This window comes from Leptosomus discolor, chromosome 4 (genome assembly GCF_034619465.1).
Source record: "Leptosomus discolor isolate bLepDis1 chromosome 4, bLepDis1.hap2, whole genome shotgun sequence".
In the NCBI taxonomy this organism is placed as follows: Eukaryota; Metazoa; Chordata; class Aves; order Leptosomiformes; family Leptosomidae; genus Leptosomus; species Leptosomus discolor.
The window spans coordinates 11,724,360-11,795,327 of NC_141394.1; the positions used below are offsets into that span (position 1 = coordinate 11,724,360).

The 70,968-nt window shown below is 42.7% G+C and overlaps 3 protein-coding genes and 1 long non-coding RNA gene across 5 annotated transcripts in view; 3 read left to right on the top strand and 1 right to left on the bottom strand.

Moving 5' to 3' along the window:
• The first annotated feature begins 643 nt into the window (after positions 1-643).
• Positions 644-16,252, top strand: LOC147415642 (uncharacterized). Its single transcript, XR_015183472.1, has 3 exons — positions 644-794; positions 15,697-15,781; positions 16,059-16,252. It is a non-coding gene; the product is annotated as an uncharacterized LOC147415642 (long non-coding RNA).
• Positions 16,253-20,582: 4,330 nt separating this feature from the next.
• Positions 20,583-33,132, top strand: LOC104344070 (albumin). The gene is made up of 15 exons (XM_009948113.2): positions 20,583-20,667; positions 21,967-22,027; positions 22,836-22,968; positions 23,802-24,016; positions 24,731-24,863; positions 25,904-26,001; positions 27,048-27,177; positions 28,075-28,289; positions 28,820-28,952; positions 29,787-29,884; positions 30,044-30,182; positions 30,796-31,019; positions 31,544-31,676; positions 32,679-32,735; positions 32,972-33,132. The coding sequence occupies exons 1-14, from the start codon at positions 20,583-20,585 to the stop codon at positions 32,727-32,729; spliced, it is 1,848 nt and encodes a 615-aa protein (XP_009946415.2). The 3' UTR covers positions 32,730-32,735; positions 32,972-33,132.
• A 15,937-nt stretch (positions 33,133-49,069) lies between these two features.
• On the top strand, positions 49,070-59,673 carry LOC104344071 (alpha-fetoprotein). The gene is made up of 12 exons (XM_086464393.1): positions 49,070-49,201; positions 50,149-50,351; positions 50,884-51,031; positions 51,884-51,981; positions 52,566-52,695; positions 53,331-53,545; positions 54,481-54,613; positions 55,219-55,310; positions 56,488-56,626; positions 57,441-57,664; positions 58,571-58,703; positions 59,629-59,673. Exons 1-12 carry the CDS (start codon positions 49,070-49,072, stop codon positions 59,671-59,673), a joined length of 1,692 nt encoding a protein of 563 aa, XP_086320519.1.
• Positions 59,674-62,734: 3,061 nt separating this feature from the next.
• RASSF6 (Ras association domain family member 6) overlaps positions 62,735-70,968 on the bottom strand; it is a 13,483-nt gene continuing 5,249 nt past the window's right edge. The window contains exons 2-10 of one of the 2 annotated variants that reach the window (XM_009948112.2): positions 70,243-70,321; positions 69,021-69,172; positions 67,186-67,277; positions 66,552-66,736; positions 66,042-66,143; positions 64,741-64,792; positions 63,755-63,873; positions 63,571-63,668; positions 62,735-62,810 (exon numbers count right to left, since the gene is read on the bottom strand). In XM_009948112.2, coding sequence (XP_009946414.2) covers positions 62,735-62,810; positions 63,571-63,668; positions 63,755-63,873; positions 64,741-64,792; positions 66,042-66,143; positions 66,552-66,736; positions 67,186-67,277; positions 69,021-69,172; positions 70,243-70,321 — 955 coding nt within the window. Of the gene's footprint in view, positions 62,811-63,570; positions 63,669-63,754; positions 63,874-64,740; positions 64,793-66,041; positions 66,144-66,551; positions 66,737-67,181; positions 67,278-69,020; positions 69,173-70,242; positions 70,322-70,968 lie in introns of both variants that reach the window. The other variant, XM_086464385.1, reaches the window with a different exon arrangement.

Genomic DNA, 70,968 nt, shown 5'->3' on the forward strand with positions numbered 1-70,968 from the left:
TTTCCATATGGGTGGATAACCCAAAGCTGTGTTTCCTGTTCATAGGGCCCTTAGGTAAAGGATTGCATAGCAACAGAAAGCCAGTATAAGCCCTACTAGGGGAAGGGATACCACAAGCACATTTCCCTTTGTGAGGCTGATTACCTTTAGACATCTGGGTTTGTTGCTAGCATAAAGCTGCACAAAATCTTGAGAAAAATAATAATCCTTCATTATCCCTTTGTTCTGTGACTTCTACTTTGGTATTTATTCAATTCCCTTCCGGTTATTGATCACTCCACCGAACACTCAATATGAATAGTGTGAAGACCTGAGGCGTGGATTCAGTGAATGCTTTCAGGAGCTGTCTCATTAGTTATCGTTGATTATTTTAAACAGAAATAATAAAATCGAAGCTGTTCAGCAATTATGCAGTTACTGGTGACCAAGTCAAAGGGAGAAAGAAGGAAAAGAGCACAAATGTCTCTACATTCAGAAAAGTATTGTTTTGTGTTATGTGTATTTTAAGGTTTGTCTAAAACACTCAGTTTTAATAACTGTAGCTTACAGGTGGAAAACAATGATTAAAAATTGTTTTATGCAGCCATGGCATTTACTTTAAATCACATTTTTTAAATATCTGTATTTCTTCATTACAGCAAGTTTCTTGTGAGCATTTCAACTGATGCGGCCTTGTGAGTAAAGAAAATCCAGACCGATGCAGAATTTAACAAGAGCGATGCTCGCCTGGAAGAACTGCTTAGCGTTACAGCAGCCCTGTACATCAAGGGACAGCTCCTCTACGTGTGCAGAAGGTAAAGCATTTGCATTAATGCTGACACTCAGATACAGCCCTATGAAGGCCCATTTGGGGCTCACTTCTGCCTACATTTGGCATGGTAAGCCGGGTGACTGCCATTCCCTACGCTCTCCATTGTCGGCGTCAGTCTGAATTACTTACATATCCTGGTCAAGCGTTTTGACAATTATTTGTATTCCATGTCAGATGCTGATATTACATCTTCTGGTAGTTGCCCTTAGACCTTAACCCAATATTGTGCCAGCTTTGACTGCTTCCTCACGGGGAGGATTGGGAAAGTAAAGACAAGTCCAGAAAGCAAAACCTTTTGAAGATTGATTCGCTGAAGAAATACCCAAGTGCTCTGTTAAAAAAAGAAAAAGCGTGGTTGTTCTACAAGAAATGATGGCATTCCATCCAGTTAAGTCTTTGCTACCAAAGACTAACCTTCTCCTCGACTGACAGGGACTAGATCAGATAGATCTCAAGAAGTGTTGCCAGTCACGTTCCTCCACCCACAAGGCATCAAAGTCCAGAGAGGCGTTTGATACCAGGGCAGTTGCTGGGAGGCCAGTAGGAGTGCTGGAGACTTTCAGTGGCATGGAACAGTTCTGGTTTGTGTCTGAATGCGATGATGTCTACCAATACACTTGGAGTTGGTGCAGATAGTTTAGTGGGACTGACTGCTGCTTCAGGTGTGGTTTTGACGGAAAGCACTCCCAAGTTTGGGATGTGGTTTTTTCATCTTGCTGTTCTAGCTCAAGTGTTTGATTAAAGGCACGTATGTTAACGGAACGGTCGGCTAGCTAGTTGTGGCCATGCTGGCTGAGTTTTTCCAAAGAATCAGGCAAGCATCAAAAATAGAACAATGGCACAAGAGTAAACAGTGATATATAATACATCACTGCTATTTTGGGGCTGAAAATTCAGAATTCTAGTTGGAGATAGGAGACTTCAAAACAGGCTTACTATAAGAGTACTGCAAGCAAAAGACTGCAGTTTAAGGTAGTGCTTGAGAAATCTGTGTACATGTAGGTGATAGAAGATGACTGACTGATAGAAGACTGGGCTGAAACACGGCTGGTCCCAGACAGGCCTTAGGCAGGCATCCTCAGCCTGAGGAGGCAAAGGGAACCCATACCTTTTGTATTAAAATTAAGGTTTTGATGTCATTTTTGTACTTCTGCAATGAGCTTTACAAACTAGTGACTATTTTATACCCATCTCTATATTCCCAGTACTACCCAGCATATAACACTATTTTGAACTTGAAATTCTAAAGGGATAATTAGCTAACCACTGGCCTAAAGCATTAAGCTAGAAAGATGTTTATTCTGCAATATATTTAGAACTCTGTGAGTCTGTCTCTTATTTAAGAAATGGCCTAAGGCTTGGAATCCTAAAACTTATTAGTACTCTGTGAGACTTAGATTTTTACACACATAAATGGTTTTTGAAAGTAGGTTTCAGGTTCCTAATTTGCTTCACATGCTTTCAAAACGTTTACCCTTTGTGAGTATAAAATTGAAAAATGCCATGGCACATGGAGGCAGATAGCATATGGGTGATATTCTGGGTTTCTTTCTGATTCTTTTCAAGTGCTGTAGAAGGTAAAAATAAAATAAAACCCAGACAAATCTATTTATGTGTATTATGTTTTGTCTATTTTATGTGTACTGGATCTGTAATCCAAAACTGTGAATGAGACCTCTCAAGCCAAAACAACCTGTGTTTGAATATCAAAGTTTACTTGTCAAAGTAATGTTTTGGTTTGTTTTGTCTTGTTTTATTACTGACGTTTAAGGTAGCATCAACTCTGGACTACACAAGAATCAGCTAGGAGGTTAAACATTTTTTGCATTTTATGTTTTGCTTGAGTCCTGCCTGTCCATAATGATAATTTCTATAGTAACTGCTTTTAAAGTAAACAATTGATTAGTTCTGAAATTAGTCCTTGAAATTGCTTCTCTTTTTGCAGTTCAGGAGATCTTAATGCAAGCAGCCTTCTGCTGGCATGCAGAACAGCAAGGTTCAAGCTGTTGCTTTTCTATCTTCGTGTAAAGCAAAGTGTGCCTAGAAAATATTTATCCTACCAGGCTAGTGTATCTCTGGGCAAGAAAAGGAGTGAGAATCTCCTTGTCAAACTTCTTAAGATCTTGGATTCAGTGAAGGCAAGTAAGAAATTTCTCTGGTTTCTCAAAAAGGTCTCTAAAGCGGAAGAAAAACATTTTTCGCAGAGTTCAAATGATAGCTAGAAAAATTGTCTAAAAGCCCTCAATCATCTAAAATTATCTAAACCCCCAGAACCCTGTGAGGCCTCTGATTTTCAAAACAGAACCTTCCCTACCTTGTTTACTGTCTGCTATGCTACTTATCAGCTCACATTATTTGCCATTTTGTCTTGGCATCGGTGTGTTTCCTTTCAACAGCTGTATATTGTGGATCCCTGATCTTCTAGTTTAGGGCGAGGTTGGGATATAGTTTTTAAAAAGAGGAAAGATCAATCTTCTGTTATTTCAGTTTGACACAGTAGATGGAGCTAGAAGCTGGCAATCCTTCTTCATGTAAAACTAGTCAGAATTGAGGGCCATGAATGATAGATTCTTACTCTTCTCAACGTTCTGAAAATGAAATTTTACTAAAGCATTTGATTCTTAAATATATATGTCCTCAAAAGAATTTTTTTCCATTCAACAGTAAACATAAAGTGATTTTTTTGGTCATTTATTTGCAGCAGGCTAAACAGGGGGTTTCTTCTTGTGTGACATTCACGGTGCCCATGACTTTAGTGCAAGCTAATTACCAAGTTAGGTGCTGCCTTGAATACTGTGTGTTCCTGAATCAGTGTCCTTTTCAGTAAGCGTTTCATCTACTGCATGGGAGGAAAATTGCCAATGGGGTGAATTTTCATTTTGTCACCTATCATTCTCTTATGTTCTCATTCATGAACATGAATGCAGTTATATTTCCATGTGAGGAAGTACCACTAGCCAGTCCTGGAAGAGGGCTGCAATAAGTCAAAATACACATTTTCGTGTAGATGTCTGGTGAGCAAGCTTACGAGCATGTCGCAAGGTCAGTCTGGATCATTTCTTCTCATTCATGAACTTCAATGCACAGGCTAAGCCTAAAACATCTGATTTGTTTTCTCAAGTGTGTGGTTTTCAATTATACATAAGTTACTACTTTTCAATACTTAACATTATTTTCCAGAAGTCAGCCTGAACACAAATGCACAGTCTTACCTTCAGACGTCGCTACAGTCTCTCCATGTTCGGTAAAGCTCTTAAATGCGGCTTAACTTCAGTGAGGTTTAAAACGTCTGCTTCAGCCTACTTGCCTTCAGCAAAGCACTTTACCTCTAACCTTTATATACTCTTAATTCCAAATCTTGCGCATCTCTTTGTTAGCTAGTGACTATTGCTAGGCAGAAAAGCTGTTCATAATTTTTGGAATGCTATGCTTTATCAGTGTGACCTAGTATCTTAAAGAACTTTTTATGTTCTTTAAATAAATTTCAATTTTTTTTTTTTTAAATTTAAAAAATTGTCCTTATGAGGACGACGAAAACATTTTTTCAATAAAAGGACTTCCAAGAGTCTTACCCAAATACTTTTTCAGTAAGAACACCAAATAAATCACACCTCCTTATTAATTGACAAGTCAGTGAGACCCCAGTGAGTGCTGATCTCTTTGTCTTACACTTCATTATGGCAGTTTTCTAAGACTGTCACTGGAATACTAGATGTGGGTGTTTGTTTTGTGTGCTAGAATATTCTAAATAAGGTACATTACTTACCTATGTGCACTGTCAGTCCCAAGCAGATACATCTGAGTTTTGTTAAACAGATGACGTTAGAGGCAACTGCTTACTTAGTGACTGTTTTACTCTGAATTTTAATCTGTCATGGAATTATTTCCTGTCTTCTGCTCATTTCTTGACAGCATCTGTATGTGTTAAGAGAACTTGCAACTTCAGTACATCGCAGACAGATCCATGTACTGCTAGGTTTGCCTTTTATTTTCTTTTTGGATTCCAACAAATATGCATCCACTTTTCGTGGGCAGCTATTGCAAAACCAATACTTTTTTAGCATGAGATACTCGTGCTAATCAATGCAATGGTTTTACATTTTATGTGTTACAATTTGATTTGATTGATGGCAAGCTAGGGAGGACTCTATTCCAAACTATGCATGCTGCCTTTCGGCCTCCGGCAGTGACAGAGAGAGAGGTCCATGTCAGCCTCCTCGAGGCCTCACTCTTCCTCAGCTGCGTTCAGTAAAAGTGTTGCCAGAGTGTGGTCAGTAGCTTACCCGGCCCAGAATCAGCTTGAATGCAACGGATCAGATCCTTACAAGGAGCTGATTTGGGGAAATGTGTCTTTTTTGGATGCAGTTTTCATTCATAATGTGAAAAAGCTACTTGATTGTACCTGACTCAGCTGGAATAGGGAGCTGGAATTCAGAATAAGTATGTTATAAGGAAATCAGTTAGTGTGGTAGCAGTAACATTTTGTATGATGTCTCCTATAAAGCATTTGAGTTTAGGGGCATTCAGTATGACACTTAGCTACTAATAACTGTAGTCATTAGGTGACAACTTTGCCAATGAAATTGTTGTGACATCTGTACATTCAGAGAACTCTGAGCTTAAGAAAGCAGTCTGAGCCAAAATTGCGGGTCTTTAAAAAATTTTTAAAAAAGAAAATCTCACTTGCTGCCTGGAAGAAAGACAAGTTAAGAAATCAACAGACAACAACTTCATAGCTGAACCCTTCTACTTCTTCCCTCTCTTGTAACTGTATAAGTTATTTTTGTAGTTCAAATGGAATTAATTTTCCTTTTCTAACCAACACATGATCATTCCCTACAGTGTTTTAATAAAGTTCAATTTCAAATGGCTTAGCTGTAAAAGGAACTGTGATGATTTAGAGCTAAGGAAAAAATCAGATGCTCCCCTATACTGTGGTTTCTGTTCAGTGTTTGACAAATACCTTGTGCTGTGTGTATTCCCCAATGCCAAACAAGAGGAAGCTGAATGTTTTTGCTACCAGAGTGAATGCAGGAGCTTTATGGATACGAATACTGGTTTCACTACACGCTTTTCTGCTTCTGTCGTTTCAGATATCCCTTAATCCCTTAGTGACCACATTTTTAGCACATGGTGTGGTAACAGGGACATTAACTACTTGTGTGTTTGTGTGTGTGGTGTGTGTCATGCATGTTTACAGAAACGGATGGGCAAAGGGTGTGTGGTTTGTGAATTGCTGGCTCTGCAGACCTGTATAAAACAGTACAGGCAAAGCCAGTGGTTCCTAGCTCCAGCATCGCTCAGATAGAGTAAGAAGATTTACATTTCTTTAAAACTTTTCCCTAAGAAGAAAAATGGATAAAATCATGACATATTGGAAGGGTGTTTTATACTGAAGAATCGACATCTCTTCAAGGAGCCTTATTCTGCCAGGCTACTGTTGGGTATGGCTGGTGCTCCCTGCACAGCCCAGGAGCAGAATGCTAAAGGCCCTGCCAGCCCAGCAAGGAAAGGGAAATTGCACAGATGCACCATCTTTATATATTTGATTGACACATCATGCCCCAAATAGCATCATCTGACGCTTGTTGAATATAACTCTTTGAAGTCGCAAACATTTCTGCAAAGTTCTTCAGTGAAGAAACTATACAAAGTCCCAGCCTCCTGAGAGCACTGCCCTGCTCAGGCACCTGTGGGTTTCTCTGTCGGTACCATACAGATCTTTTCTGAACGGCAGTCCTAACTACAAATATTTGTGCTGTAGACCGATAAATCTCACAAAAGTTAAGGGAGGAGGCAGACGCAAAGAGATCTAGCAAAGTAGAGATGGTCGCACAGAACATGAATGGCAAAGCCAAGCATGGGACCTATCCCTTGCAAATGCTGCTTCTCTCTGGTTTTGTTGCTCTGTTTCTACCTTTGGCTGTTTGCTATAATAGGTAGCTCACAGGGTTAGTTCAGCAGCATCAGTCTGGTCTTTTCTGGCCACCTATAGTGTGCAATTACAGATTCAGTGGTTTTTACTTAGAGCAGCCTGAACCAAAGAGGGAAGAAAGTACAATTAATGGAAAGCAAACTCTTATCCTGGTATAACAGTATGGCCTGACTGCTGCAGTGCATGTCAAACTAGCACGAATAATTGATAGCTAGATGGTTTTAGAGGCTGCTGAGGCATTTTAGTGTTTTAGCATCTTTCACCAGTGCAACAAAGCATGGAGAAACACCTCTCAAGCTTTTTATCCTGGAATAGTCACTAAAGAAATGGAAGTAGTTTGTAGCAGTGATGTCTCTGATGAACTGAAAGAACAGCCTTTTCTTTGCCCACAGGAACATTATGTTTTTGTCAATGTTGAGGTCCACGGCTTCTCTGTGCAATAGAGTATTGTTAACAGTAGGTGTCATACTTCTCCCGCCTGAGGACTTCGAAAAGGCTTGCTGTGTGTTAACCAAGACTAACTCTTACCCAGTTGTAAGATACGATATCTCTTGGCAGTTTTCTAAATTAAACCCCTACCTTCCAAAACCAAGGCCTAATAAAAAGCCTTTTTCATGAAGAACAGCATCCCACTTGTAACGTATCCAATTGTGTAAAATAACTTGTTTCTGCGTTGTTCATGCACCTTTCGTGATAACCAGTGTCTCCGCTGGAGCTTAACCTTGCATCCATTGTTGACCTCAATGAGGCTGTATGCTGCACACACAATTAAGTGTACTTATAATTCTTGTCTTTGAAAATCCACTGGTATAAAGGCTTGCTTGCACAGACCTCATGGCAGGATAAAGATTTTAATTTTGACCTGACATGAATGAATCTGTGATTTTAGATGTTACTTTACTCAAAAAAAAGTTTGATTATTGCTTGATTTAAAAAAGTTTGATTATTGTTTGATTATTCAGCAGTTTCTCATCTTCTTTTCTCAGCTATCCAGGTCTCCTGTGCAGCTGGGGTAACTCAGCAGAGCACTTTGCAAAAGCACACAGTTTTATCTAACTCAGTTTCCAGTGAAGTCAGACGAGTTTTAGCACTGACTTCAACATGACTAGAATTAGGCTAATGCTGAATCTATTTCAAAATCCTACACTGAGGACCTAATAACCTTACTGAGTTGTCAAATAGCTACTTAGGCAATGTCAGTGCCCCATAGACAGGAGTCTCTGATTTGTCTCATTTAAATCTATCCTTGCCCAACTTAAAGTGTAGTTATATACTAAAAGGAGGAAGTGAGATCTTGATTTTCCTTTTGGAAGTGGAAGTAGATACATTACCTACTTGATAACCAGGAATCGAAATAGTCTTCTTTTTCTTTGGTGGGAGCGGGGGCAGAGAAAAATAAATGACACAGAAATTGCTTAGGAAGCCTAGTCTAAATTTCACCTTCTCCACACACTAATTTTTAGTTCCAAAGTTATGTTGTTCAGTATTGAATTTTATGACCAGCTTGATCATGAAGTTTTCTTTTTGTGGGTGGCAAGGTTAAATGACCTAAGTGCATGTCAGTGGAGTTTTTGTTTGTTGCCACATGGTACAATAACTGTGTGTTTTTTTCCAAAGAACAGAAAATTCAGTGCAAAGTTTCATGAATAAATGCCATGAGGACTGATAAAAATACGTGTTATCAGTAACACAGTGAAGGTTACTAGCCAAGGGCTTCTGCATTTGTTGTCCTAAAACCATGACAACTAGAAATCTTTTATAAGGTCTGGGTCTGTATGTCTTAAAAGAGCCATTCTTGAATTTCCGTAGAGATGGTATCTGAATTTGAGAGGCAGATCTGGTCACAGAACTGGTATCTTTTTGTTCTCTTGATTTTGTGCTTGGTTCAAGTGGTCCTATTTTTGATGGAAGGTCTGTTTACAGGGCATCTTCTTATTCACAGCTGACTATTGCAGGAAATCAGGAGCCTACCAAACCAGTTCAGTTTTGCGGGTATAATTGTCGCAGAAGTTTCTATTCATTCCGTTTGATGGGATAATCAGTGTAAGTCAAAACAGGGCCTGCAGGATCAGAAAGGTTGTTCTATTTTGTGTTAGTGGGAATGGCATTGAACATTATGAACTTAGACTTCCAAAACCGATGGAACCTGCACTTTCCATGTACAGAATTTTAACTGAAACCACACTTCCTCATGCACATCCAGTTTTGCTTATGTTGTGTTCCTTTTTATACAGATTTTCTGACAGAAATGAAGTCCACAAGGAACATGAGGCTTGGTCTTTTTGAGACATATTGCATATTTTCCAGTATAAGATCTCCAGGAATTATATTAATCATAATCATCTTTAGGGTCGCTATTTCAATCCTTTCCAAGTTTTCAGAAGTCAGATTGTTCCTTACGAATGGCAGGATAATTTCAACACTCAGATTTGCATTTACAACTTGGATGATGTGGAGTGGGAGTGGGCTTACGTGTCTGAGAGTGTCACTGGGACTAATACAATCTAATCTGCGCGTTCCTGTAAGTCTGAAGAGGAAAATAATAACCACTATAAAAGGCTAAGTCTGTCACAAATAGTCTCTGAGAAGAGACATGAAGGTCAGGCGTAGTAGCTGGACTCTGGCGTTCCTAGCCTGAGAAATGGGCATTTGTCCGGGTAGGTCACAGTTGAGTACTGGTTCTAGGGTAGTAGTGCTGTAGTTTGTTAATTTGTTTTCAATTTTTATTGGACATAGGTCAGGGTTAGCAGATTAAAAGATGTTTGTCATTTCAAAGGTTTGAATGTTTTAAACATTCGCTCTTTCTTGAACTGATTTGGTTGTAGATCACAGAACACCATCCCCAGGGACAATAAATGCATTCAGAAGGGTAATTTCCCATGGACTCGGTGCTGCCATAGCTCAGACTCCTGTTGGGAGTTTTACCGTTGTCTTCAGGAGGAGCAAAGATGTACTGGTTGTATTTCTGATCAAGTAACCGTTGTGACGTAAAGTAGACCTGGTCTACCTATTTATGGCACAGTTTTCACATAAAATGTCAATTAGTTGAATCCAAAATGGAAACATCAGAGTTCTGATGAACCTTCAAGAAATCCAGAGTTACGTTTCCTATAGAACTGTATTGGCTTTAACAAACCTGCGGGGAGGCAGGCCCCGTGCTTGTAGGATTTCTAGCTTTGGTGCACCCAGGCAAATGAGCCAAGAACGTCAGTGTTCTGGGATGCTAAAGCATCCGTCCCCAAGCTCTTACAGTGCTGCCAGCAGTGAGGCTACGGTGCCCAACCGTGCAGCAGGACCCTGGAGACGGTGAGACTTGTGTTCATGTCAGGGTCTCACCATTTTCAGGCTTCCTGTTCTCACACCAACAGCTGAGTCCCAGGTCTTGGCTCAGCACTAGGTTCTCTACTCTGCCAGTAGGAACTGTGAGAAATTTGGTTCAACACATAATTTGCACAGCTTCCAGCTTCCCTTCCCAGGGAGCTAGGAATCTGGCAGCCTTAGGCAACCCTGGCGTGGAAAATACTTAAGACACAGGAGGCAGTTATAACAAATAAATCAGGTAATATAACTAGCTATTTGTGAACAGGGATGGGGGTTTTCCCCCAGTGCCATAAGGGACACGGCAGGATTCCTCTCTTTCTAAACTGAGCATCTAGTTTTCATTGGACGACACGCGTCCTTCACTCCATGGCTATGTTGACTGCATCTGCACTGTCTTTAACGGAAGCCTCGAGCCTCTTTGCAGTGAGAATAGCTCAAGTGCCTGCATTGTAGGCACCTGAAGCTTGTTAAGATGAATCCCACTGCGTGTTTCCAGCACTCATCGTCATGGAGAAAAGTCAGAAACCTAAGTTCACTTAAAAGCACAGGAGCCAGATAAGGGCAATCCTGAATTCATTCTTATAATTTAATTTCATGAGTTATTTCTGAGACCTATAGATAAGATTATGAATATGCTTCATTGGCAATATTGAACCACTGTTGGTATTTGAATAAAAGGCTTTTGAACAGAAAGCAAATGTCAAGGACTGTCAGCATGGGGCTGGAGGGCAATATAGAGGAATGGCCTAGCGAGTATAGCCACTGGCTAATTGATCCAAAAGACAACACTAAAAGCTTCATGTGCAAAGAGTTTGTTAATATTTCTTTTCATGGCTTGAAAAGGATTCGCAGGTTAACATTCAAATTGAAAAAAACCCAAACACAACACAGCTATTCAGACTTTGCAAAGCCACATATCTGTCTGGTGCCTCTTTTAAAATTCCTTTGATGTGACTGTCTGAACCAATCTTTTCATTAGTTATCTAAGAGAACCACATGAACCATATGGATCTTTGCTAAGCTTAAGCAGATTTTTTTGGTCTTTGATGAAGTTTTTCTGGTTCTTGGAATATACTGAAGAACCTCTGTTTTAAAGTCAGGTCTTCCTGAAGACTTTCAAATTAGGTACCCCACATCACTTGTCTCCTTTGAAAGTCACAGTTTGCAAGCACTATTCTGAAGAAAAAACTCAACCAACCAACCAAAGCAAGCAACATTTCCTCAGTTTCATACTATTTTTAGTCACTTCCTTAACATTGGTAATCCCAGGTTTCCAGTATTAGATGCTCTATTGTGACAAATACAGGTACAGGAGAGCATACGAAGGAGAACGGCAACCAGAAGACAGACAGTGTTTTGTCACTGCTGCTGCAAATCGAATTTTCTTCTAAGAGATCATTACGTGCTGGTAATATCGTTGGGAGTTTGGTTCACATTTAAGGTAGTACTGGACCTGGAACTACAAGCCAGAGATCACCTAATAAATACGGTCTGTTTGAATGCTGCTTGAAAAGCTTTTAGCTGTTAAAAACAATTGATTTTTGCAGACAGAAAAGTACACATGCTTAGGTTTGACTAATTGAACTTTGCTTCTGAGGCTGCGACAAAAATGTTGAAACGTTTCACTATGTTTTTGGGTTTCACCTGTGGGGACAGAAAGCTTCACATGTAATTCATGGAGCCTCAGAATTCGTTATAGCTGAATAATATGCAGAAGTAGATTAAATTTTTCTATCAGTGAGTAAATGACAGTGCCAACTTTCAAAATTTCTTAACCTGCCTGCTTCAGAAGAGTGGAACAGGCTCGGTCCTAGCTGTACCCAGCTTGCTCGGCAGGCTGCAGAGCCCTGGACCCCATTTCTTCCTGTTCATCCTTACCTGCTGTGATGTCAGGAGGGGAGTCCTACCTCTATCCAGATACTGGCTTTGAGGAAATTGAAAACCAGGGTTCTTATAGGAGTGCTGAAAAGAGCAATATTTTTGAATGCAACTGTGATATAGAACTTTGTTCAGTATACATGGGACTGAAAGGATTCTTCCCTACGCGTTCGTCTGTCTCTCTTGGGCTATAAACATTCCTCCAGCAACAAGGAACTACGAATGGCTCTACAAACTTCTGTTCCCCTGTTAAGGTGGTGGTTCAGGCCCTGACTCTTACCTAAAGAAATTCCGAAGGCAGTAGGGGATATTTGAGGCGGGAAATGCCACTCCTGCTCCAGGGCTTCATTTAAAATTACTATCTTTCTATTTTTCAAAGGTGTGAGGGCTTTGCTTCAGGAATTGCTTACTCAGAAATGGAGGAAAGAATGGGAACAGGATCATTCTCTTTTTCTCCTTAATACTCAAACATTTACAAGTTGTCTTAAAATAATATCCTCGTAAGAAACAAACCAATGTAAAAAAATCCAGACACTGTAACAGAAAAACCAGCACAAAATCAGGGAACAATTACAGCAATAACACAGATCCTGTTTCTATGGAGATGGACATGAAAGAGAAAATATTTATCATCTCTGCAGTTTTTAGGCCAGAATGGGAAAACTATAAGTTTACAGTGAAACTAAATGAAAAATAGGACAAAGCAAGAGTGTCAGCACTGCTGAGGGCAAAGGCTGTGGGTGATGCAGTAACATCTGGGTGTATCAGCTGCAGAATTGGGAAGTCTGTGTAAAGTCTTATAAATTTTCCGGGAGTCCTACAGCCCCACTAGACATAAAGCAATTTTTTTCAGCTCTTAAGGTGTTTCACATTGGGAGCAAAGCCAATGGCTCCCAGAATTAGTTCATTTTCAACATGCTTTTCTTCTGATTTTAGCTCATACACCTGCTTATGCTTACAGAAAAGTTTGTAGCCATGTTTTTTTAGAAATCAGAGGTCGCAGATAAATGCCTTAAAGGAATTCAAAACAAAAGAACCTACAAACATTTCCTGCCATTCCTCAGAAGTTTTCAATATCTCTTTCATTGCTAAACCTGAAGCACTTCAAACTTAGGAAAGAAATATTAACAATCTCTTGCCAAACAAAAGCTTTGAGCTTCAGCTCCTGACTGAACTGTGCTCACTGAATGGTTCTTCTAGCTGCCAAAGACCATCAAGCTACAGTTGACTGCAGTTGTGCTTTTCCGGGCATGGTGCCACCAACAATTTCTTTGAGGTTGAATGCCATTTATTAGCTATCGGAAATGAAATAGCCACAACGGAGCCAGACTGGTGAAAAGGATGAACTGCAGAGACTCTTGGAGAGAATTTTCAGAGAACTTACAGCAGATCTGTTAGGATCATTAGAAATACATGGAGTAGCTCACTGCTGAACATAAGTATAAAAGTAGAACGGATTCAAGAACAGTTTATCAAACAGAAAAAAACACACAAAAATATATGAAAATTGGTGGGAAATGAAGCACAAAAATAAAAAAAAGAGTTTAAACAAAATCAGTGCTTCATGTGCTATCGGAAAAACACGCTAACGAGACATATATGATTCCTCATATATCAGCTATGCCAACTGTTTTTAAATGGCACCTTAATGAAGAATGCCAGCAGCCGCCGGGAATACGAGCTTCTGTGGAGATAGGACATCAGCAGGATACAAACCAGCAAAACTAGGTGGGTCATAAAATTCAGAAGAACACAGGCTGCAAAGCTCAGGCAGCAGCATGGAAATTGGAAAGTGAGTGCCAAAAAGTTTCTAGGTCACAAGTGAACGTACTGGATTCCAAAGGCCTCCGGAGAATTATGTAAGAGGAAGAAAAAAGCTCTCCACCGACAGTTGTATCATGAAACAAACATCAGTCACAACACCGCAACAATTTAAATTCCAGATAGAATGTCAAAGAAATTTATAAAAAATATTGAAGCGAAAGATTCTTTCTGATAACGATTTCATGAACTGAGTAATGCTGCACCTAGGATAATTCTTGCGTACATCCATTTTCTAATTAGACGTGCACTTCACTCATACCAAAACATGGCTCTGATGCTCAAAGGGACCTTAGAACTAGAAATGGATAAAATTATCAAGTCAGTACCTTATCTACTTTGTCAATTACCTACTTGTATTCACAGAAAAAAAGTAAAGTCACCGGGACATGGGAAAAATAGACTAATTCTGAGAAGGCACAGAACTTGCCAGCCCTCAAAAAACACTGAAGGCTCTGTATTTGGATGGGTTCAGGCAATTTAACGCATTATAGAAGAGTCAATATGAAACACCTACAGTCGGTAAGGTATTACCTCACAAGGCAAAACAAAACCGTTCTTGTACTTGCTGCCAAAGGATGATACTGGCAACTGTTACTTGATAAGGAAAACAGCTACATCGCCGCACTGTGGATTTCATGAGACAAACTGGTAGGGACGGTAGAATGCCCTAGAGATCAAATGTACAGGGTTTGAAAAGCAGGACAGGCAACAGGACTCAAACACTTCAGAGATTAATGTTGAAATGGAGACTATTTTGGATGTAAAGACAGCATAACAAGAAGCATAGCAAGGTATGAACTCGATCTCTTCTCTTTAATCAGTGTAAGCAGGGAAGATGGAAGGTGGTTTCTGGCTCATTGCTGCACCATATGTGATGTGCTTGCTGACTTACCTGCAGCTTGCTTTCAACAGGTAAAACCAACAGAGAAGATATTCCACATCTAAAAGATGTTATTACAGCATATCAAAGCCTTCATTAAAAAATATTTAACATGTTTTTTTCCTTGTCAGCCTAGCATATATAAACCCCCAGCATGACTAGAAGGTGGAAATGCAAAAGAGATGCCATTCATGAAGGAAAGAGTGCCCATCCTGAAATTCAGTAGTGTTCTGCAGTGTGAACAAGTAGATGCGAAGCATGTTGCCACTGAGATGGAGATTGGGACGCTGTTTCTAGAAATACGGCAACCAGGCTCTTCCCCATTAATCTTACTAATACCCACAGAAAAATACAGCGCAGCTAAAGTGTCTTGCAATCACCTGTGGGTGTAATAAGCTACACCAGCATAGTGGGGAAGGAGAGTCTTCAGAAACTACAATCAGAAGGCATTTTTATGAAGTACCCTGCACACCCCCAGAACACTGTTTTCTGATGTTCTTGGAATAGCAGAGCTAAAACTGAGATACTGTGAGATGCATATAGATGATTCCTCACACAGCAGTCCTGGGTCACAAAAGAAAAACAGCCAAAGCATGTGTTGTCTGAAGCCTAATATAATTAAAAGGCCAACAGCTTAGCAGAAAAATTCAGGCAGAAGACCATGCATGAATTGTTTCCAAACTGCGCGCTTGAAACTGTCTCACAAACAGATACCTGCTTCTTCAGGGAAGGCAGCACTGAATTCACTTTAATGAAGCTGTAAATCCTTATAGTCTCATAAAGGAGAAACAGTGATATTGACAATATAGGGCACTTTAAAAAGCAGGGTCATTCATGTGTGTGTGTGTGTCTTGAGATGGACTTTGGAAGGTGTAATGTCAAATTATGCAATCAGGTCATCAAATTCAAGGTTGACTTGGCGGTCTGGAAAACATACATCCACCATACCTAACAATAAATACACAAAACATTTTCATACGCATATGAAAACCATTTTTTTTAATATGCTTTTCAGCATAATTAAAAAAAAGAATTTCTGCTTTCTAGATGGACTTGATGATAGAGTGAGAGCGTGGAGGGGACAATGAGGTCTGCATTTACCCTGTCTGAGGTCTTTCTCCCTCACTTTCAGGTAAGCACTGAAATCTGCATGTTCTGGCCACTCTTGTCTTGTGTTCTGGATTTTGGCATGAAGTTCAGGTTTGCAAAACTATTTAAGTGTGGAGGATGCAGATTTGTGGTCTTGAATCTGTTCCAGCAGAGGACTACAGGAATAAGACAGTAAATTACAAATTGAGCTTATTGGACTTAGACGTTTGAATTATTTAGGCCCAGTGAGACTATGAATAGTCATTGTGGTTGATTTAAAAATGCTTATTTTAATGAGAGAAAACTCTGTAAAACTGCAGATGCGTGGCTGCTCACTCAAGATGAGTTGGTGCTCACCCATCAGAACTGAGGGTGTGCCCAGAAGATATGCCTTGCCATGGAATGCTGTTACCTGCACCTTAGCAGGACTCTGCCTTTTCTGCTACAGTGATCAAATACTTTCCATGTTTCTGTTTGCTCATCAGGTGGGCCTTCTTGCTCATTTTATATCTACAAGTCCATCTCTGTTCAAATAAAAGGCATATATCTGTCTGAAATGTTTGACTTGTTTTGCATGGGAGCCAACCATCAGTGATAAGAATAGCAAACAATGCACCAGAGCAGGAGAAGACTGGGATCAGACGCTGTCTCTAGAACTACAGAACATTTAGAAATATAACGATCATTACAGTTATTTAAAAAATGACCTACTGTCCAATGCTAAAAAACCTCAGCTAAGCCACATGTCTGTAGGCAGAGGACTGGAAATAGGAGATGGTGACACCTTTTTCAGCATTATCTCACTTCCACCTGCAGACAGGTGAGAGGTAGCATTCTTTTTGCTGGTTCCATCCACTTTGGCAGAAGGCTTTTATTCATTTAGAGGAAGAAGAAAAATTGCTAGCTGGCTGCCCTCCTTCATGTTACCATTAGATACATAAAAGCCAAAGCAAAACAAAGAACAAAACCACCTCCAAAAGAGAACTGCCGTTACTGGCAGTAGTTGTGGTCCTGGCACGTCAACGTCCCTAGGTTTGCTGTATCTCTCACGGTCTGTTCACACAAACAAAACTTTGGTCTTGAAAACAAAGAAGAAATGTCAGTAAATAAAATTGAGGGCCACAAAATTAGATGGTTATTAATATTCTTTGTTTTTTGAGAGATCACTTTGAAAATTACTTACTTTCCAAAAGCTCTCTGGCAGTTGTTCTTAGGGTGATATATCAAATTCGTTACTCAAAAGTCTCCTGCAATTTTGGTACATTTTGGTCCACCTGTGTGTAGCTTTTTGTAGGAACATTAATCCCAGTGACATATGAAGAGCTTTCCCTTCTGCTCGTGAATGCTTTCCACTCTCCTGCAATCTCCTTCAAGTGCAAGCCACCTGAACACAGAGGTGAATGGGTGGGGGTTTTGATAAAGGAGGTGTTACTGCAAAATTCATGTCTCAGAAATTCCTTAAGAGCTATGGCTCTGCCATGGCACCTCTTCGTCCTTATGAATTATGTTGCGTCCAGCATAAGAAAGTACAGAGCACAAAACAAAGCCTGGCTATGTGCAAACAGAAGTTGGTTAAATAGGTGTCCCTGAAAGTATTTCTCCAGTGGGAGTCTGAGAATGAAGTAATCCACTTTGTATCTACTCATTCACTTTGCACAGCATGGTACGATGGAACATTTAAAAATGACGCGTCCTGGAATTACTGTCCTTTGGTCCCCCACATGGGAAATAACACTAGTTACCGTCTGTAACTTCAGATGTAAACGTGTGAAATTGAAAATGCGTTTGTCTTAAAAGGCAACTGATATGTTCCTTTCTATAATACCTGGGCAACTTGGTCAAAAGTGTACTCAGCGCAGTATGGAAGAAAGAGTTGAGCAAGAGGAAGCTCAGTATAATATTTAATATTGTTAAACAAAGATCAGTATTGGAGTTCAGATCTCTCTTTCAGCAGGCGTATGAAATGTTGGCATGAAGTACAGGACAGACAACAGAGGATATCTGGAAATAAACATGGACCCTGTATTACAAACTTACCTATTAACTCTAGGGGACCAGCAGTGTTCTTGCTAACACTGCACAATGCTGCAGGGGAAAATTCCAGATAGCTTTCAAGATGCAACATTACCTATTGAGACTTTTTCTTGTGCTAAATTTCAGTGTAACAGAAAATACTTTCACCTCCCAGTCCTTTTCTGAAAACACTTTGATACAGCCCGAGAGCATTTCAAGAGCTGTTCTCTGGCACGATTTGCCACTACTACATTTTTTCACCACTTTGACTTGGGCAGCATTCCAGACTGTTTGCATTTTACAGTTGGTTTGTGGTTGTCAACAAGACACCTAAATGCGTGTTAATGTCTCACTGAATGCTCTGTTCAGATTGGAAAGGAGATGCAGGTTCAAGACGCAGGTAAATCAAGCTGATCACACACAGAATCAGAATGGTAGGGGTTGGAAGGGACCTCTGGAGATCATCTAGTGTTTGTAGGAAAGTTATATTCCGTTTTTACAGTGGCTTTCCTTGGGTCAGAAGGTACTTGTCAGATTGCTGAGTTTGCTCCTTGCATTCATTTTATCCGAGATCTTGGAAAAAGTATTGTTAAGCCCCTGTATCCACCGTTCCACCTCTCACCATTGATATCAGTGCAGAAGTTTCCAACCTCAGAATGCTGATATATCCAAATGTCAGTGATTTAAGGGACTGCACAAAAAAATGCTAGGTCTTCTTCAGCCATTCTGAAGGTTACAGGTTAATCAAAAAGATCCAAGTTTTAGTGATGGGTTCTTCTTTGACAGAGGGTCACTAAAACTGATTACAGACTGAAGTGTTTAACCAGCTCTTTCCCAGGATTTTGTGAGGCTAAAGCAGCACAGGTCTGAAAGGTCCAGATTGTTCATTGTCAATCCCATCATTGTCCAGAAAGTTGGGATTTTGCTACAACCACCTGAAAATAATCCCCATTTCTAGCATTATGACAAAACCAGGGTGCTTTTCTGCAAATTTGGCTTTCTCCCACCATCCTTTGCGTAAGAGTTATCCAGATAACCTTTCATTCCCAAAATAGAGCATTGTTCCTTTAAATCACTAACAACAATGCTGATTTTCACCTACAAAGATACCAGGAACAGACTTGGGAAAATGCAAAACTTTTTTGCAAAAGCAGCAAACTATTCTGTAAACTGCTCTAACTTTTACATGGTTATTCATGAAGAACAGAATGGTCTTTCTGAAAGACAAGGTGATGTTTTTCTAAATGAAATTCGCCAGCAAATATTTTATGCTTAGACACATCATTTGATTTATTTTAAGACATGTTTAAACACTCAAATTTGAAACTTCAAAAGTTTTTTTTTTATTTTGTCAAATTTCCAGAAATTTGAAAATTGAATTATTCATACTACTCCCAGTAGGAATAATAGAGAGTTGTGGTACAACTGCCTGCTTGAGAAAGAAAACAGAGTAGAAAAAGGAACCCTAAGGACCAAGGAAGTGTTAGAAGACCTTACTCTAAGCTATACCGGGTGGGTACTTGCTGCTGGAAGCGATGAGTTGCCAGGCAGAGCAAGACCTCCAGCAACACAGTTGTGTGGGTTAACATCCAGCCACCAGAGAGAGAAATTCATTAACATTCACTACATCATAGTATTGCCCACTGTGGAAATGACAACGCTTTGTACTCAGTAAGGATCCAACCTTATACTTGTTATCTTTTTTGAAGCCTCTCTCTAAGTGTTCTGGAAAAATAATTTCAATTTTATTCCTTGTCCTGGGGCTCTGTGCAAACTTCACAATTCCTGAGTCTGAGCTCCTAAATTACTGACTAATCAACAGAAAATTTTCAAAGAGGAGTGCTTAATTAAGAGATTACTTTTATGAGGGTGGCAGTGCAAATGAGCCATTGCAAAAGTTATGAAATGAGAGCTCTTGCAAATGTTACACATGTATTTTGCAGTTTTCTGGATCCTGGTGAATAGCAGCACCCATGGAAAACCAGAACGGGACCTAACAAATCAGGGGCTGGAATCAGCCCTTTGGCTGTCTGAACAGCCTTTCTCTTGGATGTTACCCTAAGCATGCGTTCCAAAATTTGGCGTGAGGTGAAGTCTTACACAGTGTAAAAGCATCACTTCCAACTTACTGACACAGATCCGTTGTCTGCCTGCAATTGTTCCACTCTGGAGCTACACGTATTGTGAGATTCAGATTCCTCGTTACCCATGCCACCCGTTGCTTTCTGTTTCTTTAAGAATCTAGAATCCACTTGAAATTGGGTATGCTGTTTTCCTGTGTCTTTGTGCTCATTGCTGTATTTTACCGATCTGTATTTTTTTATACCAAAGACTAGATGAGCCTTTGTCAAGTGATAGAAAATTAAAATTCCCTAATTACAAGCGAGTATGTGGACCGAACCCTATCTGGGTGAGTTACTGTATGATACCAACCTGCTTTGCCTTTGAACAAATACTAGAAAAAAAAAAAAAAAAAAGCATGGCTATAGGATTAGACTTGATGACTTTTTTGTCTGATGCCTTGAACTCCTTGTTTGTCCTTTGATAAGGAAATTTACGCAAAACTTTATCTATTTGGGTGCTGCAAGGTTCAACCTTTTCAGGACAAAAAGGCCCAGAGTAACACATAATAAACAAATAATATCAAATTCATTTTTGGCAAGGACAGTCCAAGTTTTGTAATCTTCTTCAGACCAAATGGAAATCTGCAAATGCCAGCTCTATGGTTAATATTTTACAGACACAAGTAGTAAAGGGTATATAAGCAAATGCTTTCCCTTCAATCTTCCTAGCATTTCTGAGTAATTTAGCCCACATCATAATCTGCAGCCATGAAGTGGGTCACGTTAATTTCATTTATTTTCCTCTTAAGTTCTGCTAGATCCAGGAACCTGCAAAGAGTTGCTCGAGAAGCAGGTAAGAAAGGACTAAATAGTTGCCTTTGCAGTCTTTGTTATATCAATTTAATGTCTTTAATGCAATTTCATGAACAGTTCTTGCAAGCCTGATCCAAAGAGAACAGAAAAATTTGATTGACTTGAAAAGAAACTAAAGGAAAAAATCGCGAGGAGATGGGTAGCACACTCAGGGTGACTTAATTGGGCGAGTAAGTTTGGCAACGTCCCTTTGCAACATCAGTGTAGTGCAGGAGCAGATATTGATTATTCAGAATCTGTTGCTTTCCAGCATGAAGAACGCAGCTGCACAGTGCTTTTGAAGTGCTGCCTTTTGAATGGTAGTTCATAAGCGAGCTGCTCCGCAATTGAAGGCAACGGTTTTCACACGAGTAGGTCAAAAATCTACATCTCAGTCTGGGCTATAAGTAGGCTAGCCAAAAACTCCTCATTGTGTCATTTCTCCCTGTGTTATAGAAGTTTAGACCTTGGCCAAACAAATAGTTCTGCAGGCAGTCCCAGAAATTTTTCCACTAATATTCTTGATATTTTATATTTATGAAAAGACCCAAATTTAACAAAATCAAGTTTTCAGGAGCTGGTTGGAAATGCCAATGAACAGCTGCAAGAAATATTTAAAGTACAATTTTCCGCACTGAAACCCATATTATCAAAGCAAGTACGTTCCATTAGGTAAAGGAATTACCCATCACGTTTTCTAAATGCTCCTGAATGCTGTTCTAGAACAAAATGACTGCCCGACTCTAGCTCATTCATTAGCATGGCCGTATGCTTCAGTATCTGTTGGGATACTGACTCTTGTGGGAGTCTTCTTGCCGAGAGCAAGGCATAACTGCAACCTGTATTTGTCACCATTAGGACCAAGCGAAGGGATTTATCTGCTTTCCTTCTCGTGAGGAGCACAGATGACATGCGCTGGGTAGAACAAGAATGTGAACCTGCCAAGTTAAATATTTGTGTTCAAAAAGAGAAATTCTACTAATGCTTGCTCTAATCAAACTGCAGCTGCATTCCTTTGTTTGTAGTGTAGATGTGATAATGTTGTTGGTTATGCAAGGGACATGTTTGCTAACCCTGAATAGGAAGCTACAGCAGTCATTTTGAATATTTGAATTAAGTATGTGCTTACAGAGGTAAATATTGTATTAGAATCCTAAAAATCATGTGCTTGGGTTCCTTCAGAATGGGTGAGTGCTGAACACTTTGGAAAGTCTGGCCTGAGGTGCCCCAAATGTATTCTTTAAGGGGTCTAGCACAGCCGATGTGTCAGCAAGCATCATTGTTCTCTTTTTCTTCCTAGAGCACAAGAGTGAGATTGCCCATCGCTACAATGATTTGAAGGAAGAAACATTTAAGGCAGTGTAAGTGAATGTTCAGCTTACATTTTCTGGTTGTTTTTCATCTCTGTTCATACTGGACAAAAAAGGGGAACCAAAACACACTGTACGAGCTAGTGAAGAGTGTATATGTCTCACTGAAGCATGGCACTGAGTTAGCCTTCTTACTGCTAGTGTACAAAGCCTACAAATATTTTAAGACCCGCAAAAGTCACGATGATTTTCTTGCTCTCTGGGAAAAGAAATCCCTGCAAACTTTGTGAGAAAACCCGTGTTCATTCAGTGAAAAGAAAATAGGCGTGAGTAATTCAGTTTTGATAACCTTAGGATGGAGAGGAGTTACGCTGGATTGAGACATTACCAAAAAAATGCCAACAAACGACCACTCTCAAAAAAGCCAAACCTGCGACAGGTTTTCTGAGACAGTTAAATGATTTTATTTCAATATTGGTGTTGGGAATGGCAGCAGGCCTCGGAAGGATCATAACTACTTCTGAAAGAAGTCAGCCTGAAGATCAGAATTTGTAACAATGGCAAAAACAGAGTAGTTTATGGCATTTATGGATATGCTGGTAAAAATGACATAAAACTCGAATCGCAGTCTTTTTTGTTTCTAGAACTTTTGTTCTTGGGAAGTAAGTTTACAAACGTTTTTCAGAAAGGAAATGACGAGAGGAAGGATATGGGATCCAGTACTATGGTCTTCATGGTACTCTGTTTAAGCATTTGTGCATGTCACTTGAACAAATAGTTCTGAACCCAGAAGCACCTTCAAAAATATCAACTGTTACGTTTCTTATCTCCATATTCCAAAATGTGCTTTGTGTTTCAGTACCATGGTCACATTTGCCCAGTATCTCCAGAGATGTTCTTACGAGGGACTGTCTAAGCTGGTGAAGGATGTTGTAGATCTGGCACAGAAGTGTGTGGCCAACGAGGATGCTCCTGAGTGCACAAAATCACTGGTAGGCAGCGAATCCTTTGGTATGGTGTTTCTTCTCATTCTATGCAGACCAGAATCATCCTCCTTGAGGATTTCTGCATGATCCTTTCAGGTGTACTGCGTCATCGGCTAATGCTCAGATTTTAGTGCTAAAAGAAAGAACTTGTTTTTGTCAGGTTCTGAAACTCTGCCTTTCAGAACCACTTAAATGATCTATGGAGCCATATATGGGAGCTCAAACACCACACTTTGGCACATTAAGTTTAGCATTGCCTGGAAATAAACGTTAGCTTTTAGTACAAATACCCCAGCTGTAAAATACAGGTCTGATTCTAGGCATTAAAATGACCGAAGCATATGGGTTTTCACACTGGGTACTTAATTAAGGTACTTAAACCCTGGATGCCTAGCACATTCAGCCCAGCCCTTCAGAAAGTTAGGTGCCTGTGTTCTTGCGAGCTCTTAACAGTCAGACCACATGACATGACTACATTAGTTCTCCCTAAAGGTTTCCCAAGCTGATCATCAAGTAGAATATCAAATCCTGCTTCAATTCATCTGAAAACTCAGTTTACTCAGATTATAAGTAAAAAGAGGTCAATGTCTTGCCCAGAATATTTTAAATTATAATTGTTTTTTTTCAATAAAGCATTGTAACGGTTTTTATGTTGGACCACATAAAATAAAACTTTATGAAATTCTGTTGAAAACAATAGATTATTCTGATTTATGGTCTAAATCTTATCTGGTAAAAATGTATTTGCTTTTCCATCTGGGTTTTCTTTTACAGACAAATAGAATGTACATTACACTGGCTATAAACAATAACTCTGACCCTCAGCATCTCCCTTCTAGCCCTCCATTTTCCTGGATGAAATCTGCCAAATAGAAACGCTTCGCGACTCATATGGTGCAATGGCTGACTGCTGTGGTAAAGCTGATCCTGAAAGAAATGAGTGTTTCCTGTCATTTAAAGTTACCCATCCAGACTTCATTCAGCCATACCAAAGACCAGCTGCTGATGTGATATGCAAGGAGTACCAGGACAACCGGGTGTCACTCCTGGGACAGTAAGAAAAATGGCCATTTGGTACTGTTTAAGTATGTAGTTGTGCAGAAGAGGGATCCCCACGCTGTACAGAGCGTGTGGACGTGCAGGACATTTGAAAAAGTTGCAGGTATTCAACCTCCTATCTGCGTGTATAAAACAGTTGCTCAATCAGTAAATACCCAAAGCTCTGATCACGTTTTTTCATTGCATGCTAGAGCAGGTTTTTCCATTCAAAAATCAGCTTTAAGGGATCACATTTTGTAAATCTTGGGAGACTTTTTTTTTCCCCAAAAAACCCCTGAAAAATCACAGTGTTTCCAATATTGATTTGATTATTTACTTGCTCCAGCTTGCCACTACCCCCATTGTAATTGGAAAGGGCAAAGAAAGGTAACAGTAAACAGAATAAGAATTGGCAATACAATCTTAGCGATAGGCCATAGATTATTTTTCACACTCAAAATCATAATTTTCAAGTATTTGACAATGCATTTTAAAAAGGCATATGTACATCAAAGTGGCTGACAATAGAAGGAGTTCATCCTTCCATCATTCTTATTGAGGCCTGCTTTGGAAACAGTGAGATGTAGCAGAGCATTTACCTTTAGTAGGCATTGTGTCAGGAAAGTAGATTACGTTTCTAAATCAGAAATAAAAGAGAAACTGTAAGAGATTTAAGGCCATTTGCTGTTGTCATTGGAATATGTGACTTACATTTTCCTTTTCCTTATAGATTCGTCTATGCTATTGCAAGAAGAAACCCCTTCCTGTACGCCCCAACCATCCTCAGTCTGGCTGCTGATTATGAACATGCACTTCAAAGCTGTTGCAAAGAGACTGATATCAGTGCTTGCTTGGATGAAAAGGTATATCAAATTTTTCACTGTGGCTGAAAACTAGGCAACTGGTCTGCTACATAAAGGTCTCTTCTGATCTTTGTGACTTTAAAAGGCTAACGATAAATTACGGTTTATAATTCCAAAATTGCACTTTCCCATGGAGGTTTGTGTATGGCCTCGTAGAAACTAAGATGGTCAAATAATACATATTTTGATTTTTTTTTAAGTGAAAAAACCAAAACAATCAAACTGTAGATAATTGAGCTTGTCTTTTTGTCCCTTTGCTAATACATTGCCAGGCAGCTATGAGTGTTGCACAGATGCGCTGAATCCAAATCACGTGTAGCACTTGGGATTTTTCATCTGTGGTAAGCTGTAGCGAGAAGGCATGCTACTGAAGAGGCACTAGGGGAGGGCAGATCTTACTTGGCGGCCTAACATGCCATTGCCACATCCAACGTGCGGGTGTAGGAGAGGTCTCTCCTGTTCTTCCCCTATTCGTTGCCCGAGCAGATGGAGAAGAAAGAGTGAGAAGTGGGTAGAATCTTCCTGTTCATGCAAACCTTTGTATGAAGAACTCATAGAGAAGGGTCAGGGTTAATCATGTGTTAGCGCAATGAATCAAGCGCAGATGACGTCCACATAGTTTTGGTTTTTAGAGAACTGTAGCCAAAATTTCATGTTAACCTTGAGAACGGCATGAGCCAAACTTTCCCTTTGTCTCAAACTCAGTCCCCGTGACTTCTGTGTAGTCAGTGCAGAGCTTTGAAAGACAAATTACGCTCCTTTGAAGCCACAGGGTTTCAATGAAATTGAACTATTTGGTGAACAGCAGCACGTCCATAGAAGAGTTGCACCATGCTGTAAGGTACAGTGTATAGACTAGCAGTTAAATGCTGATTGCGAACTGGTTAGCCCAAGGAATTCTCGGTTGGCTTGGCTTTTCATCAGAGCTAGCTGGACCAGAACCCGCTGTGCTTCTGAAGTGGGATTTTCAGATTTGCTTTTTTTCTCAGTCCATCAGATGTAATCAGTTTAATGTGACAATGTGCATCCTGTTACTATAGGCAATCCCCATAAAAGAAAAAGCCAAGAAAGTCAGTGAGAAGCAGGAGTATTCTTGCGGAATCCTCAAGAAGTTTGGCGAGAGAACTTTCCAAGCAGAGTAAGTTCTGATCAGTTTTTTATCAAAAGTAGGCTTGTTAACCTAAACCTTCAAATACTCAGAGGAAAATGTCAGCATATAATATTCAATTCTATATGCTGAGTTTGAAAACTGCATTCATGGCAATTCCCAGCGTGCTTTTGTCCAACAGAACAGAGATCAGTGGGTCAGTCTTTCAACGCTAGGGCAACAGCAATTTCTTAGCCTCTTTAAGTGTAGCATTTAATTCTGATCAGGTTTCTGCATAAAGACTGGATGCAAAGGGGAACCTGTGTATTCCAGGCTGACAGTGGGTACCAGTAAAAAGATCAGCTGTGAAAGTTAGGGAGAAACAAAACCATGTCTAGAACCAGTCCAGGAGATGCAAAGTTTCCTGATGGCATGTCACGCGGAACCAGAGATTCCAGTGTGTTTAATCTACATTTTTTCAAAGCCATGACCCGATCCGATGCCTACAGCTTTCAGTGATAGGCACGTTGGTAATCAGCAAAGTAAGCTGATAGCTTGAACCTTAGAGCAATCAAAGATTCAAAGTTGGCAGAATCACAGCTGTTTTCAAAGGTGCTTTTTTAAGATGAAGAAAGACTTTTGCATTTAATAAGTGGATCACCTGCCTAAGCACAGAGAACTGCTTTCATTCTGTGGCCAGTCTAACAACTAACATTGACTGGGATTATCTTACTAGATATAGTCAGCTTTGATTTAAAGGTTTAATTAGGACTGTATACCTCTGTTCTGACTAATCTGGAGATGCTTTACAGTCATTCAGGAGCAATGGGGAATTCTAGGGTGTGATTCTTACATAGGAAGCTCACATAGAACAGAAGAATCACAAACTTGTTTCTTTCTATCTGTTTTAAAGCAGCACTGGGTTATTGGTGCAGGTGTCGATGCCCTTTTTTTCTAACCACCAGAAATCAGAAGAGGAGAATAAATGAATATTTACTTGAAACAATGCTGATCTACAGTATCATGTTAGCAACTTGCAAGGTTTCTGTTCAATACAAAGCTTTAAAACACATGTATTTTTCTTCTTTTCCACCTAGTAAACTTGCTCTCCTGAGCCAGAAATATCCCAAGGCTCCATTCTCAGAAATGGTTACAATTCTACATAAAATTAAGGGTATCTACAAAGAGTGCTGTGAAGGGGACATGGTAGAGTGCATGGATGACAGGGTAAGATAAGTGTTTTTCAAAAATGTTTACATACTCAAAAAATGTTTATGAAGACAATAATTGGTGCAGATATTCATTCACAGTCCAGGGAACTTGTACTCGACACTGCTGGAAGGTTCCTCAGCCACTGAAAAAATCATGGCCAACTCAGCTGACTGTGGCTGGAACTAGGTTTTGGACCTATTCTGGATCTAGCACTTATGATCATGAGGGCAAGGAGCTGTTTCTTACAGTATAGGGGGTGTGTGTGGTTTATCAGGGAGATTGGTGGTATTTACTCACTTCAAATCAATCATCAACAAAATAAAAGAAAGCAGAGGCAAAAAAGCCACAATTGTTTTGCTTTCCTGTTTGGGTACTGCCATTAATCCAGCTTTTCTGTCGTGCCAATGAACTCTAGCGAACAGCTTGCACAGGAGGGTGAGCAAAACAGTGCAATAGTGACATCATTTAAGTATTGTCTGTCTGTAAGTTACACACACTTTTCAAACCAGCTGATGTTCAGCGCTGGCTTTATGAAGCTCTGGAGTTTTTCATGCTTTGTCCTCTGTCAGAGCTGGGCGCCTGACAGGACTGCCAAGGTCAGTCAGGCATCTTTGTGACAGACGACTCAATGACTTCCCTTGGCTTCCCAGAGTTTGTCTTCTCCAAGTTTCTAAGATTGGAGAGGGAATCACATTCTCCCCCATGCCTGTGAACGTTGTGCTCAACATGCACAGGACGTGCTCTCCCTCTGATTAACTTCTCTTTGAATAGAGACAGCATTTCTTTAGGAAGGTGCTAAGTAAATAGGTGACCTGAACAAAAGGGGAAGAGTCTGAAAAAGAGAGAGGAGATGAACTAATCTATCTTTCTGTTATTTCGTAGCTTGTCTGATACCATGTTTTCATTTTACAGGCAGAGCTTATGACCTATATATGCTCTAAACAAGATGTTTTCTCAAGTAAAATCAAACACTGCTGTGAGAGGCCAGTTGTGGAACGAAGCCAGTGCATTATCGAAGCAGAATTTGATGACAAACCTGAAAATCTCCCTTCACTAGTTGAAAGATACATACAGGACAAGGAAGTATGTAAAAGATTTGAGGCAGGCCATGACGCCTTCTTGTCAGAGTAAGTAGTGCCAACAGTATACATGCTTGTATTTGAACGTCCCTGCAAATGATCCTCTGTCTTTTCTGGACTACGGCCTCTTGCACTGGTGGGAAAACTGTCCTCTTGGGTGTTTCAGGGGCACGTGGAGAAAAAGCCTGGTGTAACTAATGCAGCTTCAACTCCAGCTGAACCCCTAGTTTCTCATTCATGCTTTGTGACTGTTTCTGTTCAGCTTTGTCCTGCTTATCAACGCTGAATTCATCAGTGCCTTTCTTTTATTTGAGGGCTTTGTGCATGCCCACATACATTATCCACTCAAGAAGTATTTCTGTCCTGGGGAACTATTTTGTTCCTCTCACATTTGCCCTGTTGGCAGACAACAGAACAACCTAAAAATCCTACTAAATCAAGCAAATGGCATTCCAAGCTCATTGTCCACCTTACTTGATCTCACCTGGGGTACTATCATTGTCAATTACTGTGTTGTGCATGAAGAAAGCAGCATGTTATTCAGGAGCTCTAATTCTGTCAGCTTGTGTGTCTTTCAGGTTTGTTTATGAATACGCACGAAGACACCCTGAGTTCTCTACGCAGCTGATTCTGAGAGTTGCTAAGGGATATGAAACACTCCTGGAAAAGTGCTGCAAAACAGACAACCCTGCTGAGTGCTACGGAAATGCTGTAGGTGCAAATCTTTGTTTGCAGATAACTGGAATGCTTGGTTGGGACCCATCATGAAACAATTGGGTTGAGAAGCTCCTACAGAAGAGCAGACAGAAAGCATTTTGAGGGACTTATGCCAGGGGAGGTTAGTGTTCTGATGGGAGACAAACCAGTTCAGGGCCCATGACAAGGGTACAGAGTTTTCTGAGATCACAGAGTCACTTCATTGGTCATCTCACAAAATTTCAGACCAGTCTTACTCAACTGCCTGATGCCTCTGTCTCTCAGACATGATTCTGCTTGTCCTGAAGATGATGAATAATAGCTGGGTAGCCAAATTGTTCTATGGGCTCCAGTGCCTATGCTGGGTATGGCTGCTCATGGATTATAAGGGAAACCTGTATGGCCAGCTCACATAGAGATACCTAAACTTAGGTCTCCTAACCTTCAACTGAATCGCACACAAGTCACAGCACAAGTTGAGTCACTGACAGCTTTGGCCAAGGGATAGAAAGAGGATGTCCACCTCATGGTTATTATTCCTATACTTGAAAAATATTCACCCAATATAAACAAATGAACAAAAACCCTCTTGTTGTCTAGAAAGTAAGTCCAATGGATAATTAATTTAAATTAAATTTCAAAAACCTTGCTGCCTTTTTAATGGAATTTCTGTTAGAACGTGTATGAGAAGTCCTCCCTATGCCATCCAGGCTATACGGAAGTGGTCAGCCTTGCAACGTGGGTGTCTGAGAGCTAATAAGATTTACCACAGGTCAAAAGTTATATATGTGTGACTGTTACCAATATGTCCTGCTGTAATGTTACTAATAAATTTGTACTTGTTTGCAGCAAGAGGAGTTGGACAAACATATCAAAGAAAATCAGGAAGTTGTGAGGATAAACTGTGAGCTTTTCACTGCCCATGGCGAGCAAGACTTTCTTAAAACGTAAGTACTTTCTGATAAATATTCTTGAATGTAAATGATGATGCTGGCTGCTCTGGGCGAGTTTATTTGGTCTTTGCTTCCATTTTCACTTCAGTGGTCTAGCTCAGTAGAGCATTCTTCAAATGTGAGCAAACAGTCATTTTGATATTTCTTTTTCAGAGTTCTGATCCGCTACACTAAGAAAATGCCTCAGGTATCAACTGATACCTTGCTTGATATTGGAAAGAAAATGGTAGCCATTGGTAGTAAGTGCTGCCAGCTTCCTGAAGACAGACGGCTACCTTGTTCTGAGGGACGTGTGAGTACATCAGTTTATTCTCTCTACTCCTCTTGGAGATTTCTTCTGTTCTCACTGAATCACAGAATGTTCAGGGCTGGAAGGGACCTTGAAAGATCATCTAGTCGAAGCCCCCTGCTCTCAAAAACATTGAATTCTGGTGAGATAGTAAACTCACGATGATTTTTCATAAACCCCAAGCTAAGCATCTACCTAACAGAATTCAAAGTCTGTTCCATTTTTAATGGACATGAGAACCTAAATAGTTGTCTGATGGTAGATCGTGAAAATTTTAGTTAAACTTTGCTCTCCCTCAGAAAGCAAAATTAAGTCAATCAGATCTGCAGTAGCTTGCGTTTGGAAGAGGTAAAGGTTCTCTTAAAAAAAAAACCCAAAAAATAAAACCCAAACAAACATACTTAGTGATTGTAGCCCAGCAGACAGACTGCAGATTACGAAATGCCCGACTCCAGGAATACATACTTATTTTCAATTTTAAGACCGTGTCGTTGCAGGTGTTTAGATCTGACACCTTCCACTTCCAGCTGTGCTTTTATAACACAAACATCACATATTTCTTCTGTTACTGTAGAAGGTGTAACTCAGGTTTGTCCTTCTTCCATTCTCTTCTCAGCTGAGCATTTTGATTCAGGAGATGTGCAAGAAACAGGAGATCACACCTATAAATGACAACGTTGCACATTGCTGCAGCGACTCCTATGCTTCCAGGAGACCGTGTTTCACTGCCTTGGGAGTAGATACCAAATATGTGCCTCCACCATTTGACCCCAACATGTTCAGCTTTGATGAAAAATTGTGCTCTGCTGCTCCTGCTGAACGGGAATTAAAGCAGATGAAGTAAGTGGAAAGAAATACCTTCTAGGACATCTTCTGAAGTGTAACACTTTAGCGGGGGGCGGAAGGAAGCTACAAACCCCCTGTTTTGTCATCTGACTGGGACTTCACTAGCGACAGAGAGAAAAGCAGATGGAACTATGTGTTTGTACTGAGCTTCTCAGTGCACAACATCATGTAGTTTGGAAGAGGCAAAAATAGGGTATTTTCTTCAAATAAAATCGGTGCCTCAGCTGACCGGTTTTGTGTAGGTCCGCTGCCAGTGCAAGTCTTAGGATGTACTTAATTAAGACAACATACAGATCATTTCAATAAGTTTTTTCCCCACCTGTAACCCAGATAACAAAAAGCAAACAGAGGGTTGTGGTAGACTGGGAGGTTTTAGTCACAAATAGGCACAGACTCCTCTAAAAAAAAAGAAACCCGAACTCATAAATGAGCTGTACCTGCATAGAACGGCTTATTTTAAACTGGAGAATCAAGCTACAACAGGTAGCGCTAACTGTGTATTGTGGCTTTATTTTCAGATTGCTCGTCAACCTCATTAAACGCAAGCCCCAGATGACAGAAGAACAAATAACGACAATTGCTGATGGTTTCACTGCCATGGTAGACAAGTGCTGCAAGCAACCAGATATTGAGACATGCTTTGGGGAAGAGGTACTTCCTATCTCCTTTAAAAAAACAAAAGCGTATAGAAAACTGGAAACTCACTAGGAAACCATGCACTACGAAAATGGTTCTGCAAACTGCTGTGGTTACTCATCCCTATGCCCTTAGAGTAAATTTGCCTGCAGAGCACAGCATACGTCCTGACTGTAGCGATTACAGTCACAGATTATAGTCATTGAACAGTTTATGTGGAAAGGCTGCCTGGAGGTCATGTCATCCAGTCATCTGCTCAAAGCATGGCTAAATTGTAGATTAGGTAAAGTTCTTCAGGGCCTTGTCCAGAAGACTATCTACAAGCCATAGTTGAAAAATAAGTATGTGTAGAATGTAAACTGTATCTCTAGCATACGTGAACTTCCTTTTGTGCTACAGATTCTTACAGAACTCTGAAGGATTACCAGTAAAACGTGCATCTGGAGCAGTTATCAGAGACACCTAGCAAATACAGATATATTTGCCATGGGGGAGTCCAGCTGATTATGTCCTACGAACAGTCATTCCATTTTTTTCAAGCTCATCAACCACAAAAACGTTCATTCAGTCAACATTTACTTGTCTCTGAAATAACCACAGAAGTTTATCTGTAGCCATATTGCTGAGCAAGCACAAAGCATTTATAGCAAGTGTAAATGACAGTTTCCAGCAGCACCCTCATTATCATTTGAAGCATAGAACTGTATTACTAACATCTTGAACTGCTTATTGATTTAATCCTTTTTTATTTATTGCATAGGTAAATATATTAGGAAGACCTAGGAAAGTATTATTTTGTCTCTAATTCACTCTAAAAGATTATTTTGTACCTTTTGCAAAACTGAAAAATACCCAACATACAAGAGTGCACAGATTCTAAGGTTAGGAAGTACCATTAGAATTATTCTTCAAACTGTAACACAGACACAAGCTTAAGTTTATAAAGCAGGAGCTCAAGCACTACATACTTCGCTGCCTTGGTTTCTCTCTCACAACTGTTTGTATTCCTTTTTCTAGGGTGCCAACCTAATAGTCCAGAGCAGAGCCACATTAGGAATTGGCGTGTAACACGTGGTAGGTACCAGCAATAACGCATATTTATCGGGTCATCTGTCTCCCTACCTCTCTCTGCCCACCCTTCCACCCATTTAACTCCAACTCAAAAAAGCACCTACCTTCCCTTTAACCACCAGGTGTTTGCTTCTTCTGAGGGTGGTTTACCATCTGCCATTCCAGAGCATACAGAAAGTTGAAGTACTACTAGTATGCTACCGTTTTACAAAATCATCCTTTTTGTTTCTCCAATCTAGGTTGCCAGTGGGAAAAATATGAAGAAAAATACTTCTGTGTAACTTCTCCCACCCATTACCTTTTTTCCTTTGGTATTGAATGAGTATGCTTTTCCAGAAACTTTGCAATTCTATGACTTCAGAAAAAAATGAAAAATAAATAAAAGCTTTATAAATCTGCATCTGTCCTTGTCTGCTTGTGACTACCATAAGGCAAAGCTCTGCAACACTCTCTACACAAAATGGTCGCTATAAGTAGTATATATAGGTCGGGATTCCACTGGGGTTTTTTGCTGTTACTTGCTCTTGGAAAGTATGTGTGAAAGAGTATGAAAGGTAGAGAGACATTTAGCTAGACTTTAATACTATTATTCAATTACAGGTTCGTTTTATGCTTTACTTGAGCGATTATAGTTACACTTGAAGAGAATGTTCAAAGAACTGTTCAGTCTAAATAAAATGACTAGCAACAAGCTCTCATAAAAAGAAAAAAAAAAAAGTATTTCTTACATCAGCCACAAATCAAGTATCTCTTCGCTTTGAAAGAGCTGCACACAGATCTGGTTTTAGACACTTCTTTTAATGTTTTAAGTTGTTTTTAAAACAGCTTTTGACTTTAGAGGTGTCTCTTTAAAAGCCCACCACCTAAATCACGCCCTTCATTGCAGGAAGCTCCTAAGAGAGAATTTTTTTCATTCTATGCCACTAAAGCAGTGTGGTTTTCTAGTACATATTTAGCTTCTGTCCATGAATGCAAAACGCCCGAATCTCCTGCACTTCAACAAGGACCCTTCCATAACCCTTGCATCCTTCGAAGAGCCCTTGCATTTGAAGGCATTTCATAAGGGCAGTTTTCTTGGCCTTGAAACTCTTTGTACCTGTGGTTCACGAACTGGGAATCTTCTACAGAACCATAGATGTACGCTCAGAATGAAACATTCAGAGACATTGGGTTGAAAACGTTAAAGGAAGAATCATCAATCTTGTTACGATTGAAAGGTATGAACATCCAACCACTGTAAGTCACAGTTATGTGACCCCAAGGCATTCACAAACATCTCATTCAAGATTAAAAGTTTTGTGAATTTGAGCAAGAATCATTCATCAGTTGCAGTGAAGCACCTTTTCCCATAGGTTACGGGAGCACAAACAGTCATAAAGACCATTCCCACTATCTAATTCACTGTCCAAAAAAGCTGACAGTCATTCACTGCAACTAAAACTAACCTGCTCTAGGACAGCGTAGCCCTAGTTACTTTGGACAAGCCAAGCTTGTTCGAGGAAGAGGTTCAGTGAAGATTCTGAGGCAGAGAACTCAGCACTAGTCCCACAAATCTACCCAGAAGTGTGGGTTTCTCATTAGATTTCCAGCTAATCCCCACACCATATCACATCACAATTCTTAAGCGTGCTGGTTAGCTTCCTGTCACATCTGGTCTGGCTTTTCAACTGCACGTTGAATAATTCCAAATACAAAGCCAGTTAAGGATTCTATTAAGATTTAATAATTGAAAATGAAAATGTATAATTAATGTGTTTGTAATTTTGCTGGCTCCAGAGAGATACAGAATTAATGTAGGAATGATTTCCAGGCTGCATTTATCATTTACCAATGCTGAAAAGAGTAACGTGTCAAAGGAGTAGAGTCAAGCCGAATATCAATATACCAAAAATATGTGAAAAGAATTTATTTCCGTCCAGCTCATCCCCATTTCTACAACTCATAGGAACCCACCTATTTCACTCTTGCCTGGCACAGTGTCTTTCAGTTTGCATAAAGACAGGGCACTGCAGCCCAGCTGCAGCACTTCAAGAAGTATCTTAAGCCTCGGTGTTGATGTGTGTTGAAAACTGCTTCTTAAGAGCTTTTGCTCCCATGCTGAGTGATCTTCCTTGTATTCCTGGGGCTCTCTTTTGGGCTGTAGTTTTCAACAACTGATATTTTTTTGCCTATCTGGCTTTCTTTGTAACGAGGTGACTTTCCTTTTTTTCTTGTAGGGTCTGAGTTCAAAAGGAAAAGGAGTAAGCTTGCAGCTGTAGCTAAGACTGCACTTGTACAAAAGTATTTTTTAACCACTTAAACATCACCTAAAGAGGTAGGGAAACCTCCCCCTAATTACCTGAAACATACTTCAATTTCTGCTACCAAACCTGCCTGGTGGCTTCAAATTTCAGAAAGGCCAACTGTTGTGATAACTGTTAGCATGACCCTTGCCACTTTTTTTCATGCAGCAGCTTTTGTTAAGTTATTTCAAGAGTCTTTTAGGTTTTATGTTCCTTCTATTGCAACTTCTAGTCCCTAGAACTCACTGAAAACTACACAAGTATTCCCAAGTATTCAAGAGGGGAAAACAAAACAAAAACCAGCACGTCAATTTTAAGGCAGATCTGAGTTCTTTTGAAGGCCCCTCTCCTTGCCTGCAAACAGCTGAGTTTGCAACAGCGTGCCCAGTCAGCCAGAGCACTGCTGTGAGCACCCACGTCTCGTACTGTGACAATTCGCTTGGCAGTTCTGCTGGTCTCTGATGTGCCCTGGAGAGGCCAACTGTCCCTGTCTGGATAAAAACAGAAACGCCTTCCCTGGGAGATGGTGTCCCAGGAAGCAAAGTGATAACTGTGGTAACAGAGCTAAAACAGCAAGACCTTTGTGGTACCAAGGAATTACACACCTTGTTAGTCTGCTCCTGCTTGCATGCCCCATTTGCCTTCTCCTTCCTCTACAGCGCAGTATCACGCATGGATATGTCGTTGTAGTTTGTGATCTGCTGTTACCCCTCAGTAAGATGCAAGCTGATTTTTACTTTCTCCATTTTAATTTTTTTGTATGCCTGTATCTCTTTCTCATGTACCCTCTATAAAGGTTAGTAAAGCCATGGCCACTGAACTGCTAATATTCATAAAAACTATTTCCTTAAACCAAGTTTTCCAACGTTTGGGGAAAGCCTGATGGGAACTACACACCCATCCTTCATAAGAAACACGATTTTGATACCACCAGCCATTAACACTGATACATATAAATCTCCTCAGACTCGACTCCTCTAAATTAACTTATTTGCTGTATGGAGATTTGTTATGCTAAGACAGAGAAATAAACAAACACAAAATCATTAGTTCTGAACAAATACAAAACCTACCTTTGCTGGACAAAGAAGTTCCACTTACAGATTCCAAGTTTTCAAAGTAACAGCCAGATCCAGAAGTTAGAAATGCTCCTTGTCTCTGAGGTGATTAGAAGACAAGCTCTTTATTCTGCTGCTCCTAGTGTGAAAGGGTAAGGGACTACATCCACTTCCTTCTGCCTTCTCCTTCAGTCTTTAATTCCTTCAGCTGACCCAACACATCATCTCCATCCATCAGACTCCCCCTCCCACCTGCCCTAAGGACCTTTCTGCATCCTTGAATTATTCAATCACCTTCTCCTCTCCACACCTCTACCACACTCTGAATCATAAAGTGACAGTTCTCCTGTCTGCAAGCACAGTTTCCTTCATCTTTAAAAGCAGTGGATATTGGTAGTGGTCTTTTTAGGGGCATCCCTAAAAGGCTTCGTCATCTCTAGGTCACTAAGTTGGATCTCTTGGTCATGGCATTTCTGTGTTATTTCTTATGGTCCCTCTGAGGTTGATGAAATGTCATGACCTTTAGGCCCTAGTTGCTCTGCCTTCATTGCTGATATTTGGGAGCTGGGGTTAGGATCATGACTCTGGGATGGTTCTTGTCAGCACGCTTCTAAGCTGAGGTCTTAATGTATCAGAATTCCTCTAATGCATGTTCAGCTTTTGCCTGAACGTTTGGAACATTTATATCCAGTTCATAACAAAGCAAATAGACAATGATCAAGCAGCAAGAATGTTCTTCCAGCTCTCTGGGATATTGATCTCACAGCGCTCAGACTTAGTAAAAATACAGCAGAGTGTGTCCAGGGCTTGGTAACAGGCAGCAGCTTTGAGCCAGGGCAGATTCCTGGGGTCCTGAAAAATTCCTCTTGGTTACCCCAGTGCTTAGCCCTTTTCTGCTCTCAGGTAATGTCATGAAACCTTTTTGATTGCATCAGAATGAAGATGCACCAAGTTTTTAAAATGTACCAGGAAGTCCACTAGTACATTTGGGTGTATGTCCTCTTAACGTAAATCCTTACCGCCAATTTGACTGCTCAGGCTGTTCTCTGTTACCTCGCATTATGGGTATCACTGGCCTTGCTGCCCACCAGGGAGGTGCCTTCTGTGTTACTTGTGAGGTGGCACACTTCAGCAGTAATGCTGTCTAGCTGACTTCAGTTTGGCTGGTTTCCAAGTCATGATTTATTACTGTCTTTGCCCAAAGACCGAAGATGACTGCATACTAACACTAGTAAATTATATTTCAACTAACAAAACCACAACAGGCCAGGGGTACAAGGATTAAAAGAAGTGGTATTCTGCTTTTGTTGCAGCAGTGGATCATTTGAGTCTGTCAAATTAAAGCAGATGCAAAAGTTGAACCAGGTGCATTCTGTCTTTTCTGGGCTTCCCCAGGAACAAAAAGGAACCTCCATTAGAATTTGTAAAGCACTGGGGACACGCTAAGGAAACTGTTCCTCAGCTCAGGTAAAGCAGCTGAAATTCTAAATTAACTTCCTAATTATTTGCTGTCCTAACTGAATGGTGACAGCAGTTCTCACCTCTGCCTCAGCCATCAACTGTTACTACAGTGTTCAACAAATAGTGTCTTCACCACTAACCCTCCCAAAAGGGGGGGCAGAAGAGAGCACAATTCTAAGATTAAGCCAAGTTACAGTTTACATGAAGTCTTGTAACCCAGTTCATTTGCACAATTCCCTATGTAGCTGGGGAAAGAAAAAATCTGAACTCACAAGTTTTCAAAACTGCCCCCTCTAGATCACAAACCTAATACTTTCTTATGCTGTCATTCAGCAAGGGTGGGTTCAGGCTGGGAGCCCTCTCCAAGTTGTAATGGAAATTTACAGAATTCACATTTGTTTATAGACACTGGCTGATAACAGCATACAAATGATTTCATTGCCTTTAATCTTCTTTGTTTCCCAGCTCCCCTGCACAGTCTACACCTGCAAATAACCCACAACAATGAAGTGGATACTGTTTATTTCCTTTATTTTCTCCAGTTAGGCTACATGCAGAAATCCAAAAATGTTTGCTTGAGATGCAGGTAAGAACATTCTCTTTGAATTGCTTTCCTTCTTATGACGTCCTTACAAGCTTTGCAACTGTGTCGGTAACCGGTTGGAGTTTCACAGTATTGCAGCTACCCAATGGCATATCACACCCAGCCTCTGTGGTCAGGGAACTCAACCCTGCCGTGTCTGCTCTCATCTTAAACCCAAGCAGCGCACACAGAGCGGGTGTTAGTCTGTGGAAAACAAGAAAACGTGAAAATTTGAAAAGTCCACATACTTTTTTTTTTTTTTTTTTGTATGTCCACATATAAACAACAGGTACAGGCTTTAGTCTGAGATGACTACTTCTCAGGGCTTCACAACTGTTCTTCAAAACTGTTCATTTAACCACAACCTTATTTATTACATGAACAACCTAAAAGTTGCAAGGAAAAGACGAAGGTGGGGCAGGAGCCAACAGCCCATTGCAGTGTTGGCCTGATTAAGGGAAAAAAAAAAAAAAAAAAAAAAGACTGGAGTAAAATTCCACTGAGAGACAGGGTCCTTGACTGGAGAAAGTGTCTCAAACAGAGCCTTACAGAAGCCTGGTGGAGCAGAACTTTCCCCTTGCAAGTGCAAGGTAAAAAGAGCTGCTGTGTGCACCTGGACCAAGCAAAATCCCCATCCCTTTCAGAAAGAGATATGAAATATCAGGCAGCATGGCTTCAAAAGGGGATTTGGACTTGGCAGCTGTCTCCACTCTGTGTGGCCACTGTAAGAGTCACACCTGAGGGGTAAGGTGCAAATGGAGTCCCACTGTGAAAACCTGACCCAAGGAAAGGACGGCTCTGTCAAGAGACAGACTGGTCAAGGCAATGCCAGACACTTGACCCAGGAGTCAAGGGAGAATCTGTACTCCAAAATCTAAAACTCCACGAGAACCATAGCGAGCTGTACAGTGCTCAGTGTCTCAGGAGCAGTGCCCTTCACAAAGCAGATGCAAGGATTAATTGGGGCCTTCTCAAAAGAGCATCCATTTTGTCTTGTTACCTGTGGGCAGATAGAGTAAGTTCCCTGCCTTACTCAAAAGTGCTGTGTAAGCAGGTCACTGCAACCCCAGTTTGCGTTGTGTTAAGATAACAGTGATTGTGTTGCATTAAGCTAACTTGTTCTGACATTCAGCAATGGTGTTTCACTTGGCTAGACCATCACACACCTACAGGTGCCAGATAAAGACAAGGACAAGTTGTAAATGTCACCCTTTGTACTTTGTTGTGTCCAGTTCAGCTGCAATCAACCCACAGTGGGATTTGGAACCTAGATAAAAGCAGGAGTGCTTTGCTTAGGAAGTTAAGGGGAGGACGGGTTGGAGGCGAAGGATTTTAACTTGAGGAATTTCTTCCTTCTTCCATTCCAGATATTGTAGGTTCATCTTATGCTCTCATAATCACCTGGCATACAGGCTTCACCTCCCAATAAAGGGCATATTGTGTTGGTAACAAACGCGTATGCAGCAGCCTCTGCAAACCACCGCTCCTTCAAAGCTTTCACTCTAAATTCTGCACTGCGGATCCCCCTCCCAATACCCAGGAACCACCCAGGATCAATGATTACTTCTTTCCTCCCTCTTAGGAGGTGATAGCTTCTTTAGTCTAGAATCTCCAGAAGGCCATTCATTGCACTGAACACAGAAAGTGGAAAAGCCTCTCCTGGAAATGATCCTCACCTAAGGCAGAACAAGGTTATATCCAACGCAACCATCTCATTATGGGGTGAAAGAAAGCATCCCACAGAGCCAAGGTAGACACTCCGTTCTCTTGATGAAGCCATACTGGCACCAACATCACCCCTTGAACTAGACTGGGACTTGAACTCCTCCACAGAGGTGTCTGTCCTTCAAGCCCAAAATAGGTATCTGTCTTCTCTTTTTTTTTTTTCCCCCTAATGAAAAATGTTTGTTATAAAAGAGATTGCCTCTGAGGTGAGCAATAGCTCCTGGAGTTACTAGAATGTTTCTTTTCTACTCTATAGAAGAGTATTTTGCTTTTGGCGTGGTCCTGGAATTAAGTGGAAGTGGAAGAGTAGGGCAGGGTGAAACCCACAGGGTACAACTCAGTCCTCACATCACAGAGATGACCAAATTGCACTTTAGATGGAAGCTTGACATCCTGCACTCGGAAAGCCTGAAGTAAAAGGCTGACTGCCTGCTGTATGGCAGCAGTGGGAACAGTGCCACGGAGCTCCACTCCAGCAGGCAGCAGCAGTGCGATGGTCGCTATTTCCTCTCATGCTCTTGCTGCTTAACAACATGCCTGGGAGAAAGGCACAGCTTCATGCAGCTGAAGCTGGGAGAACAGCCTCGAATATATGGGTGAAACCTGGATCTTTCCTTAGAAGCTCAGGAGTAATTCCCTCAAAAACAGGTCACCCCGGAATCCTTCCCCATGTGTAAATAACAATCACATCTGTTAGGGCAATAAGGTGACCCATCATGGCATATCAGTCACTGACTGAACCTCTTCAAGAAGACTAAATGGCTCTGTCACCCTGCTACCCGCACGGTGTTACAGAACCTGCGGACATCCTGGAGAGCAGCCACCCCTCTTTCGGCATCCCGTCAGCGGCACGGCAAAAATGAAGGGGAAGAGAAGGGGCATGAAGGAAAAGAGAAGTCATAGTGAAAGAAAGGTTGCAAGTTTTATGGGAATTTATCTCAAAGACAGCTATAGAGTCTGAAGCAAATGACTATATCATGAAGATTTAATACATCAGTTTAACAGCCTTTGTTCCTTCTTGTTTCTCTTTGTAGTACTCCAGAAAAATTTACCAGCATCAAAGAAGCGGAAGACAAGGCAAGGTGTCTAGTGCTTGACTGAAGGACTGATAGCATGACTGGCAGCCCACTAATCCGGGGAGGTGCATCAGCCCCTGTGATGGACTGTTACAGCTGCTGCACCGGGACAGAGGAGGACAGCCTCGTCTGCTAACACCAGACTTCCTTGGAGCCCCTCTTGGGAGCCATCTGTGTTTGACACACTGTTGATCCCAATTTCTGCCTCTCCAAAGAGAGAGCTGTTCAACAGATCTGGACTGTAAAGAAAAGTAAAGCTTTCTCCTGCGTTGGCATGCTAAGAGACCTACACTGCAAACACCCCCACAGAGAAGTCCTCCCAGGACACCTGTCAATTTATGTCCAACACTGGGACCACGCAGAGCGCCCAGTGCACTTTCCACCCACGTGCCACCCTAAACACACAGCAAGTGTGCCCTCGCAAGCCCCGAGACAAATGGGACTGAGACAAGCACTGCCAGAAAAGCGGAAAGGAAAGCTGTTTTGTTCCCAGCCAAGTGACTCAGAGGAACCAAAGGACAGAGAAGCCGGTTGCCAACAGACAGCAGCACGTGGGTGTGCATGGCCGGGGCATACTCCCACCTATACTACTAGAGGTTATCCCATCTCCTGTGCCCACGCGCTTGTACAGCCACAGGGTGAACACTCCCAAAGACAAGGACTCAAGGAAAAACTGTCGGTTCATATCAAACCAAGGGGCCACACAAAACACCCGAGAGTGACTAAAAAAGGGAGAAGCCAAACATCATATGTGAATCTTTTCATCCCTTCAAGTTAGATGAATTTGAACAGGAATGTCAATAGCCAGACAAATTATGATCTGTGTGACACCCTGTACACCTTTTCAACATATACCAGCCGAGAGGCATGGCTGGAGACAAGAGAATGCTTTAATACCATGTCAAAAATTACCTGGTTTTCCATGAAATAAGTCATACTTCTCCACGTACTGATAGTCCGTGAATTTATAAAGCTTTTAAAAATAACAAGGTCCGTATTACATATATGGTCAGAAAAGAGGTTAAGACATGCACTTTTGGCACAATGTACCCACCTAGGAAATAAGCTCCAGGTCAAACAGAAGGTGACAAATGATTTTGATATAATTAGTCATTTGCAGGGCTGAAAAGAACAATTCTTAGCACCAGCCTTGCCGGCATTGCCAAATAATGCTAAATCATTTGCAGCAATGAAGTGAACAACTTGGATTTCCTCCCTGTATTGCCTCCAGGCTACACACACCAGAAAAGATTTGCTGAATATACAAGTAATAAAGTTTTATATACCGTGTCCCATGCCACGCCTTAAGTTTTGAGGCACAAATTCAGCAATGAATGCCAACTATCATACTGCCACAAGCCATCTTAAGAGAAAATCTTCCACTTTCTTCAGTAAGCCTCAAACTAGACCCTAAAAGCCAAATACAAAGCTCTGCTCCACTTCAGTAAGCCTCAAGCTGTAAGACTCTAGCCAAAGGCTCTCAGGTAAATTAGGCTGGATCCTGCCCATAGTGCCACAGCATGTACAGCAAATTCAGTGTACTTTAGCAAGAGGAGCTGAGCATAATCCCAGCCCAGAGCACCAGGAGCGCCACTCCTATATGTACAAGAGGACTGGTGTTGATTTTGGAGCTAAATATTTGCAGGAAAGACTCAAATATATTCTATGAAAGTGCATTTTCCTAGGGAATCTGCAGTTAACTGACTGAATAACACGGAAAAGCTGAAATGGGTTTGGCTTTCAATGGAAAATTCTGTGTATTCAACCACAAAGCAATTACTGGAAGACAAGGAGGAAAGGAGTTGAAGTTTTCCATGAAAACTAAACAAACCTGCAAAAATGAACCAGATGTTCTTTTTAAAACAGTACTTTTATCCTTTTATTTTTAAATTCAGTTGTTACAAGTTCTTGGTCTACATAGCAAGGGCTTATTCCACATTTCAGAGAAGGCAGAAGGTTCCTCTGCTCGGGCAGCCCAGCTGCCACCCACCACCCTCACCACAACTCTGCTACTGCAGCGGGCAAACGTGCTCAGCAGATCAACCAGCACAAGCTGCAGCTTACACATCGCGTGTGTTTCTTGATCAACAAGGGTATATGTAAGCTCAGGTCATTACGCACAGGCCCACCACAATATTTACAGCCAGTGCTAGATGTCTTATAGACAACATCAGCTGCTTCCATACACATCAACCAACCTCCACACCACCTGGACTCTTCATTTTTAAAAATATCCAATGAAACTCCCTATGGATGAGATTTTTCAAGGGCAATCAGCTTTACAGCCTGGACAGAGTAAAGAGTTAAAAGAACTAGGACTTTTTTCATTTATGTATGCATATGTGCACACATGTAGACCCATCTGTCTGTGTGTGCGTGTAAGTATTTATTTACTTGGGTCTTTGGACACAACTGTCTACAGGAAGGCAGTGAAGAGCTGCACCGGCAACCCCTCATTCTCTAATCATCATCATTTATATCTTTCTCCCCCTCTGTGACAAGCCAGAAGAGCGTGTGAGATAAGAAAGGACTCGTGAGCTCTCCCTGAATGCAGGAAGTGGCAGGCTCAGCCCTACAAAGGCAGAGCTAAATTAGACAGGGATAAAGCTTCCATGAGCAGCAAAGCAGTCACACTCCTGCTCAACAGCGCGGTAAGTTTAAGTAGGCAGACCTCAGGAGTGAGATGTAGACCTAGAGCATTAAAGGGCCCGGTTACAACAGACCATCTCTCCAGCATATGATCTAAACCTCAATTCTCTTGGCTGTGCAGATAAATGGTTTGAATAATGCCAGTTCAATAACCTCTCGGTTAAATACTGGGCAGCTTTCTGGGCAGATGGATCCACAGAAGTTACAGAAACCTTAATCACTTGCAACTTACCTCATTATCAAGTTTCCAGCTTCTTTTTCTTCTTTCCCCCTCCTTTCCTTTCTTTTTCATGTTTTTTTTTAATTTAGCCAAGAAACTTACTGGGGCTTCTCTTTCAGACCATTACAATGCTGCAAAGACTGCTTTGTCCGAAATGTGGCAAATCACAGAAAGCTTGTCATTTACAGATTTGCAGTTATTAAAAGAATGCTACTCCTCACTGCCTTTTCCAGTCTCCCCTGGCCAGCCCATGCCCCACCTGACCAGCAAAAAAAAAAAAAAAGCTGCAACATCAGAAAGTTTGGCCTAGATTCTCAGCTAACGTAAACTGGGGTAATTAAATCGCCTTCAGCAGAACCAGTTTACACAAGCTGGGACTGTCACCCTTCACAATTAGTGTACATTTCTTTGCAATACAATTTGATCACGCCTGGAAGCTTAAACCAAGCGCTCAGCCAGGGCTGCTGGTTGCACAGGCTCACAGAAGAGCACAGCCTGACACGCTGGAATAGATGTCAGGGCAGAGATGCTCCTCCGGGGTGATGGGGAAAGTGCTGAAAACTCCTTCTTGCCACCACCACAAGGCTCTGCACCCCAGGGGAGAGACAGCAGAGCTGGAGAACTGCTGGTGTCCTACCTACCGCGTGATGCAGTGGTAAACACGCACCAGGCCACGCTAAGGTTAGTTACCTGCAGTGGGCTCCCCAAGAGGAGGAAAGAATGCCACTCCCTAAGGAAGGCACAGGGGCTGCGGTGGTCTGGGCCTGTGACAGAAAGAATGGGGAAAGAGGACGGGGGAAATCACCAACTCGTGTTTCCTGACTGTTGCAGTATCATCAAATCTTCTCCACACAGGAGACCGCAGTACCAAAATAAGACGTGTTAAAAAAATACATCATCAGAAACAGCCTAGCCAGCTTCCTTCCATGATATTTCCATCTAAAAACCCAAACATAAAAGATGTTTTCTTTATAAAAGAGTTTATAAAGTTCCAATATGCCTCTTACACAGCACATCCCAGTACTTAAAGTTACAGGGAAAATACCACATCAGAGCAGCACAGATGTTTTTTAAAGACAAACCTTCTTAGAGCTTGGGAAGAAGCTGAGTTTTTCCAGGTGCACAGCCTCCTACGAATGTTACTCTTTTTAGAGTGAATGCTCAGGATTTGACAAGAAAGATACTCTCCAGGTGTAAAAAAAGGATGTACTTGAATCATGTATGTGTACTACTTACATTACCAGGAAACACCTTAGCTGACTTTCAAGAAAAAGAATTAAAATGTTGATACCATTGTGAGGAAACCAACTCCAGCAAAAGGGACATTCACCAATTCTGCACTCATTAGTAAGAACAGAAACAAAAGAGCTGAGCTCTGGGCACATACATTTACACTTTGCTTGACAGTGATCATCAACACCTGAAGCCTGCCGGAACAGACACCAGCCTAAGACACAGAGACCTTCCCTAAAACTGGTGATTGTCATCAAAAAGAAACACCCAGTAAAAACTAACTCACCTCTTTGCTGTACAACACACAGAGCAAAAGGGCTCTAAGAGAGCACTGCCCAGGCATGTCAAGTGTCCTGGGCACCTGCCCCTGCCCCTCAGCCATCTCCAGCTGATGAGAATTCACAGCCCCTGGGAATTCACACCCTGAGGGCCATCACCTGCTTTCAACTCTATCTTGACCGGGCAAGACTATTTCTAAGAAGTTCTGCAAGTAGCTGGGTCCTCAGTAGGTGTAAAACTGAAGAGGTCAGTATGGTTTCCGTGCTTTGAAGGACAACAGGAGCTCTTACTGAGGACCTAAGCTCTTCATTGGATCTCATTTCTAGTGTTTGCCACGCTCCTCCTTCCCAGTTAAATACTGTACATACGTTTCCCTCCTGCAAATGAGAGAGCATTCACAGTAAACAGGCAGCTTTCACCCCAACAGTGGCAAGGGTTTTCGAAGAAAAGTGAAGTTAACCATCCTGCTGAGCGTGGAAAAGGGCAGTGCAGAAACTGAAAGGATTTTTAAGTGCAGCAGCCACGTGCAGCTTCCAGAAATACTTAGGACAGCACATCACACATACATGGTCTCTGAAACACGGTCTTCTGGGCCAAAGAAAAACCTGCTATACAGAGTCTCTGACACCTCTCAGCTGTTTCTGCGGCTCCACCTCAAGTGATACACCCCAACTCCTGTATTTTTACAGCTTATCGTAACAAGGTTGTATTAAGGTGTTGTTCTGAAAATGAGAGGCTCAGTTTGCATCTCTCCCTGCTACCGTGGGGACCCCGCTCTGGCAGCCTCCGCACGGGACACTGCTGAGCCCAGGGGCTGGAGGGAGGGATCTGCAACAAGCAGGCAGGGGATTGTGCTGGCTCCCAACAGCGTAATGGAGTGCGCTGGATGAGAAAAGCTTTCTCTGATCTCCCCCTATGGACTTCGTAAGGGTCTATAGGTAGAAATAGGGCCCGTAACCTCCAGGCCTCTTTCTTAAGTAGACTTCTTTATTTCCTGTGGGTTTTTTTAGTTAGCGGTGTGACAGAGCTTATTTGTGTCTTCCTCGTCAGATGGGGTTTCACCTTAGATTTCAGATCACCTGCTCTGATGACCGTGCTCCCACCTTCCCACTCAGAATCCTTTTTCCTTTTGATACCATCTCATATGAGAACAAGCAGCCCTCATCGTCTTCCTGCAGCATGGAACAAGGAGTATCGCCGGTTTTCTCTCTAAAGAAATAAAAAGCTCTGTCTTTGCCTCTTCCTTCAGACTGAGTACACATAGCCTTGCCCACCTCCCTCTTGGTTACAAAAACCTGTGCCTCTCTAAAGCCGTTCTGTCTCCCCCAAGTTGTCATTTTTATCACACTGATGCTTACAGAATACTTTTAAAAAGTCAGTAAAATAACTCTATTAACTGGATTTTTTTCCCTTCATTCAACAGTTTTGAGTCGATTTTATTTCAAGATTTGCAGGCATTTTGATTAGTAACTGTTAACGCTGCAAAAATATTGTAGGGTGAAAAGGGCTGTACTTCCTTCAGCCTTTTCATCATGACACCTTGGGAGCTGGGAGAAGAGACAGCTTGTACACCAAGGAGGGATGCAAAAATACCAGGTTAACAGCCGAGCTTGGAATTTTTCAGTCAACAACATGTTAGCAAGGCATCTTCTGTGCAGCAATCACCTTTGGACAAATTTGTGAGTAGGTGAGAGCAGTATGCACAATAAAAAGCCCAAGGAGTGTTTAAACTTCTTGTTTGAAGTGTGATAAGTTAAAAATGTCTATTTGCCTAAATGTCAGGGAAAAAAAAGAATCTCCAAGGTCCTTTTCTTTGCAGCAAGCTGGTCAGTTCATCACTCAGAGCAAATAATGGCATGTCTAATTATTGTGGGAATATTGCAAAGGGGCTAATGTATATATGACAGTAAAAGGGTTTTGATTAACCAGAAATAATCCAGGAGAGTATAAAAGTAACTCTTTCCCCTCAATTCTTTCTGCCTTTCACAGATGAACCAAGCTCTCCCCAGACCCCTGCCAAAATCTGACAGTATGAATTGCAGAACAATAATTTATGCTATTTTATTGGTGAGCCTTACTGTAGTCAAAGCCCTGCCTAGAAGTTATCGGGACGTAGGTAAGAATATATCTTGTATTTTTACTCTGTTCTTTTGTATAATACTGACAGCTGCAAGTTTGCATGCGTGGTATTTGGGAGCTCACTGCCACTGGGTGTTTTCATATGGGTCAAGGGTATCCAGCAAAGCTGTATCTCTATAAAATTTTTGTGATCAACCTTAGATGTGTTGCTTTGAGAATCTGTGTAGAGTGGAGGACAGCCAGCGATTACTGAGAGGCAGTACTGGAGGGTGATTTAATGCACTGGGCTGTGGCTGCCCCCCAATTCAGGTACTCCAAAACCTGAAGGTTGTTGCAGCCTCCCTCCACAGTCCACGAGGAAGCAACAGAGAAGTCTCAAGGGGAATGCTACCTCCAGGTGGCGATTGCAAGTCACTGGGCTACGCCATTGCTCTGTGTCACCCTCCGGAGCAGCCTTACTCTCTCTTCACCGACTGCTGAGGTTAAGCACCTAAAATGAGACAACAGAGAACTTCCAGCCGTGTGCGGTGCAGTTGCTTCTTTCACATTACATATTGTTATCATTAGTCAGGGTTTTTTTTTTCCCTCTTTAGGATGTCCAAATGCACTAAATGACCCAACAGTGTAAAACAGTTCTGAGAACCTCAGTTGACATCCCTGCGTGACTCAGAGGGAGAAGCTGGCTTATTTCTTTATTTTGTTTGACCCTTTTACGCTGATCTCAGCCCTACCGACATGAGAGTGAGACAGTAACATCTAGATTTGGGAATAGGCCCCTTATCTTAAAATTAATCTCTCTGACAAAGAAGGAACTCGAGAAATTTTGCATTTAGGTTTGTTCACTAATAAAGGCCCAGTGGCAAAGGAAACATATTTGCACAGGATCCTCACATGGAGCGGACGCATTTGTTTTCCCCTGGGCCTCTTCACAACATAGACAGAAGGATTCAGCACTGTGAATTTCTGAGGAGCTCTGCCTGCTAATGTAATCCCCAATTTATCCTATTTTTCTGCACAGAAAATCCTTCATCTGTAGCTAAAGAGTGGTCATGTGCACCTTCAAATAGCTAGGGCAAGGTCAAAAGGTGTTTTGTAAGGTGCTGCTTTCATCACGTGAAGTGCATCACCAGAGCAGCTGAATGCCCACCAGGTTTTACCATATTCCTCCCACAACACTCAAGCTAGGCAGGGAAATGCTATTGGCCCTGTTGTAGTGTGGGTCAGAAAGAAATGGTTTCACACCCTCACGCTTAAGTCAAATAGGAAGTTCAATCTTATGCTTTCCTACTCCCAGTGCTAGTACTCCAGGCACCGAATTATCTTTCTCCAGTACCACCACCCCCCAAAAAAAAAAAAAAAAAAAAAAATCATGGTATTTGATGCATTTAGTAAACACTTTTTATTCAAATTATCTTGTTTTTCAGAGGGAAAAGACAGTATTGGCCAACGTTTTTCTCAGCTGCAGGAGGATAATTTTAAAGCCATGTAAGTTATCAGATAAAGCACCTACTTGCAAATTTGCTGCCACTGAACATCCTTGTGTCATGTGCAGATGAACGTGCCCAGCGAGTCAAACCCTCACCTGTTCTGCCAGCCCGTGCCCACTCAGCCCGGGGTGATACGGACCCTCTCACTGTCTCGCCCTTAAAAGTGATCTAATTAGCTTAATGCTGTGTGTTCTTCTCTAGCGCCATGATCACGTTTGCTCAGTACATGCAAGGAGGCACGTTTGGCAAAGCAGTTCAAATGGCTGAAGATGTGACAGAGCTTGGCAGAAGGTGTGCTGCTGCGGGCAGAGACGCCTCGGACTGCCTGAAGCCGGTGGTAAGCACCGTCATGCTTCCAGCGTGGCAAACATGTTTTCAGAAGTGACTTGTAGTGCCAGAGCCCTGGTATATGTTTTCCCGAAGAGGCAGGAATATGTTATTGAGTCATGACTTCTGTGTGTGCACGTGTGGCCTTACTGACTCGTCCATCCTGCAGGCTCCCATCTATAAAGCATCTCAAGATAACTGGAGGAAAACAGAGCCCCTCTCCTCCCCCCACCACAGCACCTTTTGAAATCCTTGACCTGTAGACAGTTGTGCTTTTACGGCTGGTGTAAAAAAAAAAAAATCAGGAAAAGCCAAATGAAGTATTTCTAGCAAATACGATGTTTATAGGCATTTGCTCCACTCCACTAACTCACCATCAGGTTTTTGACAGTGTCTGCTCCAACACACTTTTAGAGCTGGTGGACTGAATCATGAACGTCGGTCTGCGTTACGGCTTGTTTCTGATTTGTTAGAGACATGGAAACGATCCCTGAATTAGAGCAGGTCCCAGCCGAGGCGTGACTGACAGCTGGACCTGAACACCAGTACTTGGCGGATAAGAAACAAGACCCATTTCCTTGTACAAACCTGACCTAATTCCTCCAGGAAAAATTAGCAAACCGCTCCTGCTGTGCTGCAAACTGCAGCATACAAATCGATCATCTTAACTCTTATAAAGAAAAAGGGTCTGAACAATGTTCTAAGTTCAGAGCGTTTGAAAATCATTCCACTTTGAAGTCTGTCTCGGCATAACGGCAGGGATCAGTTTGAGGAATTGTCACTTAAAGGTTTTAGAGGTCAGTCTGATCTTTGCTGCCGTCAAAGCAGGAGGTAATGAAGAGAGAAACTGTGAGTTTATGCAAGTCGGGACTTATTGGCTTAAAGTAGCCTCCTCAGAGAGCTCCGAGGAGTATATGGAAGCCTCCCACAAATTAACTTTTTTCTAATTTTTCACAGGACAGGGTTTTCCTCGATACAATATGCCAGGAAGAAAATCTTCCCAGGTTTACTAACTGCTGTGCTAAAAAGGATCCTGATAGAAATGACTGCTTCCTCTCCCTTAAAAATTCATCGAGAGGGTCCCTTTCTCCTTTTGAATGGCCAAATGCTGAAGCTGCCTGCAAAAATCATTCCCAGCATCAACATCCACTAACAGGACAGTAAGTAAATAAAACATAGATTCGTTGCCTAGATACGACAGTTATGAGCCCGGAGACAGCAAATGCAGTATCACCCAAAAAGTTCAGTCTAAGATTCTCTGTAATCTCATATTCATTTTTCTGCCTAATGTGAATTATTTGGGTAATTCATCTAGCTGTAATTGTCATTATGGGAAGCCTGTTCTGCCACCTCCTGCTCTGGATATAGGTCCAAATGACAAACTATCTAGCCTATTTTATTGTAGTCTATGTAAAGGACTCACCCCTGAAACCAAGGGCCTCCCTTTTATCCTTAAAAGCCAAGCAGAAGTTTTGCTGCCCCTAAGCCAGAACTGGCAGGATATGAGACTTCAATTTCCAGGAAAACGTCAGCCCCATCAGATTTTTCCAAGCTAAACAGCTTGTGAGGACAGGAAAGCAATGACTTGTAGTAGCTATCATTTTAATGTACGGCAGATGCTGCAATAGCACTGCTGCCCCCTGCATGTAGGGGCTTACTCTGAAACTAAAGGCATTTTTCTCTCACTTTTAGTTTTATCTATGAGGTTTCCAGCAGGCATCCTTTCCTCTATGCCCCAACGATCCTTTCTGTTGCTGTCCTGTATGCTGAGATGATGAAGAACTGCTGCGGGGTTGCTGAAGGGCCCTTTCATAACCTGGAGGAATGCTTTCGGAGACAGGTATTCCGTCGCAGGGTTTGAGTTCATTAACGCGCAATCACGGACTTCCCTATCGCTAAACAAATACCCAAGCAGAGAGATCAGCCATTTCTTTTCCAGCCTCTGACCCTGCTGTTAGAATCCACCTCGTTGAGGACAGGCTGACATCAGGCTTCAGTACTCTCTTGAATGACAGCTGGAACTCCTAAATGGGAATGCCCGACTGCGGGGCGTCGGGCAGCTGTAGCTTCACAGGGAGCCCAAGGCAGCCCCCACGCCCCGCGATAGCATCGCTGCCCACCCTGCCTCTGCTGCCTGCGCTGGCTTTGTCGGAAGGATGCTGAGAGGCGACAGGGTGCTACACCTAGTGTGGAAGCCTGGGGTTTTCTCTGTTGACAGCCCCGTGACACATCTCCTGCTCGGCCAAGCGCTTGCACTGCAGAGACATGCCGCACGCACAACCAGGGTCAGCGATTCGGAGCAAACTGCCTGTAACGGCGGCAAACAAGGATGAGGAACCTGCCCTTGCTGAATGGCTGAACGCGCCTTTCGCACAGCTCGGCTGGGCTGCAGGTGGTGGCGCAGGGTGACGCTGGCTCACTGCAACACAAAGCCAGCCGTGCAGCTCCCAGGTGACAACTTCTTCCCCGATACTAAAAACACTGAACTATTGCCTGAAAGGGTTCTGGTTTCTTTCCACTGAACACTTAATAAATGACTAAATAGCAAGCGCAACAGTTCATACTACAGCTTGGACAGCATTTTTATTTCACTATTAAAAAAATCTCCATTGAAAAAACCATCACCACAGTGGTTTTAGCATAGGTGTTGTCTTTTCTTCCCCTTTCATGGTCCGCATCTTCTTTCTGCCAGGCACCAAAGGTGGTGAAGCCAGTAAAAGAAGACGGCCTGAGGCAGGAGCGCACATGTGGAATCTTGTCAACGTTTGGAGAAGGGACCTTAAAGGCTCTGTGAGTCTTCCCCATGTTTATTGTTCGTTTGAATGCAAGGGTGGATGTTGCACGTTCGCTGTGGGTGGCTCCACACCTGCACACCATACGGTGACTCCGAATACCGGCCATGCCCTTTTCGTGGGCAGGTCACTAGTAGCAGCTAACAAGGAAGACAGATTAGGAATACCAGTTTATGCCTGGCAACATCACCGTACCCTTATACACTGCCATTAGCTTGCAAAATCTAAACCCAGAGTTTGAAACAAGCACATCTCTCTCTGCTGGAAGTTGGAGCCACTGGGAGCAAAATACAGCTTGTTTCGCTTAACCGTCTTTGACACAAGGTTGCTGCGGTACTTTCATGCTCACCTACCACATTTCTTTCTGCCATCTCCCACTGAAATTCACCTGGGATCCTTAGACAGCTCTGATCATCTCAGCTACTGGCTTCAAGGGATATTCAGTTGTAACTGCAGTGGGAGCAGGCAGAGACCATTCCTGAGCAGTTTGGATACACACACCACCCCCACCCCCCCGAAAATAGATGATAGCTATCACAGTCTCACACTCTGAATATGAACAACTATTTTTCTTCTTTGTAGGAAACTTGCTCAGATAAGCCAAAAATTCCCAAAAGCTGATTTTGTTACTGTTGACAAACTTGTGGCGGATATTGCTAACATGCACAAGGACTGCTGTCGTGGAGATATGCTACGCTGTATGCATGGCAGGGTAAGACTCTTACTATTTACATGTTTGCAGAAGTTGAATGCATTTCTTTTTGTTATTTTCAGATTTTTTTCCCCCTCCTGTGCTGTACTGATTGTTCTCCAAAACTGGAGTTTAAGTCTTCAGTCTAAAAACCTGGCTTATTTTCCCATTTGACTTTTCCTGGTGTGAAGTCATCACCAAGGGCAGAAAGATCCCTTTCCGACTAAAACGCCCTAACGCTGCTTCAGCAGAGTTGGCTGCAGCTCCTAGCTGCGCCCCCATTTTCTATGCAGCTGTCAGCAGAACACGGTATCCACCCGTCCTCCGTCCTCTGCCTTCTTCTAACATGCCAAATCCATTTACCTCTCTGCATGTCTGGGGTGCTTAGCCAGACAGCCAGCTCCCCAGTTTAGGTGGTTACCCACTAGCACCTATCAAGTGGCAAGCAAGGGACCGCAGCAAACAGATCGACAGGACTTCATCCTTCTGCCTTGTTCTGCTGTCTGTTGCACAGCTTGGGCCAGCCACCTCTTCTCTTTGGGAGTCACCTTCTCTGTCTGTAAAATGGAGATAAAAACACTGATACAAAAAAACCCCAACACACCCCACAATCAAAATCTGGTAAAATTACCTTCTCTCCCTTTTGTGCTTTACAGGAAGAGATTCTACAATATGTTTGCACCAACCAAGACATCCTATCAAGCAAAATTAAGAAGTGCTGTGAAAAGCCTCTGTTTCAAAGAAGCGAATGCATAGTTAACGCAGAAAATGATGACAAACCCGCAGACTTGTCCCCCCACGTCAGGGAGTTTATAGAAGACAAAGGAATATGTCAGCGTTTTGCCCAGGAAAAGGACACACACTCAGCCAGGTAATGTGGGCCTTCCACTGCTCTTCAGTTCTGCTGTTTCAATACTTGGGTCAGAAGATTACACCTTGGACATTAAATCCCAGCTCATCAGCCTCAGGTTTGTCTGCTCTGTGAGCATGTAGGCATGGGGTACTGTGCAAGTAGATCTTCATAAAGCACCACTCGACCTAGGTTTGGACTGGGAACAAACACAGAGCAGGGCAGGACTGTTATTTCAGAGCCAAAATTAAAGAAACGCATGTGAAATTTAGGTACTCCCAGTGCTGATCGCAGGCCCAAAGTATAGCTTCGATGCGCTCTTCAGTGGGAATTCAAAAACAGTTCTTTGGGTCAGACTCACGACTTGATTCAAACAGGATTGGCCCATTTCTGTTCCAGCAGTGTTCCTTTGCACAATGAAACCCTGATCTTACCATACAATCATAGTAAACTTGGGCAAGAATGCCACAGAGGCAGCATCGAGTCCCAAAGACAGAGAACCCACTTCAGATCACATACACCGCCTCCATTTATGAAGGGTGCAGCGTATCGATGGGGCGTAACTGCTGTGTAGGCTGATGGCTTCAGCCAAGCTAATCCTTTCACCATCTACTAGGAAATGGGGCTGCTACTGGAGATCATTTCATTATCCTTTAGATAGCATTAGAAAAAGAGCAAAACCCCAAGGCCCACAAAGCTCTTAGCTGTGCTTGACCCAGGCTGACTGGGAGCTGGGACTGTAGCACGCACAGGACTTGCTCATGCAATGCTCCGTCACCCACGTTCTGCTCGGGCTCAGTCCCAGGCCAAGATGCTGTGAAATTCCCCCTCTTCCACCGGACATCAGACAAAACCATCCCCAAAGCTGCACCCTGCTCTCCTTACCATCCCCGACCACCTGAGGGCTGGAGGTTGTTTTGGCTTCTCTCTAACTCCTGATACTCTTCACGTTGCAGGTTTCTGTACGAATATTCCAGGAGACACCCGGAATTTTCTGCTCAAATGCTTTTAAGAATTGGTAAAGGCTACGAGGACCTGCTGAAAGAGTGCTGCAGAACGGGTGCTCCAGACAACTGCTGCAGCAGAGGGGTGGGTGCCGTTGGCTTCACACCACATACCGATGGATTCAAGAACATGGCCACACGACTGGTTCTGGCTAAATAGCGAATATTCTTGCTCCAGGTCTAGAGCGAGTACCCACGGCTCCTGTAACAAAGCCAGCAAATATTGCAAGGCCCAACTGATTCCCCTATGGAAAAAGCATCAACAGAGCCCTCGCAGTCTTCACTTGTGAAGCCATTTACCCTGGCTAGGCAGGGATGCCGGGGAAAGGGATGGAGATAACAGTTCTGTGAGCCCCATTCTGTTTTGGGCTCCCTACCAGTGCCAGCTGCCCTCTTGCAAACGTAAAAGGGGCTCATGGCCGTTGTCTCAGAGAAACCTGTTGGTGGTGTAAATATCTGAAGTTAGGAGCCACCCTGTGTCTCAGGCCTGGCCTTCCGTCAGCCACACAAAAATTGAATCTTTCAAGGTGACTGAAGATGGTGAGAACTTTCTAATAGAATTAAAAATGGGTAGCATATATGAGGGGAGAGTTAACCATGGATATCCAGGCCTTACCATGAGGCAGCGGGACATTCTGCCTTCCCCCGCTCCAACGCCTCCTCAAATTAACTTATTTTTTTCAGGAGGAAGAGCTGAAGAAATATATTTATGAAACGGAAAGTGTCATGAAGACAAGCTGCGACATTTACAAGGAGAAAGGGGATTACTATTTCCAAAACGAGTATTACTGTTTTACATGCTTACATTGCTCCTGTACCAGCTGGGCACCACTCAGGCTGCAGTAAAGCCACGCGTGTCAAAAAAGCCAGGCTAAAACACACCCATTGAATATTCAGACCGATATATTAACAGCTTCTAGGACTTTTTTTTTTTCTCTTTTCCAAGACAATGTCCTGCCCTCTCATGAGTTCTCTCCTTGAGCCAGCTCATGAAGCAGTGAAGTGACCACTCGATCCATCTCCTATGTTGTTCCCTATGTTGTTTCCTTTACAGCTGCATTTTCAGCTTGGAGCTGTAACTTAAGAGGCATAAATCTGGCCCAAAGTCGCTGTGTCTTTTGCAAAAGACTTGGCTCTATCCAGCTCCTGCAGCAGATGTAAATGTGAACAACTAACAGAAATCTAACTACAGTGGGCAGAGCAAAACCTGACTAGCTGAGCCGTATACTGTGCTCAAATGCAACATGCAGGCCTCCCAGAGGAGCTCTTGCCCTGATCTGCCATGTTCATAAACACGTGCTTAACTTAACTACGCCAGCAATCTCAGCAAAACCTTGAAGCTGCTTGCGTGCTTCAAGTGAGGCTTCAGCTAGCCTTCTCTGGGGAGACACACTGGCTTTTTGCGCTCCTGTGCACATTTGATCTCTACAAGACCTTTGGAACGAGAGGTTTCCAACAAACCTGGCGGCTGCTTCTGCCTGTTGTACCAGGCATCGAGGTTTTCCCTGGCCATGAGGATTAATCGACACTTTTTTTAAAAAAGAAAAAAAAACAAGTTGACTTTTTGGAGTTTATCTTCTGCCCCCATCTACTCTGCCAAGGAGTCACTCCAGTTCAGTTTTGCTCTCAGACAAGCTCCCTACACTCCCAGGGAAATAAGTAACATGGGAAAAACATGAACCACCTGGTACAAGGGCCCACCTACACGTAACTGGCAATGGCATTGTTAGTTTTGTTTGTTTAACCTGCTAAGAGACTGGTCAGAAAAAGGAGAGAGCTCAAACAAACAGAGCACGTTTACACTTGCCTGCATGAGTTCATAAACACCAGGCTTAGTCCTGGTCTGGCACTGAGTGTTCGGTGGGGTCTGGCTGGGGCCCCGCACATGTGAAGGCAGTGGCTTGCTCACTGCTGCCTGGTGGGAGAAATGCACCAATGTCAAATAAATTATCATTTCAGGCTTCTCATGAGCTTCACCAAGAAGATGCCTCAGCTGACATCTGCAGAGCTGATAAAGTTCACCAAGCAAATGACTGCAATCGGATCCAAATGCTGCCAGTTGAGCCGGGACAAGCTGCTGCCTTGTGCCGAGGAAAACGTGAGTATTTTTCTTCCATCTCTTGTCCTACTTTTTCTGGAATCTGCCACAAATTCTGCTGCCAGCAGGGTCCAAAGGCTCGGAGTACAGGTAAATGAGAAAAATGTTCACTGAGCTGTTGAGCTGGCGTGAAGCTCTACTTTGCAGCTACATGCCCGAGGTAAACATAACTCCACACCGCTGAGTTAATGCTTGCGGTGAACTGCAGGGGGGCCCAGGCATTGCCAGGCTGGTGCCGGGCAGCTCACAGCTTTGCAGTGCAGCGTTCACAGCTCCACAGTGCAGCAATCTGAGCCCATTCCCTCCGAAGTGAACGATCCCTTGTCCGAGTTCGTCCTTTCTACAGCCTGAAGCTGTAGGCCTCTGTGAAAAGGACCAATTTTGTACAGCTCTTCCAAAAGAGTTCTCCAGGCCCATAAGCCAAAGTACTTCAGAAGCTTCAGCCTGTCCTCCAGCCACCCCTTTGTACAACATCACCTTCGCGAGAGCAGCCGAATGTACCCACAGAAACCCTGCTGAGGCAAACGAATCCGACACAAGCTTGCTTTGGTGAAGAAATCACATCATTCCTGCATGCGAAGGATAGCCCCTAAAACTGCACATACATATTTACTGTGAGAAACCTCAGCCCTTTTTGCACTGACAGAAGTCAGCATTCAGTAGAAACAGAAACTGTTCTCTATCTTACAAGCAAGGTTTAAATTAAATTCTCAGTTATTTTGTAGAACTTCACTAAGAGCAGCATGTATTTCAGGGATTTTTTTGAAAATGAAAACTGAATTTAAATCTGTTTTTTTCACTTCTCATGGTAAAGCTGGATCTCGTGCTTGGAGAAATATGTAGAAGACACCTGACTGATCCCATAAACCCAGGAGTTCACCACTGCTGTAGCAGCTCCTACGCTCTCAGGAGGCCATGCATGGGGAAACTGGAAATGGATGAGAATTATGTGCCCCTATCATTGACTCCTGGTCTGTTCACTTTCCATGAAGACTTGTGTACGACTGAAGAGGAGAAACTGCAGCACAAGAAGCAGGAGTAAGACATGCCTGGTTTACTCTATTACCCCTGTGCTTCTTAATTCTCCTCCTGGCAATGCTTTCCCTTCCCTTGTCCCCTCTTCCTGGCCTTCTCATTCTGCAATAGGCCATGGGAAGACAGCCGTACACCCCTCAGCCCCTCTGCCAAGCTCCTGTTCCTTCCTCTCAAGCTAGTCGCAGTTTCTCCCGCTACCTGGTTCCACCTGTATTAACCTGCCTTCGATTAGGAGAAGGTCATTTCCAGAGGTGGGTGGCTGTGCTGGCACACACCCCACCAGAATGGAGGCAGTAGGTGCCCAAGGTCAGGTCTGACCAACACTCCCTCCCACCGTCCTTGGTGGGAGTTGCATGAGGTACTGCAGAAAGGGTGCCAGAAGAACACGGAAGCTGCTGCCTCAAGTACCGCATGACCTTTATGGCCTAATTAGGGCTCCTTTCCCAAAATGGGAAAGCCCACACACTTCTGCTCATCCCATGCACTCCTTCACTCTGAAAAGGTCTGGTGTTTGGTTGCCGTGGTCAGAGAAACCTTGCACACTGGCCCCCACTCCACTGTCACTGCAAGAAAAAAAACAAACTTCTTTGGCCATTAACTTGTGCTGTGGTGAACCCACCCTGTGCTGGACCCTCTGGAGTGGGGCAAAACACATAAACCACCTGCAGAGTTTTGTTCATGGTGGAACAACTCCAAAAACGAGTGCTGATATTTTATTTCACAGGGGAACGGGGTGCAGCTTTGCTCCCTGCTGCAAATTTGTACCTGGGTGGTAAATGAAGGGAAGCGGCTGTAGAAGGGAAGTGGGTGGTAACGAGAGGGACTTGGCAGGGCTGGCGTTGGAGAAGCGCTCTGTAAGCCACATGCTTACCTCCCGGCTTCACAGGGCTCGCTTTGCTCTCCTTGCAGGATGCTGGTCAACCTCATCAAGTACAAGCCCCAGATCACGCAGGAACAGCTGACCTCCGTCACGGCAGCTTTTGCTGCCATGAGGGAACAGTGCTGCAATGAGGAGAATCGAGAGGCCTGTTTTGTGAAAGAGGTATTGTTTCTGGTTCCACCTGTATATTCTGAACCAAAATGGAAACAGGGAGCATACGCAAGGGTGAATTTCTCCATTAAGCAGCAAAACCTAAGCCTGACTAGCCAGAATTCCTGCAGCTACCTCCCCAAAGACAAACTTCATTGCCTGTGCAAGCAGGTTGAATGTCCATGAGAGAACTGATCTCATTAGTCTTGTGTTTACGTGCAGCAATTGATAGGTACAGAGCTCAGCTACCTCTTTGCTTCTGGGGAACTACAGGGACTTGCACTGTTGATGGATACAGGCAAAGGTCTTTCACTGGCTAACTGTCTCTTGCAAAGTTTTTCCGCGATAGGATATATTCAGATTTTAGGTCAATGCATTTTCCCTGTGTATTCTCCCTACCTCTGTTCTCCTCCTGCCTTTCCTAGGTTATTTCAGCTCACTGAGCTCCATAGTGCTTCCACTTCTCTTTCCCGTCCAGTAAATCTGCTTTTGTCTACTTCTCATCTCTCCGATATATACCTTCACTGAACTTTAACAAACCACCCAGGACCTTAAGCTGTGCTCTCTCTTTCCCTAAGCCTTTGCTCTAAGGGATAAAATACAGAAAATTCTCTTTTATTAATCAGAAATTTCCAACTCTGAATATGCCCAAACAGCATGTCTGCAAAGAACCATTCCACTAACTCTTCCTCATAGACTTGTAGTTCAGTGTTTTTGTGACAAATACCAGATCTTCCAAGGTAACCTGAGCTGAACTGTAAAAGCAAAATGTCTATCAAACATGGTCACGTACGTACAGACACTCTGCATATACCGTGTTCGTACACAGCTTGCAAAGGTTATCAGCGTGACTCACTGCTGCCATACTCATTTAACTTGCTCACAGGCACCTCATCTTCCTGACTCTATTACTCATTGATGTTTTGCTTTTTTTCAGGGTCCAGAACTTATAAAGAGAAGTGAAAAAATGTTGTCAGTGTAGAGAGCTTGCATAGCTTATTGGAAGGCCCTCGCTGAATGAATAGGAAGTCACACAAACTCAACAGTGAGCATGTATTTTCTAAACATTCGTGAAGTATGAACAGGAACACATACCTTGTCATGGTGGAAGAAACAATGTTTACTCACAGCTCTAATGAAGTCATGAGGGTTTACACCAGCTACAGGTCTGCTACTGTCTGATCTACCGCTGTGAACAAGGTGAAAGAGGTGCCCCAGAAAAAAGCCAAATTCCCCCAGAGAATCTGCTGAGCTGTGAACTGTAAAAACCTCCTCTGCTCGCAGAGCTCAGCTTACCTGGAAATTAAACATGGGTCCCCACTATGTTCAGATGGGGGAGAAACCTGTACACAAACTTCCTGTCTGTCTTCTATCCCTTTGATTCAAAATGATCAAGGATATGTAAACCTTAAACCAAAACAAGTAACTTAAAAGTCCAGAGCGAGGGTGCAGCAGCCTAAAGAAATGCACCAAAAGAATAAGCTAAATGGATGGAAATTCAGGCTTGAGATGTGGCCACCGTCTTAGGGAAGGTTATTTTCCTTACACCAAATAGTCACAGACCCCAAAATGAAGGAAGGGGTTTTAAATCTTAAGTGTAACCACTTCTGAATTAATTTTCAATCGCCAAAGAACTATTTTTGCATTTTTATATCTGTACGTCCTTGAAATGTCACACATTCACTCACTAATATGGGCTGCTCTAGGGGAGTTGTGAAGTTGCCTTCAAGCATAGAGGAAGATTATCTGGAGCATCCCAAAGATGGTGAGAAAGAAGGAAAAAGAAAAGTGTCCTGGAAGGGACAGAGCAGGGGCTGCTGAAACCTGGGCAGCAGGTGAACATCTAGAGGAAGCACTGGGAGGCTGCCGAACTTACACTCCAGGTGGCTTTTGGGATTTTACTTTCTTTTCACAGTAAAAGAAAGGAGAAGCCATGTCAAGAATCATATGTCAAAAACAGTACTAAAAAGAATTGTTCTGGAAACCTTTGGCTTGAAGGAGAAGATACCCAGGTAGCAGGTTCCTTCAGTGGATGGACCTGGCAGTAGTTCTCCTAGGAGCATTTCAAAACATCTGTAAGACAAAGAAACATTGCCCAAACAGTTGTCTCAAAATGCAAATCCCGCTTAAAGTGTTACCACCAGAGAGATGGTTGCAGAGTCGGATTGAAGAGGTCAAGCAAATGGAGTCCTATCAGAACCTGTCCTGTGCGTACTGCTAGGCAGTATTTTCATTAAGAATAAAAATAATGAGAAGAAAACCCATTCATTAGATTTGTGGCTGACAGCAAGACGGGGACACGCTCCCTTTGCAACATTTTTAATGTCACAATTGTCCTTGCAAATTAGAGAGAAAGAGCCTAGAAAAAAAAAAAACAACTGTGTTCTACAAGGACCAATCTAACATATGACATGGGTATGACCAAGCAGCTTTTCCATACAGGAGAGCTACTCGCTCGGGAGCCGTGCAGCTATCACTGTTACAAGGAATTACAGGCCTTCGCTCAAATTTGGCCTGACCCCGCAAGCAGAACCGTGATTTTTCAGGGCCAGTGTCCTGCCCCCTAGAACTTGGCTGATGTATATGAATGGTCCCTGGGGAAACTTCAGAGATGGTGCATGCACACTTCTGTTGCTTCCAGAAACTTGGATTTGCACCTCTAGGGTAACTGTTACCTGATAGCAGGCATCTTAACTGCTGAATTGTTTTTTATTTCTCTCCCTTGCCCACAATTATCTTCCTGGGCAGGACTGTAACAGTACATTACAATAAACCCCTTGCCCCAGCCACAACTGCTCCAATTAGCACATTGACTTTTCAATTTTAAATTACCACCCACGTAACACCATCTCAGACAGTGTAAAGGTTTTCATATTTGATTTATTCCACTCGATTTCTAGGCAACGTTTTCCTTACATTCATTTCCTCCCTCTCACACTTTTTACCTTGACTGCATGAGCCAAAGATAGCTGAGGCAAAACACAGATACCACATAAAAACAGACAAACTAATACAGGAGTGCAGTTAATTGGGCACCAGCTGGATTTTAGTTACATCTCTACAATTTGATCTTTAATATCCAGCAAGACTCAGCCAGACAGGACCCGACAGCTACTGCACACAGCGCCGGGGCCAGACCGCACCAAACATACCTCTGCGGGAAGGCTGCCAACCCAGCCCTACCACGGCTGTGCTGTTCAGCCCCTCTCACAGTCACTTCTCACACTCACCTTGCAATACACAACAAGGAAGTGACACAGAATCGTTTGTTTCAACAACACCACACACTGTGGTCCCTTCCACAACCCAATCGAGCCGACACAACACTATTTTATGAGAGTTCTTTGCAGTTCAAGAGCTATTTCAGAGATAAATTCCCTCTAACGTTGAAGAGCCAAGTAGCTGGTAGGTGGGAGGGTCTCCATTTGTACTTTACTAACTGGAGCTCAAAGCTTAAGCAGGTCAGGCACCTGTCACGCTGGAGCCAGTGGGATTTCAGGTCTCTTGCACAGGTTTTCATTTTGGTTTTCTTTTTAAAGGTAAATGAAAAACCTAACTGCAATCTTAGATACATAAATACCTTTTGCCACTTATGTCTACTGAAAAGCTTCCTTGTAATATAATTCAACATTTCTGTAACAGAAGGAAAACGATACACTTAATTTTCCTGTTTTCTGTGCGATTAAAACAGTGGTTATTGCAATATTTTTCTTATATGCTAGACTTTTGGTAATGGTTTGCAAGTTAGCAGGTTTTAAAGCCTTGTGCTTTTCGTTGCATTTTTTTCCCTATCTTAAGTTTCAAGCTAGAGTCAGCATCTGTCTATGGAGGGGTCTAGTGCAGCTTCTGAGGTGGTTCCCAACTTGTATTCCAGAGCTGTGGAGAAGTGGGTTCAGTTTCAGTTGCATAATTATCAAGAGAAACTTCAGCACTGTGCACACGCCTGTGCTTGAAGTGCTCTTTGGTCACGGCACATTCAAGCCAACACACTGACTTTCCCCCGGCAAAGTGGCGCGTGCGGTGTCTGCCATAGGCCATGCACGTCAAACTGTAGTCTCGGTTTTCTTTACAGTTCGGCTATGAAGGTGCTGGCATATCATACTCTTCTCTTTCAGGTACCTGAGAGAGAGAAAATGCATTTAAGCAACAGAATAATGCAAAAACTCAACCCAAATTCTAACATGCTAGTTGGACGGCTGAGAAGTGTTGTAATGAAAGCTTTTCTGATAGAAAACGGCAATTGCTATTCCTTTTTTTTCTTTACATTTCCTGGCCACTTCGATTCAAAGTGACTATCAGATGGTCATTAGGTAACAGACCCACAGCTGGGATAGACTATCATTGCTTTTGACCTCAGGGCTCACATCTATGTTCAGAAACACTGGTGCATTTCTAACTTGTACCCGTTGTGCATTTTGAGCTACTCTCAGAAGAACTCATCCCCTTATCAGAACTGAAGTTTTCAAGGGACTTTAAGAATTCGGCACTAATTGTAAGCTTAAATGCTGTGCTACCCAAGCACTACGGCAATACATAGAGCATTTATGCTTTCCAAGGAAACAGACAGCAGCAAGTGGAAACCGAGGAACCACTCCAAGGCTCAGAAGACAAAGCCCACAAGAGGTGAACCTGAGGTTGCAGTTTTCTGGAAAGAACCCCCATGTGTATGCAGTCAGCATTTATTCTGCAATCTTTAACAGCAACAGCTCATCTGGGTAGGCAGGACACAGAAAGGAGTATAAATCCCACCAAGTTCCACTGCAGTGGCCACAGCACAGTGTTCTAACCACACTCTGCTACCTAAATGCATTCACACCTCTTGAGCCAACCTATTACTGTAAACATTCTCCTGGACTTGAGGTGACCCCGCTCATTTTACCTCGCAATTGTCTGTTGAATCTCCTGTTCTTCTTCTTCATTTATTCTGTGCAGAATCGATTCCAAAAAGGGAAGATGAAATTGAATATACTGAGCAACCTGGCAAGACAACAACCAGAAATGCCCATTAGCAGCTAGGCTAACTGGGAGAACCCCTGAAGTATTAGAACAGATGATATACATACATCACTGCTAATCTCTTCCACATCCCTGTCCATGAGAAAAAACTTGGCAATCTTCTCTGAGGGCCCCTGCAAGAGTCTGTGCAGCAAGGGAACGTCTGCACTCCTCAGCTGCTTCTTCTCTGGGATTCACAAGAAACATCGTGATGCACACACAGAACGTACAACAGTGCCTCTGGACACCTCGCGCAACCAGCAGCCTTTTCTTGGCCAAGATCCTGTCTTTGACTGAGGTGCAGATATTAGACACCTAACGAGCCTCTAACACGTATCTGCGGGAGGATGTGGCACCTCACTCACACCACGCATTTTGAAAGAAATTAGAAGATGCAACAGAGCCGAGTTGCAATTCAGGTAGCCCAGTAAGCACTTAACAGACTGATCCCAGGCCCACCAGCTTGACCATGGCTCCCTAAAACAAAACCTACTTCAGAATTCTCAAAGTCATTTCAACTCCACATTTTGACATTTAAGGTACGTGCCCATCAGCACTCTCCCATTCTTTCAGGTTTTCCTTTTAATAAAGATCAACTTTCCCTTCTCCTGAAAAAGTTAACTGTGTTGTGGAAATAAACCTTTTCCACAGAAAAAGGAGCACTAAAACTAGGCACCTGCGATCTGTGACTACCACCCAAAACTGTCCATTAAAACATCCCATAGCACCACCACCGGGAGCTAGCATCCCACAGCTGCAGAGTGGCTGTGCAGAACAGCAGGTAGAGCAGAAGAGCATCTGAAACACGGCCTTCAAGTAAGGGAACTGGCAGCACGCTGAAAGCACCCAGAACATGACTCTGGTTTCCCTCTCCATCAGGGGACCACACATCTCTAAGGGGTCTCCAGAGAAGCCAAAACACCACACCGTGCCCACACTGCCCAAACAGAGACACATGCCAGGGGTGAGTCCTTTCACTCCAAGCCAAGCCATCCACACACACGCCCAGAGGATCATTAGAGAGGAAGGGATCATGCAGCAGCGCCTGGCTTACCTCCGGACGCATGGATAATATAAAGTGCAAATTCATGTGGGCTGTTTTCTATCTGTTAAACACAAGCAAAAAAGTCTGTTCAGACGGACTGATACACTTTCCGAGCATTTCCCTGTCAGCAGATATTTTCTCTGCTTCTCAACTCAGATACTTAGATCCAAGCCTGAGACCGAGATCCTGTCTCTGGAGAAGTTAGAAGATATAGAATTTGGGTAAGACTGAGCTATGCTGCCATGTTTGCTGGCCCTGTACCCCACCACCTCACGATTCCTTACGTCACTGTATTGCCCAGATCAGTGACATACTGTCTTAGACAACACCAGATCTTTCCAGTCTTGTTTCCTTGGAGCATCCTCAACTAATTCACACAACTTCCTTTCCAGGTGACACACAGATTTGCAGCAAGTATCACCATTAGGGTAGAACCCTGCAAGCTCTTCCTATCCACTTCTCTGCATGACCACGGCAGTAACGGTCCTTTCGAACACTTACTTTTCAGTTTCTTCTCTACAACTTTACACCCTGCTCTGTAATTCCATTCCTTACATTACTATTCATAGAAGTCAACTTCTCATTTTAGAATGACACTACCAAGTCTTACTAACCATACGGTGAAATTCTGAAGTAACAAAGTCTCTAGACAAGTTAAATGGAAAATTATCAAAAATTGCAGACTAAGAAGCTAAGTAGTATAAAGACACTGGAGAAACATACAGCACCAATGGTAAACACATGTCTGACCAGGTATAGTCACGTTAATAGAAGATAGTACCAAAGAAACTCCAAGGAAAGAAAACAAGTCGTTCAGGCAGTACGCCACCCATCTTGAGCACTAGTTTTAGCTCTGACTTTCTGGAGCTTTCGATGTGCCCGGATCTAAGAGAACGCACACCCCACCCCACCCCCCAGTCACTCTTGCTAGAAGGGAATTCCCTGTTGTTTGGCGCAAAACCCAACTGCCAGCGCCCGTCACTAGAGGGAAGCACGGCCACGCATTAGCAAACACTGTACCTGCGCTAGGAAACGCTCAAGCTGCAGCACGGGAGTTTAGAGAAGCGGTTCTGTAGTTCTTCCTTCGCCGCACACTATACTAACTTTTCTGGACTCAAACAGCCGTGCAACATTCGTAAAATAAAACCAACCCACTCCTTAAAAATCGCCCGTGTGCTTTTTCTGTGCTCTGTTCTACGCACTATCCCCTCCCAGTTAATTCCTGCCTGTCCCGCAGCACAGGAGCGACACGCTGGAGTTAACCTCTCTAGAACACGGCTGCACTTGCTTTCGCAAACAGGCGGAGTTACCTTGAACTTTCGAAGCAGTTGTTCTATTACTTGTCTTGTTCTCATCTGGCTGTTTATTCTTATTTTGGTTTCTGATCCAAAAGCTGGTGTAAAAACTGATGTCTAGGAACAAAAACAGCAGCAAAAGGGCATGAGTACAAGGACTGTATACTCAGGGGCTGGGACCCAAAAGGCTACAGACCAGCACAGCTCTGGGACAAAGCCAGCTCTCAGGCATACTGCCACTGTCGCCATCAAGCAGAGGGTGGCAGCACCCTCGGGAGAGCACCCTGGTACCACTGTGGACCTGCACCATGCAGTGGCCGTGCACATTTGAAAGCCACCTTCCAGAGCAGCCCCCAAAAGCAGACCCCAGGGTTGAGCCCAAGGCACAGTGACACCAGACTGGCCACTCAGCGGGGCTGCCCTGTGGGCTACAGGGGTGCAGCGGAGTCCAGGAGCTTGCGGGACATTTTTGTCTGTCCCAGCACCCAACCTCAGTTGATTGAAGACATGCACAAACATTCATACCTCGTAGTTGTAGAAGTGGCCATTAATGGAAAACCTGTGAGTTTCTACTTCTGTCCTCGCTATCATGGGGGGCCTGGTCCTCTTGCGCAGCATCGCAGCACTGCCGACAGCCCTGGGCAGGGTAGCGCAGTCATGTTCCCGCTCGCTCTTGGCCTTCAGAGTGCGGCTTTCGTAACACGAGTAGCCTGGACGAAATGAAACCGCATCAGCACATCACACAGCTGCTCTACCCTCCTTGCCAGCACGCCCACAGGAAGGAGGCTCTCCATGCAGGGACTTTTCTTTCTTAATTTTAGGGTGGGTGGGGGAGTGGGAGAGGAGCAAGACACAGGTATACGGTGCAAAGCAATAGGCTGTCTGCAGTGGCCACAGTTTGCGATGTGGTTCGTTTCTTGGGAGTGATTTCTGTGGTGAAAGCACAGCCCATTAGCACTGACCCTTTCAAAAGTTACCTGCACAGCCACGTTTTCACTAACCAGCCACGTGTCAGTGTTTGACTAGCATGTAATAGAATGTTGAATAGATACAGAAGAAGATTTCCCTGTACTGATAGGGAAGGCCTAATGTGTCAAATTATTTTTGCACAGTGAGAGAACAAAGAATTTTTGGTGAATGTAAGAGCACCGATACTAACTTTCCTCAAGGTTTGGCTTTTCTTCAGCAGATTTCAATGTCTCCCCGCTAATATGATGTAGGTCATCAAATTCTCCCCAGCGCGTCATTCCCCTGAAACACCAAACACACATTTACAGTTGATTGCTCCTCATTAACTCAGTGATTTCAATTTATCTTTTAGGCAGGCTTCATGGAATACATTCCTATAAAGTTTTGAACAGGCTTAGAACACTACTACAGACTTCAATGTGGTATACAAAGTCAGTAATTGTATTTCATGTCACAACAGAATTAGTTGCTACAATGTGGTATGACTAGGGCTCCACAACCGAACACAAACCTATTTAGAGCCTGTTCAACATGGACCATGCTATCCCTTACAAATGTCGCATTAATTCTTTATCTATTTTATAGCAATGCCCTGGATTAATCATATGTAGAATACCTGGCAGGCACACAGAAAACACACACATACTGTAGTTTAAATGGTCCTAGGACACATCAAGCCTGTTACACAGACCAAGACAGGAAAGATTAAATTCCCATACTAGCCCCTCACGCTATCAAAACCAGTTCTATACGACAGCAGGGAATTTCATCCAGGCTGTTTTAAAACCCAGCTTTCTTTATGCCACTATTTCCACAATTCACTGCCTAAACTCTCCAGCAGAAAGTCTTTGGCCAGTTACTGCTCTGACTGAGAAGAAACCAATTTGTAGGAAAATATTAAAAATTAATTTCCTATATATACTCAAAACAATATTCAACTACCTCCTGTGAACACACCAAACGATCATCTCAGTTGTGCTCTATGCATTTAAAAGGTTCATTTAAGATCAAACAGTCAGACTGCTCCGCATACCTTAAAGCATGTCAGGGCAGCTTCACAGTTCTGTGATCATGAATTCTTATTTATTTTAAGATTCAGATCTCTACCAGTCCTAAGTTTTTTAAGAAACAAAAGGCAAAGCATAACTTTAACTGCCAGACTGGACCCTATCCTACAGGCCGCGTGCAGCCGGTACCAGTAGACCTGGTCAAGGCAAATAAAGAGAACCAGATTTGCCTCAGCCTGCGGTTCTTTGCTGGCTGCTCTGGCCAGTTTATATCCCTTAATTTCAACAGGGAAGAAGACTGTCTCTGATTTCACTGGAACTCCACAGCTGCCATGATTGTAGAATTAAATCCACAATTCAAAACATGTACCACATGCAACCTAAGACAATGGATAATTAAGAAAATGAGGTCTGAAATACAGGCTGTATCAGGGAGTCATTCAGCACAAACACTGGCTCAGCCCCCGTGTTACACATGACTCAGCTTCAGCTCACCAGACGCAATTCCAAACTTGCTAACCAAGGCTTGCACTCTGCCCCAAGAAGGAACAGCTTCACACCTGAAGTACCTGGGAAGGTGACCTGCCATAGACCAGCACTTAGCACTAACCTACCAGCTTTGTTTCGTGCCACAGAATGGGCACCGACACTAGGGCTTTCGGGGGCTACCGATGTTGTCAGGTGTACATTTATACATGGAGGGGGCTGTAAATTTTTATATATATATAAATTTCCCAGTAGTCACATGGGAATAATCAGAATAGACAAAAGCAGCCTCTTGTCAAGTGCTCTTAAGCTGAAAGCCAAACATTCAACCAAGATGCTACTTTCTTTCTGTTTGGCAGAAGCTATTGAAAGACCACACCAGTTACACCAGGCACAGAGCATGGCTGAGCAAGTGACCACCACAGCCTTTGGGGAATCCGGGACACATAACCAGCCATATCCATTGAAGCCACCTCCATGAACTGTCTTGAAATACCAGCCTGCCTCCTTCCTGTGGAAGTGAACACATTACCTTTTACTAGGGAAAAAACCCACGCTCTCTGTTGACTTCAGGGTTACAAAAGAGGGTATCTGCTTCTCATCCTGAATTTTTAACCGGATGGGATGTCGGACTCCCCAAAATATTGACAAGATTCCTTCAATAAATGGTGTGCTTCCTTCTCGCTGGAAAAAAAAAAAAAGGATCAAGGAGTGCTACATAATAATTGAGTAAAAATAATCAAGTAACAATAATCCATTTCCCCTCAAAGTAACAGGAATATGATGAAGTCACTGAGGCCGACACGGCCCTGGAAGAGGTCACTTAGAGAGGCTGTGTAATCGCCACTTAAGACATTTCCAAAAGAACTAGCTAAAGGTGCAGCTGACCTGATCTCACGTCAGCATTAGTCTGGCTTTGACCAGGAGGTTTTCCAACCAACATGTCCACAATTTCATACAATTACAAGTCACATCCTGTTTGTTTCACTTGGATGACTAGGTCCTCTGAAACCAGGGTGCTAAGAAGGTGGTAAAGGGGAAGAACGACTGCTGGTAACCATGGAAGAAGCAGTTAATGAAACCATCCTTGCTGACACAAAGCACTGCATCAGTCCAAAGCCTGTTGGTGGTCCCTGTTCTCGCTGGCATACAACCCTTGCCATTGCAGAATGAGCTGGGACAGAAGTGAGGACTGCCCATTTTCAGACCATTTTTGCCCAGAATCTTGATATCAGCAAAACAACAGAGAAGCAGCTTGTGAAGGTGAAGGAAGTTCAGACCTCTAAACCAGGGACTCTGTGGTCAGAGACACAATTGATGGTTTCATCTGTCCTTCACCTCCACAGAGGATGCTTTCCTGCAGCTATGCTTACGAGCATTTCCGCCGTACTAAAGGCTCACATTGGAGGAGAGTGCAGTAGTTTCCTCTCAGCCCAGGTGACAGCAGTCCTGCTGTTACACACTGCAGGTTCAAGGTGAAGGACAGGGGGGCAACTGCACCCCACAGAAATATTTGCAGCACTACTCTTTCCCAGCTGATGCTACAAGACTTGAGAGGTCAGCCCAAAGAATGATTTCCTATGATACGCTAAGGAATGGGATGGCAAGGAGATCATTGTCAAAAATCTGAAACACCTGCTAGTCTGAACACATGTATTTCTGCTCTCTTCTCCTCGCAGCATTGAACAGAGCCCATTAATGCCTTTCCTACTCTTACATTGTGGTGTTTGTAGTACTTTCACATAGAGCCTTACCTGACTATGTGACAGTTGCAGATTTTCTTGATCAGAATAGTAAGAGTTATAAGTCTTCAGAAGAGAACTCAGCTGCTCTCTAGAATAAGAGATCACAAAGAAAAGGAAAATTGTTTAACACCTCTATCACTGTAAAGGCCAGGTGCTAAGTGGTAGGGTAACACCCTGTACCTGTGCTACCCACCACACCTTTGTGCAGGTTTGTTAATAATTAATACATCATTTCCTGGGAGTAAAATTTTGTCAGGATACTGGGTTGCTTATCATTGCTTTTTTAAAGACCTGATACACAGAGGAAATTAATTAGTCATGGTCTGATGTGACGTTGACAACACTGCCCCAGAATAACTTGTACTTTGGACTTCAGTTACAGTCGTGAGGGGGAAGTAAACAGGGATAACACTCCCATGCACCAGTGCTGCAGATTATTTTAGTTCAGTTACAACTGGTTTTCCCCTCATGATGGTTTCCATGGGGCTTTTATTTTTTCAGATACTCTTCTTACTTGAAAATATCTACAGTATGCCTAGACAAAACATTTCAGTTTCTCCTTAAAACATAACAGCTTTGCACTAAGTCATTGCTCAGAGGAGATGGAGATGAAGACAACTTCTGCCAACAAGCAAGGATTATAAACCTGCCCATCATCTCAGATTTCAAACAGAAATTCATGATGCAGCATAACGTTCTGCTTTGAAGACACTGTGTTAAGGCAGGAAGGCCATG

What these genes read in the sequence shown, in the direction of transcription:
- LOC104344070 (XM_009948113.2), top strand. Translation starts at nt 20,583, where the DNA reads ATGAAGTGGGTCACGTTAATTTCATTTATTTTCCTCTTAAGTTCTGCT. An exon ending in CATGACGCCTTCTTGTCAGA is followed by an intron (nt 28,290 to 28,819) that starts GTAAGTAGTGCC and finishes TGTGTCTTTCAG; the next exon opens with GTTTGTTTATGAATACGCAC. An exon ending in TACCTTGTTCTGAGGGACGT is followed by an intron (nt 30,183 to 30,795) that starts GTGAGTACATCA and finishes TTCTCTTCTCAG; the next exon opens with CTGAGCATTTTGATTCAGGA.
- LOC104344071 (XM_086464393.1), top strand. Translation starts at nt 49,070, where the DNA reads ATGATCACGTTTGCTCAGTACATGCAAGGAGGCACGTTTGGCAAAGCA. An exon ending in TACGCTGTATGCATGGCAGG is followed by an intron (nt 52,696 to 53,330) that starts GTAAGACTCTTA and finishes TGTGCTTTACAG; the next exon opens with GAAGAGATTCTACAATATGT. An exon ending in AAGGACACACACTCAGCCAG is followed by an intron (nt 53,546 to 54,480) that starts GTAATGTGGGCC and finishes TTCACGTTGCAG; the next exon opens with GTTTCTGTACGAATATTCCA.